The sequence below is a fragment of the Heptranchias perlo genome, chromosome 27, assembly GCF_035084215.1.
Source record: "Heptranchias perlo isolate sHepPer1 chromosome 27, sHepPer1.hap1, whole genome shotgun sequence".
NCBI lineage: Eukaryota > Metazoa > Chordata > Chondrichthyes > Hexanchiformes > Hexanchidae > Heptranchias > Heptranchias perlo.
In genome coordinates this window covers 8760624-8832712 of record NC_090351.1, presented here as the reverse complement: position 1 = coordinate 8832712, position 72089 = coordinate 8760624, and the positions used below count along the sequence as shown (strand labels likewise).

Below are 72089 nucleotides of genomic sequence, written 5' to 3'. Positions count from 1 at the left end.
AGTTGGGTGGTCAGCAATTTGGTGGGAATAGGGTCGAGGGAGCAGGAGGTGGGTCTCATGATCAAGATGAGCTCGGAGAGGGCATGAGGGGAGATTGGGGAGAAAGTAGAGAAAGATGTAAGTTCAGGGCTAGGGCAGGGGGGAACCTTAGGGGAAGTTTGGCTTGGTGGGCTAGGGGAAGGGAGGGAAGCGGCAGAGGCAGCTGAACAGATGGTCTCAATCTTCGTGACAAAGAATTCCATGAGCTCCTCGCACTTGTTGTTGGAGGTGAGGGTGGAAGAGGCAGAGGAGAGGGGTTTAAGAAGACGGTTTGTAGTGGAGAAGAGAAGCCGGGGGTTTATCTTTGCATTCCAGGAATAGTGAACAGTTTTGGCAGAGGAGAGCGGGGTCCGGTAGTGCGTCATGCGGTCCAGACAGATCTGGCAGTGAATGGCTAAAACAGTTGTCCGCCATAAACATACTCCCTTAAATAACATCACTAAAAACAGATTATCTGGTCATTATCTCATTGCTGTTTGTGGGAGCTTGCAGTGTACAAATTGGATGCTGCGTTTCCTACATTATAACAGTGACTACACTTCAAATGTCCTCCATCGGTTGTAAAGCGCTTTGGGGCGTCCTGAGGTCATGAAAGACGCTGTATAAATGCAAGTTCCTCTTTTCTTTAAATGGGGTCAGGCTGCAGATGGGGAGATGATGCAGACGCTGTCTAGTCGCCCTGTCCCCATGTAGAACAACACACTTCTGACAGGTTAGCAGGAGTGCTACTCCACCTCTAATGAAATTAAATTAAATTCAATTCAATTAATTGTATTTAATTGCGTATTAGTATTTGATGGATTGCTAACAGTAGAATTAAATTAGTAATGTGATGATGACAAATTCAGGTACAATGCCCGAGTTTATCTCTCCTCCATAAATCTGTACACTCAAACATCGACACTTGTGAGTGATCACCTTAAAAAGGCACATAGATCAAGTAATTAGTGTGAGTGGTTTGGAAAAACAGCAATATCTCATCTAGTTACACTCAAACTATATCCGTCTGCTGAGTCTTTAAAGGCCCATCAACCAGCTCCTCCGATGGCCGCCCAGTCTGATCGTGAGCCAGGCCGACCCAGAAGGTTGAGCATTCAATTCTTGGGCCTTGCCCAGAAGGTTAGATAGGAACAGGAGTAGGCCATTCAGCCCCTTGAGATTGTTCTGCCATTCAGTTAGACCATGGCTGATCTGTACCTGAACTGCATTCACCCACCTCTGCTCCATATCTCTTGATACCCTTAACTGACATCTCAGTCTTGAAAATTTCAATTGACCCCCAGCATCCACCGCTTTTTGAGGGGGGAGCGTTCCAGATTTCCACTACCCTTTGTGTGAAAAAGAGTTTCCTGATTTCGCTCCTGAAAGGTCTAGCTCTAATTTTAAGATCATGCCCTCTTATTCTTGATTCCCCCACCAGAGCAAATAGTTTCTCTGTATCTACCCTATCATACGAACATACGATCAATGACGGACAGGAAAAGACCCTCTGGTCCATCCAGCCTGTCCCACACAATCGTGATAGCTTGTGTATCACAATAAATACACTCCCCACCCCACCCGAAACCATGTGATCTCCTGGGAGAGGTGGAAAACCAGATAAAAACCCCGGCCAATTTGGTGGAAAAAAATCTGGGAACTTTCTCTTCGACCCCTTTGGCGATCGAAACTAGTCCAGGAGATCACTCTAGCCCTGAATTCTATGCATTACATTAGTGACCTTTTGTAAGAGGTGATCTCCACCCCAGCCTGAAAGAGGTCCAGCTTTTGCTTAAAGGAATTCAGTGAATCAGCGTCCACCGCATGAGCCGACAGCCTGTTCCAGAGGTCCACTATTCTCTGGGAAAAGAACCACCCTCTGATATCTAATCTAGATCTGGCCCTATACAACTTATAATTGTGACCTCTGGTCCTCTCTAATCTATTTAATTGGAACAAATTGTCGGCTTGAACACAATCTATTCCTTTCATTATCTTATAAACCTCAATCAATTAATTTTTAAAAAATAACTAAAAATAAACCAAGTGAATTAATTACATAAAAACTCTAATGAAGTAAATAAATAAAACAAGGTCAGATAGAGATGGCGGGGCAGGTGGTGTGTCGTAACTGCAGCATGTGGGAGTTGGTGGAGAGCAGCCTGATCCCGAGCAACCACATCTGCAGGAAGTGTCTGCAACTCGAGGAACTTCGGCTCAGAGTTGTTGAGCTGGAATCCGAGCTGCAGACATTGCGATGCACCTGGGAGGGGGAGAGATATCTGGATACTTTGATCCAGGAGGCAGTCACACCCCTTAGGTTAGGTAGTGGTTTAGATTTGGTCTGTGGTCAGGGACAGGGGGATGTGACTGCGAGTCAGGCAGGTATGGGGACGCAGGATGCAGTGATGGAGGAGCCTCAGCCTTTGACCTTGTCCAACAGGTACGAGGTACTTGCTACCTGTGTGGATGAGAACAAAGACTGCAGGGAGGATGGGCAAACTGACCATGGCACCGTGGTACAGGAGGCCATTCAAGTGGGGGGAGTAAAAAGGAATGTGGTAGTGGTAGGGGATAGTATAATCAGAGGGATAGATACTGTTCTCTGCAGCCGCAACTGGGAGTCCCGAATGCTGTGTTGCCTGACCGGTGCCAGGGTTAAGGATGTCTCCTCCCAGCTGGAGAAGAACTTGAAGCATGAGGGGGGGGGGGTGGATAATCCAGTTGTCGTGGTCCACGTAGGAATCAACAACACAGGTAGAACTAGGAATGAGGTTCTGTAGAGGGAGTTTGAGGAGCTAGGGCCCAAATTAAAAAGCAGAACCTCAAAGGTAATAACCTCTGAATTACTACCTTAACCACGCGTCAATTGGCATAGAGATAAACAATTAGATGGTTAAATGCATGGCTGAAAGAGTGGTGTGGGAAACAAGGGTTTCAATTCATGGGACACTGGCACCAGTACTGGGGAAAGAGAGAGCTGTTCCATTGGGATGGGCTCCATTTAAAGCCGACTGGGTCCAGTGTCCTAATAAGAGGGGGGGAGGGTTCAGGTAAGAGTAAATTTATGAATCCAAAGAGAAAAGTCAAGGCTGTAGACCAGAGTAGTGACTTGGGTAAAAACAAACAGAATGTGTTAGGAAGGGACAGAGAGTTTAACAAAGGTAATAGGGCATTAGTAACTCAGGTCACATCAGGAAAAAATTAGTAAAAGGTTAAAATTAAAGGCACTATATCTCATAGAGTCATAGAGTTATACAGCACGGATAGAGGCCCTTTGGCCCATCGTGTCCGCGCCGGCCATCAGCCCTGTCTACTCTAATCCCATATTCCAGCATTTGGTCCGTAGCCTTGTATGCTATGGCATTTCAAGTGCTCATCCAAATGCTTCTTGAATGTTGTGAGGGTTCCTGCCTCCACAACCCTTTCAGGCAGTGAGTTCCAGACTCCAACCACCCTCTGGGTGAAAAAGTTCTTTCTCAAATCCCCTCTAAACCTCCCGCCTTTTACCTTGAATCTATGTCCCCTTGTTATAGAACCCTCAACGAAGGGAAAAAGCTCCTTAGTATCCATCCTATCTGTGCCCCTCATAATTTTGTACACCTCAATCATGTCCCCCCTCAGCCTCCTCTGCTCCAAGGAAAACAAACCCAATCTTCCCAGTCTCTCTTCATAGCTGAAGCGCTCCAGCCCTGGTAACATCCTGGTGAATCTCCTCTGCACCCTCTCCAAAGCGATCACATCCTTCCTGTAGTGTGGCGACCAGAACTGCACACAGTACTCCAGCTGTGGCCTAACCAGTGTTTTATACAGCTCCATCATAACCTCCTTGCTCTTATATTCTATGCCTCGGCTAATAAAGGTAAGTATCCCATATGCCTTCTTTACCACCTTATCTACCTGTTCCGCCGCCTTCAGGGATCTGTGAACTTGCACACCAAGATCCCTCTGACCCTCTGTCTTGCCTAGGGTCCTCCCATTCATTGTGTATTCCCTTGCCTTGTTAGTCCCTCCAAAGTGCATCACCTCGCACTTTTCCGGGTTAAATTCCATTTGCCACTGTTCCGCCCATCTGACCAACCCATCTATATCGTCCTGCAGACTGAGGCTATCCTCCTCGCTATTTACCACCCTACCAATTTTTGTATCATCAGCGAACTTACTGATCATACCTTTTACATTCATATCCAAGTCATTAATGTAGACCACAAACAGCAAGGGACCCAGCACCGATCCCTGTGGTACCCCACTGGCCACAGGCTTCCAGTCACTAAAACAACCTTCGACCATCACCCTCTGCCTTCTGCCACTAAGCCAGTTTTGTATCCAAAGTGCCAAGGCACCCTGGATTCCATGGGCTCGTACCTTCTTGACCAGTCTCCTGTGCGGGACTTTATCGAAGGCCTTACTGAAATCCATGTATACCACATCCACTGCGTTACCCTCATCCACACGCCTAGTCACCCCCTCAAAAAATTCAATCAAATTAGTCAGACATGATCTTCCCTTGACAAAGCCATGTTGACTATCCCTGATTAATCCTTGCTTCTCCAAGTGGAGACTAATTTTGTCCTTCAGAATTTTTTCCAATAATTTTCCTACCACTGATGTTAGGCTCACTGGCCTGTAGTTCCCCGGTTTTTCCCTACTCCCCTTCTTGAATAATGGTATTACATTAGCGGTTCTCCAGTCCTCTGGCACATCCCCTGTGGCCAGAGAGGTTCTGAATATATGTGTCAGAGCCCCCGCAATCTCCTCCTTTGCCTCACACAGTAGCCTGGGATACATTTTGTCCGGGCCTGGGGATTTATCCATTTTTAGGCCTGCTAAAACCGCCAATACTTCCTCCCGCTCGATGTTAATATGTTCGAGTATATCACAGTCCCCCTGCCGTATTTCTATGTCTACATCGTCCTTCTCCACAGTGAAAACAGATGCAAAAAATTCATTTAGAACCCCTCCTACATCTGCCGGCTCCACACACAGATTGCCATTTTTGTCCCTAATGGGCCCTATTTTTTCCCTAGTCATCCTCTTACCCTTAATATACTTATAAAACATCTTAGGATTTTCCTTTATTTTGCTCGCCAGTGTTATTTCATGGCCCCTCCTTGATCTCCTAATTTCTTTTTTAAGTATCCCCCTGCACTTTTTGTACTCCTCTAGGGCTTCGTCCGTCTTTAGCCTTTTGTATCTGCCAAAAGCCCTCCTTTTTTTCCTAATCCATTCTCGTATATCCCCTGACATCCAAGGTTCCCTGGAGTTCTTGGAACCACCCTTGACCTTTACGGAAACATGTTGCCATTGTATGGTCTCAATCTCCCTTCTGAAAGACTCCCATTGCTCCGATGCGGATTTTCCTACAAGCAGCTGATCCCAGTCCATTTTGGCCAGATCCTGCCTTATGCTATTAAAATCGGCCTTCCCCCAATTTAGAACCTTTATTTCCGGCCCCTCCCTGTGCTTTTCCATGACCACCTTAAATCTCACCAAATTATGGTCACTGTCACCAAAGTGCTCACCTACTAGCACTTCTTCCACTTGGCCGGCCACATTCCCTAGAATTAGGTCCAGTACCGCCCCCTCTCTTGTAGGACTTTCTACATGCTGGCTCAAAAAGCTCTCCTGGATGCACGTTAAGAATTTTGTACCCTCTAAGCCTTTTACACTCTGAGTATCCCAGTTAATATTGGGGAAGTTGAAATCCCCCACTATTATTACCCTATTATTTGCACAATTTTCTGAGATTTGCCTACATATCTGTTCCTCTATCTCCCCCTGACTGTTTGGGGGTCTATAGTACACTCCCATCAAAGTGCTTGCCCCCTTTTTGTTTTTAAGCTCCACCCATATGGCCTCATTAGAGGAACCTGCTAATATATCATCCCTCCTTATGGCAGTAATTGATTCTTTAATTAATATTGTGACCCCCCCCTCCTCTTATACCTCCCCCTCTGTCTCGCCTGAAGATTCTGTACCCCGGAATATTGAGCTGCCAGTCTTGCCCCTCCCTCAACCATGTCTCTGTGACAGCAACAATATCATACTCCCATGTGTTTATCAACACCTTCAGTTCATCCACCTTATTCGCAAGACTGCTTGCATTAAAATAGATGCCATCCAGCCTTGCCCTCACATATTTGCCCTGTCTTCCAAGCTGACTTGTTTTTTCTTCTATATTTGGCTGCACATCACCCCCTATTGTAGCTCCACTCTCAATGCACGAAACATTCGTAACAGAATAGATGAATTAATGGCACAAATCAAGAGAAATGGGTTTGATCTAGTAGCCATTACTGAGACGCGATTGCAGGGTGACCAAGGTTGGGAACTAAATATCCCAGGGTATTTGACTTTTTGAAAAGATAAGTAAAATGGAAAAGGAGGGGGGAAATGTAAGATGAGATCAAGACAGTAATGAGAAAGGATCTTAGCTCAGAAAATCAGGATGTAGAATCAGTATAGGTGGAGCTAAAAAATAACAAGGGGCAGAAAACACTGGTGGGAGTAGTTTACAGACCCCCAAATAGTAGTTATAGTGTTGGACAGAGTATAAATCAGGAAATTAGAGGAGCATATAACAAGGGTAATGCAATAATTGTGGGGGATGTTAATCTTCATAAAGACTGGGCAAACCAAATTGGCAAAAGTAGTTTGGAGGACGAGTTCATGGAATGCATTTGAGACAGTTTTCTAGAATAATATTTTGAGGAACCAATTAGGGAAAAGGCTATTTTAGATCTAGTATTGTGTAATGAGACAGGGTTAATCAGTGATCTTATAGTTAAGGATCATAATATGATAGAATTTCATATTGAATTTAAGAGAGATGTAGTTAAATCTGAAACTCAGGTCTTAAATTTAAACAAAACCAATTACGTAGGTATGAGGGGGAGTTGGCGAAGGTAGATTGGGAAATTATATTAAAAGGTACAACGGTAGATTAGCAATGGTGAACATTTAAAGAAATAATTCATAATTCTCAACAAATATATATTCTCTTGAGGAATAAAAACACCACGGGAAAAATAATCTAACCATAGCTAACTAGAGAAGTTAAGGATAGTATTAGATTAAAAGAAGAGGCTTACAATGTTGCCAAAAAGAATAGTAAGCCTGAGGATTGGGAGGGTTTTAGAAATCAGCAAAGGATGACCAAGAAATTGATAAAGAGGGAGAAAATAGAATATGAGAGTAAACTAGCAAGCAATATAAAAACAGATTGTAAGAACTTCTACAAGTATGTAAAAAGGAAGAGATTAGGGATGAGGGACTTCAGTTACGTGGATAGACTGGAGAAGCTGGGGTTGTTCTCCTTAGAGCATGGAAGGTTGAGAGGAGATTTGATAGAAGTGTTCAAAATCATGAAGGGTTTTTATAAAGTAAATAAAGAGAAGCTGTTCCAATTGGCAGAAGGGTCGAGAACCAGAGGCCACAGATTTAAAGTGATTGGCAAAAGAACCAAAGGTGACATGAATAGTTATAATCTAGAATGTGCTGCCTGAAAGGGTGGTGGAAGCAGATTCAATCATGGTTTTCAAAGGAATTGGATTAAATACTTGAAAGGAAAAAATTTGCAGGACTACGGGGAAAGAGCGGGGGAGTGAGACGAACTGGATTACTCTTATAAGGAGCTGGCACAGGCTTGATGGGCTGAATGGCCTCCTTCTGAGCTGTAACCATTCTATGATTCTATGAGTCTAGTGAAAGCAAATGTGGGTCCCTTAGAGACAGAGACAGGAGAAATTATAATGGGGAATAAGGAAATGGCAGAGACATTAAACAAATATTTTGTATCTGTCTTCACAGTAGAAGACACAAAAAATATACTGGAAATAGTGGGGAACCAAGTGTCTAATGAGAGTGAGGAGCTTAAAGTAATTAAGATTAGTGAAGAAAAAGTACTGGAGAAATTTATGGGACTAAAAGCCAACAAATCCCCTGCACCTGATGACCTACATCCTAGGGTTCTATCAGAGGTGGCTGCAGAGATAGTGGATACATTGGTTTAGATCTTCCAGAATTCCCTAGAATCTAGAATGGTCCCCATGGATTGGAAGGTAGCAAATGTAACCCTGCTATTTAAGAAAGGAGGGAAAGAGAAAACATGGAACTACAGGACAGTTAGCCTGACATCAGTAGAATCATAGAATCATAGAAAGGTTACACCACAGAAGGAGGCCATTCGGCCCATTGAGTCCATGCCAACTCTATGCAAGAGCAATCCAGCTAGTCCTACTCCCCCCACCCCTCCCTGCAAATTTTTTCCTTCAAGTATTTATCCAGTTTCCTTTCGAAAGCCAAGATTGAATCTGCCTCACCACCCCGTCGGGCAGTGCATTCCAGATCATTTTGGGGGAAATATATTAGCATGGATTGAGGATTGGTAAATGGACAGAAAGCAGAGAGTAGGAATAAACAGGTCATTTTTGGGTTGGCAGGTTGTAACTAGTGGGGTGCCGCAAGGATCAGTGCTTGGGCCTCAGCTGTTTACAATATATATCAATGACTTAGATGAGGGGATTGAGTGTAATGTATCCAAATTTGCCGACGATACAAAGCTAGGTGGGAAAGTGAGCTGTGAGGAGGATGCAAAGAGTCTGCAAAGGGATATAGACAGGTTAAGTGAGTGGGCGAGAAGGTGGCAGATTGAGTATAATGTGGAGAAATGAGAAATTATCCACTTTGTTAGGAAGAATAGAAAAGCAGAATGGTTTTTAAAAGGTGAGAGACTAAGAAATGTTGCTAGTCAGAGAGATTTGGGTGTCCTTGTACACGAATCACAGAAGGTTAACATGTTGGTACAGCATTTAGGAAGGCAAATGATATGTTAGCCTTTATTGCAACGGGGTTGGAGTATAAGAGTAAGGAGATTTTGCTCCAATTATATATAGAACCAGGGGTCTTAGTCTCAAGATAAGGGCTGGGCGATTTAGGACTGAGATGAGGAAAAGTTTCTTCACTCAAAGGGTTGTGAATCTTTGCAACTCTCTACCCCAGAGGGCTGTGGATGCTCAGTTGTTGAGACTGAGATCAATAGATTTTTGGACACTAAGGGAATCAAGGGTTATGGGGATAGGGTGGGAAAGTGGCATTGAGGAAGAAGATCAGCCATGGTCTTACAACACCAGGTTATAGTCCAACAGTTTTATTTGAAATCACAAGCTTTTGGATGCTTCCTCCTTATTGAATGGGGGAGCAGGCTCGATGGGCATTCTGCTCCTACTTCTTCTGTTCTTATGATCAGATCACCCCAAGTCTACGCTTCTCTAAATTCTAGAATCCCAGCTCTTTTAGTCTTTTTTTTATTCGTTCATGGGATGTGGGCATCACTGGCAAGGCCAGCATTTATTGCCCATCCCTAATTGCTCTTGAGAAGGTGGTGGTGAGCCGCCTTCTTGAACTGCTGCAGTCCATGTGGTGAAGGTTCTCCCACAGTGCTGTTAGGAAGGGAGTTCCAGGATTTGGACCCAGCGACGATGAAGGAACGGTGATATATTTCCAAGTCGGGATGGTGTGTGACTGGAGGGGAACGAGCAGGTGGTGTTGTTCCCATGTGCCCGCTACCCTTGTCCTTCTAGGTGATGGATGTCGCGGGTATGGGAGGCGCTGCCGAAGAAGCCTTAGTGGGTTGCTGCAGTGCATCCTGTAGATGAATCATAGAATCATAGAAGTTACAACATGGAAACAGGCCCTTCGGCCCAACATGTCCATGTCGCCCAGTTTATACCACTAAGCTAGTCCCAATTGCCTGCACTTGGCCCATATCCCTCGATACCCATCTTCCCCATGTAACTGTCCAAATGCTTTTTAAAAGACAAAATTGTACCCGCCTCTACTACTGCCTCTGGCAGCTCGTTCCAGACACTCACCACCCTTTGAGTGAAAAAATTGCCCCTCTGGATCCTTTTGTATCTCTCCCCTCTCACCTTAAATCTGTGCCCCCTCGTTATAGACTCCCCTACCTTTGGGAAAAGATTTTGACTATCGACCTTATCTATGCCCCTCATTATTTTATAGACTTCTATAAGATCACCCCTTAACCTCCTACTCTCCAGGGAATAAAGTCCCAGTCTGTCTAACCTCTCCCTGTAAGTCAAACCATCAAGTCCCGGTAGCATCCTAGTAAATCTTTTCTGCACTCTTTCTAGTTTAATAATATCCTTTCTATAATAGGGTGACCAGAACTGTACACAGTACTCCAAGTGTGGCCTCACCAATGCCCTGTACAACTTCAACAAGACATCCCAACTCCTGCATTCAATGTTCTGACCAATGAAACCAAGCATGCTGAATGCCTTCTTCACCACCCTATCCACCTGTGACTCCACTTTCAAGGAGCTATGAATCTGTACTCCTAGATCTCTTTGTTCTATAACTCTCCCCAACGCCCTACCATTAACGGAGTAGGTCCTGGCCCGATTCGATCTACCAAAATGCATCACCTCACATTTATCTAAATTAAACTCCATCTGCCATTTATCGGCCCACTGGCCCAATTTATCAAGATCCCGTTGCAATCCTAGATAACCTTCTTCACTGTCCACAATGCCACCAATCTTGGTGTCGTCTGCAAACTTACTAACCATGCCTCCTAAATTCTCATCCAAATCATTAATATAAATAACAAATAACAGCGGACCCAGCACCGATCCCTGAGGCACACCGCTGGACACAGGCATCCAGTTGGTACACACTGGAGTCACGGTGCGCCGGTGGTGAAGGGAATGAATGTTTAGAGTGGTGGATGGGGTACCAATCAAGCAGGCTGCCTTGTCCAGGATGGTGTCGAGCTTCTTGAATGTTGTTGGAGTTGCACTCATCCAGGCAAGTGGAGAGTATTCCATCACACTCCTGACTTGTGCCTTGTAGATGGTGGAAAGGCTTTAGGGAGTCAGGAGGTGAGTCACTCGCTGCAGAATACCCAGCCTCTGACCTGCTGTTGGAGCCACAGTATTTATGTGGCTGGTCCAGTTAAGTTTCTGGTCAATGGTGATCCCCAGGATGTTGATGGTGGGGGATTCGGCGATGGTAATGCCGTTGAATGTCAAGGGGAGGTGGTTAGACCCTCTCTTGTTGGAGATAGTCATTTCCTGGCACTTATCTGGCGCGAATGTTACTTGCCACTTATCAGCCCAAGCCTGGATGTTGTCCAGGTCTTGCTGCATGCGGGCACGGACTACTTCATTATCTGAGGGGTTGTGAATGGAACTGAACACTGTGTAATCATCAGCGAATATCCTCATTTCTGACCTTATGATGGAGGGAAGGTCATTGATGAAGCAGATGTAAATGATTGTGCCAAGGACACTGCCCTGAGGAACTTCTGCAGCAATATCCTGGGCTGAGATGATTGGCCTCCAACAACCACTACCATCTTCCTTTGTGCAAGGTATGACTCCAGCCACTGGAGAGTTTTCCCCGATTCCCATTGACTTCAATTTTACTAGGGCTCCTTGGTGCCACACTCGGTCAAATGCTGCCTTGATGTCAAGGGCAATGACTCTCACCTCACCTCTGGAATTCAGCTCTTTTGTCCATGCTTGGATCAAGGCTGTAATGAGGTCTGGAGCCAAGTGGTCCTGACAGAACCCAAACGAGCATCGGTAAGTAGGTTATTGGTGAGTAAGTGCCACTTGATAGCACTGTTGACGACACCTTCCATCACTTTGCTGATGATTGAGAGTAGACTAATGGGGCGGTAATTGGCCGGATTAGATTTGTCCTGCTTCTTATGGACAGGACACACCTGGGCAATTTTCCACATTGTCGGTTAGATGCCAGTGTTGTAGCTGTACTGGAACAGTTTGGCTAGAGGTGTGGCTAGTTCTGGAGCACAAGTCTTCAGCACTACAGCCGGGATGTTGTCGGGGCCCTTAGCCTTTGCTGTATCCAGTGCACTCAGCCATTTCTTGATATCATGTGGAGTGAATCGAATTGACTGAAGACTGACTTCTGTGATGGTGGGGATATCAGGAGGAGGCCAAGATGGATCATCCACTGAGCACTTCTGGCTGAAGATGGTTGCAAACGCTTCAGCCTTGTCTTTTGCACTCACAGGCTGGGCTCTGCCATCATTGAGGATGGGGATGTTCACAGAGTCTCCTCCTCCCGTTAATTGTTTAATTGTCCTCCCCATTCACGACTGGATGTGGCAGGACTGCAGAGCTTTGATCTGATCCGTTGGTTGTGGATTCGCTTAGCTCTGTCTATAGATGTTGCTTCTGCTGTTTAGCATGCATGTAGTCCTGAGTTGTAGCTTCACCAGGTTGGCACCTCATTTTTCGGTACGCCTGGTGCTGCTCCTGGCATGCTCTTCTACACTCCTCATTGAACCAGGGTTGATCCCCTGGCTTGTTGGTAATGGTAGAGTGAGGAATATGCCGGGCCATGAGGTTACAGATTGTGCTGGAATACAATTCTGCTGCTGCTGATGGCTCACAGCGCCTCATGGATGCCCAGTTTTGAGCTGCTAGATCTGTTCTGAATCTATCCCATTTAGCACGTGTGGTAGTGCCACACAACTTAATAACTAAGATGCTTTAAGCTGGGAGTTGATCTGGTGGCCCTCCTCTGCACCCTTTACAAAGCCTCAATATCACCCACCATGCGAGGAGACCAAAACTGGACACAATATTCCAAATGAGGCCTGAACAAGGTCTTGTACAAGGACAAAATAATATGCTTTGTCTTTTCGTCAATTATCCTATAAATGCCCCCCAACACCCTATTAGCTCTCGCTATTGCTTCACGGCATTGCTCATGAACCTTTAGAGATCTGTGCACTAGAACGCCCAGATCTCTTTCTTCCTCCACTTGCTTTAATGCTTTTCCCTGAAGGGTGTATGTATGTTGAGCATTCGTCCTGCCAACATGCATAACACTGCACTTCTCCAAATTAAACATCATTTGCCAGTCATAAGCCGAATCCCCCAACACATAGGATTAAAGAACAATAGAGGAGCTATTACACCACTGGATATATACTGTAGGCTACCAAATAGTGGATAGGAGATAGAGGAGCAAATTTGCAGGCAAATTATGGACAGATGCAAGAGCAATAGATTAGTAATAATGGGGGTCTTCAATTATCCCAATATCGTAATAGTACAGTAACAGTGTAAAGGGCAAAGAGGGGGAGGCATTCCTGAAATGTGTACAGAGATCTTTCTAGAACAGTGTATTTCCAGCCCAACAAGGAGGGAAACAGTGCTGGATCTAGTTCCTTGGAATAAAGTAGGGTAGGTGAGGTGGAGCATGTTTCAGTGGGGGAGCGTTTGGGGAACAGTGATCATAATGTGATTAGGTTTAGAATAGTTTGGAAAAGGACAAGGAATAATCAAATGTGAAAATACTTAATTGCAAAAGGACTAATTTCAGTGCGTTAAAAAGGGATCTTGCCCAGATGGATTGGAATCAAAAATTGGCACAGATCTTGGTATCATCTGCAAATTGTACCCCAGCACCTACATCTAGATTATTTAATAAAAATAGTAAAGAGCAACGGTCCCAACACCGATCCCTACGGCTCACCACTGGTGACCAGTCTCCAAACAGCTCTAAATCCATCTATAGCTACTTTCTGCCTACAGCTTTCCAGCCAGTTCATAATCCAGCTCAATATATTATCACTTATACCAGAGGCTTTGATCTTGTAGAAAAGCATCTTGTGCGGTAACGTTCGAAAGCTTTTTGGAAGTCTAAGTAGGCAATGTCTACTGAGGTTCCCTCATCTTGGTGACTTCTTCAAAAAATATCAGATTTGTTGGACATGACCTATTTTTGAAGCCAGGTTTGGTGTCCCCAGTATGTCCTTCTCTATCCAACCAATCATATATTACATCCCTAATGATACCCTCAAGCATCTTTTCTATTACTGATGTCAAACTAATGGGCCTATAGTAACCTGGATCTATCTTGTCTCCTTTTATCAAATCCTTTTAACATTTTAAACATATCAATTAGATCACCCCTCAGCCACCTAAACTCAAAGGAATACAAGTCAAGTTTATGCATGGTTGTGGGCTTAAGCCCCACAGCATGACTGGTCAGTGGTGGCCTGTGACCTTTTTGACAGGTGAGGCGCAGCTATACATGTCTAACCAAGCCAGGGTGCTACCGTGGCAACGGGCCCTTCCTGTGGAATCCCTACCACCAACCTTACAAGCTGTACGACACTCGGGGTTGTCTGAAGTACAGCGGCCAATAGATCCATCCTGGAAACATTCCCACAGGATTGTCCTTTTTTAAAATGTCAAAATATACTTTATTTCATAAAATTTAAAGATACATACAATGTTCAATGTAAAAAGACACAATTTCAAGCAATCTAGTTCAAACCATTACAACGCAGATCGTACACACTATGATCTCATTATTACAATTCAAAGCACAGTACATACCTTCTAATACATTCTGTACAATACAAAGTGGGATGGCCTTATACGGTGGCCTTTCCCCATAGAGCCATTGTGTAAGCCACACCTCGCTTCAGTGCGTCCCACAGCACGTACTCCTCGACCTTGGAGTGTGCCAGTCGGCAACACTTGGTCAGGGACAGTTTCTTCAGCTGGAAGACCAGCAGGTTTCGGGTGGACCAAAGGGCCTCCTTCACTGAGTTGATGGTCTTCCAGCCGCAGGTGATATCTGTCTCGGTGTGCGTCCCGGTGAACAATCTGTAGAGCACAGCGTCCTGTGTTACCGAACTGTTGGGGATGAACCGGGACAGATACCAACGCATCTCTCTCCACACCCTCTGTGCGAAGGGGCAGCCCATCATGAGGTGAACGATGGTCTCGTCCCCGTCGTAGCCTCGAGGGCAGCTCAGGGAGGTGCTGAGGTTCTGTGCGTGTTGGAAGGACCGCACTGGGAGGACCTTTCTCACCACCATCCAGGCTACATCCTGGTGCCTGTTGGTCAGTTCTGACAACGAGACGTTCTGCCAAATGGCATCAACCGTCTGGTCAGGGAACTGCCTGATCGGATCCACCCTCTCCTTTCCCTGCAGGACTCCCAGAATGTTCCATGCCGACCACTGTCTGATGGCCTTGTGGTCGAAGGAACTTCTCCACCTGGGACAGGTGGTGGGGGACGGTCTAGCTGGACGGGACGTCCTGCGTCTGCTCAGTCAGTGTGGCCAGACCCGGCCTTCTCAGTGTGGTGGACAGGTAGAAACCCAGCATGTAATGACACTTGGTGTTTGCGTACTGGGGCTCTACACACATCCTGAGGCAGCCACACACAAAGGTGGCCATCAGGATCAGAGTGGTGTTGGGGACGCTCTTTCCCCCTTTGTCTGGGGGCTTGTACATGGTGGCACTGTGGACGCGTTCTACCTTGGACCTCCAGACAAAGTGGAAAATAGCTCAGGTGACTGTGACGGTGGAGTTGTGGGGAATGGGCCAGACCCTGGCCATGTAGAGCAACACCGCGAGTACCTCACACCTTATCACCAGGTTCCTGCCGGTTATGGAGAGGGATCGTCCCAGCCACATACCAAGCTTCTGTTTGGCCTTGGCAATCCGCTCCTCCCAGTTCTTGGTGCAGACCAGGGGCCCCCCGAACCAGATCCCCAGCACCTTCAGGTAGTCGGATCTGACGGTGAAGAGGACAAGGGACCGGGTCTCCCACCTGCCAAAGAAAATGGCCTCACTCTTATTTCGGGTTCACTCTGGCTCCCGGGGCCAACTTGAAATGGTCCCAGATGCCCATCAGTGTGTGGACCGAGTGCTGATCAGAGCAAAAGATGGTGACGTCATCCATGTACAGGGGGGCCTTAACCTGAGAGCCTCTGTTGCCTGGGATCGTCACCCCTCTGGTACCTGCGTCCTTCCTGATGGACGCGGCAAATGGCTCGATACAACATACGAACAAGACTGCGGAGAGAGGACAGCCCTGCCTGACTCCAGATCTGATTGGAAAGCTCTCTGACTCCCACCCATTGATTAGGACTGCGCTATGGATGTCCATGTAGAGCAGTCGGATCCAATCGCGGATTCCCTTCCCAAAACCCGTTTTAGAGAGCACCTTCATGTACGTGTGGGATATTCTGTCAAAGGCCTTTTCCTGGTCCAGGCTGATGAGGGAGGTATTCACCCCCCCTGTTCTGCACGTAGGTGATCGTATCCCTGAACAGCGCAAGTCTATCAGAGATCTTCCTGTCGGGTACAGTACAGGTCTGATCCGGGTGGATCACCCGCTCCAGTGCAGACTTGAGCCTGTTGGCGATGGCCTTAGACAGAATCTTGTAGTCGACATTTAACAAGGAAATGGGTCACCAATTTTTGATTTCTTCCCTCTCCCCCTTCCGTTTGTAGATGAGGGTGATGATGCCTTTCCTCATGGACTCTGACATACTGCCTGCCAGAAACATACCACCATACATTTCCAGCAGGTCTGGGCCTATCCAGTCCCACAGAGCCGAGTAGAACTCAATCGGTAAGCCGTCGCTTCCTGGAGTTCTACTCTTCTCGAAGGACCAGACGGCCTTTGTCAACTCATCCAAAGTCAGCGGCCAATCCATGCTCTCCTGCTCGCTGTCCTCTAAGACTTCCATGATAGATGACAGGAAGGACTGGGAGGCCGTGCTGTCTGTAGGCTTTGCGTCGTACAGCCCGGCATAAAAGGACTAGCTGATTGGCCTACGTCAGCGAGCCGTCTTCCTCCTTCAGACTGCTGATCACAGAGGTCTCTCTGTGCAGCTTCTGGAAGAAGAAGTGCAACCACGTCTCGCCCTGCTCCACGGAGCACTCTAGACCGGAAGATGATCTTTGAGGCCTCGGAGGTGAAGAGTGAGGCTTGCTGGCCCTTCACCTCTTGGAGTTCTTCCCCGACATTGACCCCCATTGACTGCAGTTGGAGCATATCCTGCATGCTTTTCTGGAGCTGAGACACTTCCCTCTATCTCTCTCTCACCTTCTGAACACCTTTGAGGATGAAGAACCTCTTGATGTTGGCCTTGATCGCTTCCCATCAGTGAACCGTGGAGTCGAGGAGGGGTTTCACAATTCACCAACCTGTGTAATTCCCTCTTTAGTTCCTCAGTGTTCTCCGGGGTCAACAATCTCATGTTCAGCTTCCATATCCCCCTGCCCGCCCTCTGGTCCTCCTGCGGATGACGGTTGGCCAGTAGGAGGCAGTGGCTGGACGTCGGTGGATAAGACCTTGATCATTGGGGACATAAAAAGGAAGTCTATCCTGGAATGGATGGACCCGTCTGGCCTGGACCAGGTGTATCTCTGTGGCGCTCCGTCTGCAGGGTTGCTGAAGACGTCGCAAAGCTTTGCGTCTTTCACCGCCTCTATCAGGAGTTTGGACATGATGTCCAGTACTCTGCCACCCCTGCTGGATCGTCCAGCCGCATCGATGATGCAGTTGAAATCTCCGGCGAGAACGATCGGTCTGAAGGTCACCAGCAACATTGGGAGATGCTGGAAGACCTCCGTCCACTCGCTCCTGAGGGTCGGGGCGTACACATTGATCAGTAGGAGCTGGGCGTTCTTGTACAGAACGTCTGCTATGAGCAGACAGCCCCCCACCACTTTCTTAACCTCGTTGATGGTGAATTGGCCTCCTTGCTGCAGAATCCCCAGGCCTGAGGAATGACTATCGCTGCCTCCCGACCAGATCGACTGCCCCTGGGCCCACATGCGTGACCACTGCCATTAGTTGCTGAGATACAGGATCCCGCACTCCTGTAAGAACAGCAGGTCCTTCTTGACCCTGGACAGGTAGTTCAGGGTACCATGCACGTTTATGGATGCAATTTTTAAAGCCATTTTAAAAATACAAAAGGACAACCATTAAGATCTTACTATTGCATCAGTCTGGGTTCTAAGTTACCGTCCATTTCCAACCCTTGGTTCAGATTCTGCATTTGTATGGTGTGCAGGAACTTCTGGACAGTCCTTGGGCTGAGGAAGGGGGTCTGTTCCCTGTCGGGGGACGGTCCACGTTCGGGGGTCAATGACAGGGTCTCAAGGGGTGGTGAGTCTGTGAGATCCACGATCAGGTCCGGCTTCTCGGCCTTCGCTGGTGGTTCACTCTCCGCGACCGTCGTGCTGCCCCAGGTTTCCTGGAGTTGGGGGACCGCACTCTCCACGTTGCTTCTCCTTGTTTCCTGGAGTTAAGGTACCCCGCTCTGTGCATCGCTACTCCAGGTGTCCAGGAGCTGGGTGTGGCTGCTCCCAAATCCCCGGAGCTGGAGCGCGTTGTCGGTGTTACTGTTCACTGTTTTGCCGCTTCCTTTGATGAAGGTTTCCCTCCTTTTCCTTGTTCATCAGCCGAGGAGCGGTCACTGTTGTCCACTGGGGACTCTAAGCTCCTCTTGCTGCTGGTCACACCTTTGGTGTTCGTACCTCTGGTCCTGCGGGACTTCCTCTTTCTCTTTCCCTGTTTCATCCATCCTTCTTCCATCCCTGGGTCACTTTTCATCTACTCTGCGTTCTCAGGGGATGTCTTGGGGCTGTGCGTTGGAGTTTGGCTGCTTTCCTCGACTCTCCCTTCCTCCTCTTTTTCCTCCTCCTGGTCTTTGACTCTTTCACGGAGGTCCACGGCGGAGGGGTTGGGGGGGGTTGTGTGGAGGGGTCTGGCCTCCTATGGGGCAGCTAAGACTGCTGCTCTCTTCTCCTGTGTCACCTCGCCTCTCGCTGCCCGTGCATAGCTGTGTTTGCAATTTGGGCAGGTCTTGTACAGGTGACCAGCCTCTCCACACAGGTTGCAGCATTCGGCCTCCTGGCAGTCCAGTGTCTGGTGGCCCTCCTTCATGCAGTTCCTGCAGATCAGCGCCTTGCAGGAGGCCGCCTTGGGCTCGGGTTTGCCGGAGGATCGACCACACTCTGGGCTGCCCCTGGTACGCTACATAGCCACGACTCGTCCCAATCGCGAAACTTGTCGGGAGGTGGACGATGTTTCCCTCAGCATTCACCCTCAGCATCGCCTTGATGCTCCTCTTGCTCATCCAGATCCCATACATGTCTTTGATGTCTATGCTCCAATCCGTTCCGTCCACGTACCCTTTGAGGTACACCAGCACATCCACGACGGGCATATGCGGGTTGAACATTTGGACCGTTAGCGTCCGTTCCTTCTCCTGCAGGAGAGCGAAGAGCTGCTCCGCCGTGAGGAGTGACAATGACGCTTCCTTCCCCTTCTCCTTGAAGGCCTGGAGCACCTTCAGGCATCCTGCAACATCCCTCAAGGTCCCATCGAGGTATCCACTCCTCGAGAAGTCCTGCAGGCAGAAGATGTCCGCAGCCTGGAATCCACAGGCTTCAAGCAGCTCCTTCCTCACGAAGACATTCAGCTGCCAAGGCGAGGGTCCTTCACCCGTCCTTGTGGTCAGCCTGACTGCGTTGCGCACCCCGTGCCCAGGTGCTTGGGAAACTCTGGTCACCGTGTCCTGTGCAAAAAATCGTTTTCACCCTACTGGAAAAGAGAGTTGGACCGGTCTCCGGCCAGCATTAGGATCCACCTCTATGTCAGCAAAACTCCAATTGGTTATAGCTGCTTCTACTCGTCCTGGAAAATCCGCCATCTGGATCACAGACTCGCTCCCGCCAGGTAAGTATTGTCCTCCCTCACATTGCCTTTTAGTCAGGTGGGCATGCAGGGTTTAATTTAATAGAGGGGCCGGAGCTTTCCAGCGAGGCGTCCTCCTTCACGATGCCGTGCCAAGTCAGGAAAAGAAAATCAGGCGGCCGATAAATTTAAATACCTGCACCTTTCCAGCGGGAAGTCTGTGCAGGATTGCAGGTGATGCAGTGGATCACCTAACGAACTGCCCCTATGACTGGTCCATAATCTAAGCTGACACTGCGGTGCAGTACTGAGGGAGTATTCCGGGATGGGACAGATGTGAGCTTTTTTTAGCTTCTAATAGTAACACCATCACCTCCAAGTTCCCCTACAAGTCACACACTATCCTGACTTGGAAATATATCTCCGTTCCTTCATCGTCGCTGGGTCAAAATCCTGGAACTCCCTTCCTAACAGCACTGTAGGAGAACCTTCACCACACGGACTGCAGCGGTTCAAGAAGACGGCTCACCACCACCTTCTCAAGGGTAATTAGGGTTGGGCAATAAACGCCAGCCTTGCCAGCGATGCCCACATCCCATGAATGAATTTTTTAAAATTTGGAAGTTGCTGAAGTGTCCCAGGGATTGTTCCTTTTTCACATTCTTTTTACAGCAGATATTGTGGAATTCCTATCCTGAGCTGTGTGGAGATTTCATTACCTTTTTGATTACTGTTCAATCTCAGTTTGCTTTTCAACTTCCCGGGGTTAGCAGATTGGAAGAGATTGCTCCCTGATTGGTCTAAATTCACCAATCAGGAATCGGCCTTCTGAAATTGGCCAGTTTCCAAGTGAAGCAGAGGCAGGAGCTTTGTATTTTTGTGTATGAGAGACGTGAAATTCTGTGTACAAGGCCTTGGATTTCTGTGTAATCGTACTTGATCCACTCGCTGTCTGTGCCTGGTATATCTAGTCACTGCTCTAAGAGGTTGGACATCCCTTGTCTTAAGGCAGTGAGCTTCCTGGTTCCATTTAACAAGAAGATATTGCAATCAGCATCCAGCTGGTGCAGTTTGAGTCATTCCATGGAAACTGGACTAAGCTGGTAGGACACCAGGGAATCAATTAGAATCAGGCCTCTGCAGTTCATTGAGGTGCAGAGATGGGCCAGTGAATGAGCACTGATTAGAACTGAGCCCCTGTATCTCATCTAGTTTAAACTGGATAAGTCAAGGCCTGTAAACTGAGAGCAGAGTGCCTGCATCTAATCCAGTTTCTGTCAGATGGAGGTAAAGTGCTCCTGATCAGCGTCATGCTGCTTGATATCTAACAGTGGTCTGAACATTGGAACCAATTTATGCATCGAATTTCTTGATGACCTGACGAAGGCTTTGTTCACTTGCACAATTGCATTGCTTATTTTTCCCTTCCTATCCTGAAGGCTCTGACTTATATTGTTGGGCAGTTCAACAGGAACAGCAGTTAAGCCCTTAAAGGCAGTGAGTGACCAGGGCAGGTCAGATAACTGAACGGGAAACAGTGAGTGACCAGGGCAGGTCAGATAACTGAACGGGAAACAGTGAGTGACCAGGGCAGGTCAGATAACTGAACGGGAAACAGTGAGTGACCAGGGCAGGTCAGATAACTGAACGGGAGACAGTGAGTGACCAGGGCAGGTCAGATAACTGAACGGGAAACAGTGAGTGACCAGGGCAGGTCAGATAACTGAACGGGAGACAGTGAGTGACCAGGGCAGGTCAGATAACTGAACGGGAAACAGTGAGTGACCAGGGCAGGTCAGATAACTGAACGGGAGACAGTGAGTGACCAGGGCAGGTCAGATAACTGAACGGGAAACAGTGAGTGACCAGGGCAGGTCAGATAACTGAACGGGAGACAGTGAGTGACCAGGGCAGGTCAGATAACTGAACGGGAAACAGTGAGTGACCAGGGAAGGTCAGATAACTGAACGGGAAACAGTGAGTGACCAGGGCAGGTCAGATAACTGAACGGGAGACAGTGAGTGACCAGGGCAGGTCAGATAACTGAACGGGAGACAGTGAGTGACCAGGGCAGGTCAGATAACTGAACGGGAAACAGTGAGTGACCAGGGCAGGTCAGATAACTGAACGGGAGACAGTGAGTGACCAGGGCAGGTCAGATAACTCAGCGGGAGACAGTGAGTGACCAGGGCAGGTCAGATAACTGAACGGGAGACAGTGAGTGACCAGGGCAGGTCAGATAACTGAACGGGAGACAGTGAGTGACCAGGGCAGGTCAGATAACTCAGCGGGAGACAGTGAGTGACCAGGGCAGGTCAGATAACTGAACGGGAGACAGTGAGTGACCAGGGCAGGTCAGATAACTGAACGGGAGACAGTGAGTGACCAGGGCAGGTCAGATAACTGAACGGGAGACAGTGAGTGACCAGGGCAGGTCAGATAACTGAACGGGAGACAGTGAGTGACCAGGGCAGGTCAGATAACTGAACGGGAGACAGTGAGTGACCAGGGCAGGTCAGATAACTGAACGGGAGACAGTGAGTGACCAGGGCAGGTCAGATAACTGAACGGGAGACAGTGAGTGACCAGGGCAGGCCAGATAACTGAACGGGAGACAGTGAGTGACCAGGGCAGGTCAGATAACTGAACGGGAGACAGTGAGTGACCATATAGCTAGGTGCGAGACATTCACACATGCACTTTCCATCAATGGATAATAAATAAGGAGCAGGAACCCTGACCAAGCTCTGCTAACTCAGCACAGACCAGCGACTGAAGCCCAGACATTTGCTCCATCTGACACTGGGCGGTGCATGCATCCATTCAACCTTTGTGCAGCTAAGAGCACTGATCCTAAAAATAGATTTAATATCCAATTGAAAGAAAAGCATGACAAGTGTTGACAGTTTCCATGGCAACACATGTGTATATTATTTCTAACTTTATTTATCTTAATTGTGTTCACCGTTGTCTCTAATCCAGTTTCCTGACCTTCAGCAATGTATGGGTTGCAATAATGAATCCAATCCAATCTCTGCTTTGCCATAATATTGTTGTCAGTCACTTCATCTCCCACTTTCATTAACTGACATCTTTTGGCACTTTATTGTTTTAATATCTTTTATTAGGCAATGTAAAAGAACATGATCTGTGAGTTATTAGAGAACATTGGATTATTGAGCTGTGTCTCTCAAAACTAATTAGAAAGATGCAATATTCTTGCTACGAGTTTCCACTGTTCAGCTTTCCCCTGATACAGAGGTGATACAAGAGCTTTAGTACCAGATCCACTTTATATAGTTCAGGGATGTCAGTCCGTGCAGAGATAATGAAAGCAATGTTACAGATAGATTGACTATTGGTTGGCACTTCAGACATGAGCTTTAATGCGCATATATAGAGATTATTCTTTACCTGAATATTATCAAAGAATCATAGTAGGTACAGCACAGGGGGAGGCCATTCGGCCCATCGTGCCTGTACCTGCTCTTTGAAAGAGTTATCCAATTAGTCCCATTTCCCTGCTCCTTCCCATTGCCCTGTAATATTTTTACCCTTCAAGTATTTATCCAATTCCCTTTTGAAAGTTACTATTGAATGTGCTTCCACCGCCCTTTCAGGCAGTGCATTCCAGATCATTACAACTTGTTGCGTTAAAAAAATGTTTCCTCATGATGACCTGACTCTTTTGCCGATCACCTTAAATCTCTGTCCTCTGTCCCATCTGCCACTGGAAACAGTTTCTCCTTATTTACTCTATCAAAACCATTCATGATTTTGAACACCTCTATCAAATCTCCCCTTAACCTTCTCTGTTCTAAGGAGAACAACCCCAGCTTCTCCAATCTCTCCACATAACTGAAGTCCCTCATCCCTGGTACCATTCTAGTAAATCTCTTTTGCACCCTTAGGCCTTGACATCCTTCTTAAAGTGCGGTGCCCAGAATTGAACACAATACTCCAGCTGAGGCTTAACTAATGTTTTATAAAGATTTAGCATAACTTCCTTGCTTTTGTACTTTATGCTTCTATTAATAAATTCCAGGATCCCATATGCTTTTTTAACAGCCTTGTCAACTGTTCCTGCACCCCCTTTAAAATTGTACCATTTAGTTTATATTGCTTCTCCTCATTCTTCCTACCAAAATGTATCACTTCATACTTCTCTGCGTTAAATTTCATCTGCCATGTGTCTGCCCATTTCACCAGTCTGTCTAGGTCCTCCTGATGTCTGTTACTATCCTCCACATTGTGTGTTATATCTCCAAGTTTCATGTCATCTGCAAACTTTGAAATTATACCTTCTGTACTCAAGTCTAGGTCATTAATATATAACATAAAGAGCAGTGGTCCTAATACCGACCCCTGGGGAACACCACTCACTTACACTTCCCTCCAGTCTGAAAAATAACCGTTCACCTCTACTCTCTGCCCCTGAGCCAATTTTGTATCCATGCTGCCACTGTCCCTTTAATCCCATGGGCTTTAATTTTGCTAACAAGTCTATTATGTGGTACTTTATCAAATGCCTTTTGAAAATCCATATACTCAACATCAACCGCACTACCCTCATCAACCCTCTCCGTTACTTCATCAAAGAACTCAATCAAGTTAATCAAACATGATTTTCCTTTAACAAATCCGTGCTGACTTTTATTTATTAGCCCACACTTTTCCAAGCACCAATTAATTTTGTCCCGGATTATAATCTCTAAAAGTTTCCCCACCACCGACATTAGGCTGACTGGCCTGTAATTGTCAGGTTATTCCTCTCGCCTTTTTTGAACAGGGGTGGAACATTTGCAATCCTCCAGTTCTCTGGTACCGTCCCCATATCTAAGGAGGATTGGAAGATTGTGGCCAGAGCCTCTGCAATTTCTACCCTTACTTCCCTCAGTAACCTAGGCTGCATCCCATCCGGATCGGGTGACTTTTCTACTTTGAGTACCGCCAATCTTTTAAGTACCTCCTCTTTATTTTTATCCTATCCAATATTGCTACTACCTCCTCCTTTACTGCTTATGTCCCGGGGTGAGTACTATATCAGGCCACTGACATTTGCAGTGTTCAATATAAACAGTGCTCAGAACTTCCACTTTAAAGGGAAATCCTGATACATGACAGTAGATCGTGGGGAGAATAGAAACCTGCAGCACCTCATTTATTTTAAAGCAGAGTCTTATTTTACGAACTGGGTCAAAGAGATTCGGTTCTGAGAAAGATTCCCCCTGAAACATAAACAAGCCTTTTCTCTTTCCACATGTGCACAGTTCTGGTCTCCATATTATAGGAATGATATAAAGTCATTGGAGAAGGTGCAAAAAAGATTCACAAGGATGATACTAGAACTGAGAGGATAATCTTATTAGGAAAGGCTGAACAGGCTGGGGCTCTTTTCTCTAGAAAAGAGAAGGCTGAGGGGTGGCCTGAGAGAGGTCTTTAAGATAATGAAAGGGTTTGATAGGGTAGACGTAGAGAAGATGTTTCCACTTGTGGGGGAGACCAAAACTAGAGGTCATAAATAAAAGATAGTCACTAGTAAATCCAATAGGGAATTCAGGAGAAACATCTTTACCCAAAGAGTGGTAAGAATGTGGAACTCGCTACCACAAGGAGTAGTTGAGGCAAATAGGATAGACGCATTTAAGGGGGAAGCACATGAGGAAGAAAGGAATAAGATATGCTGATAGGGTTAGATGAAGTAGGGAGGGAGGAGGCTTGTGTGGAGCATAAACGCCGGCATAGACCAGTTGGGCCGAATGGCCTGTTTCTGTGCTGTAGTTTCGATGTAACTCGATGTAACATACAGCTGTGGATTTCTGGCACTTCCTGATGTAAATTTCAGATTTGCAGCTTTCCCGTTATTTTAATTAAAATCCTTGGCCCTACTCCAAACTTCTAAATGTATTGTCTCCTTTATTAAATTTATAATGTGAAATTTTGCTCACGAATGCAAAATAAAAAGAAACAGAAAGACAGTGGTTTTATTCTGGGTTCTTCTACCCTGGAGCCAGAAGTTTACAAACAGCTGCAATTACCAGGACTGCCCCACAGGGAGTATTGGAGCAGGCCAGGTTAAACATAGCTCCATCTTAATGCCTAACATCACAATATATTGCTGCCTAAATACAGTGAGTTATACAGGTCAGCCTCATAAATAGAATTTAAAACATCTGAAAAGGAACAATTCAACCAATTGATCAGAATTGGGGTTATGATTAAACGCAACATTGTAGACATGTAACAAAGAATGAAGTTTAGAAATGTGGAATGTGATGGACACAGACTAGACGCAGGACTTCTTTATATATAACTAGATTGCTCCAGGTATTGCTAACGGCGAGTTGAAGGTTTTATACTAAGTGTTATGCCAAGTAGTAATATCAGAGACTCTCATTTATCAGATCCTGGGATCTGGGAGCACTGGGAACTGGGCCTGAGATCTAGTAGTACTGGATGGGATCAGGCTGAAATTTGAGGGCAGTTCCAGGGTTCTGGGAACAGTGACGAGGGATGTTGTTAGAACATTGGGGCAGATTGTGAAATCTGGAATCTGTGGGAAGGATCCTGAGAGCCGGGGGTATATTAGTGATTTTCTCCATAAAAGACAATATAGTGCCACCTAGTGGAGTGACAGTTAAGTGTTGACTTTTTAACATTGGATTTCCCATTGGAAATTTTACACAGCAGGTTTCAATGGACTATGTGCGCTACTCGTATTTTTAAATAAAATATGGTTATATATTATTTTTAAAAATGCACAATAGTGTACACTTTGTGTTTGTCATGTCACACTTTCTGCATCTCACTTTGGCATCGCACTTTTTGATTCACTCATTTAATTTTCAACTGAGTATTTACAAAATAGAGCAGAACCTGAGCCAAATCATTCCAAAAATAAAATTCAAACTCGTTCCAATGCAACTGATCTTTCCAAAGTCCAAAATAAGATTGGTAAAATAATTAATTAAAAAAATCACACATGGCATGATTAAACTGGACTGTAAAATTGTCTCTTCAGTCTTTGAGTGTCTTCATTAACATTTTTGTTTGACCTCTCTCCAAAGCCTGAGGTTGGAGTTGATATTCTTCCCACAAGGATCACTCTTTGAGCTGAACGGAATTAGCAATTAACTTGTGCCTGTAATTCCTAGAATCCCACAGTCTGAGAATGTGAAGCGTAGAGTACGCCAGCATTCATCAGCAAGATTGACACTGTCCAACTGCAAGCATTTCTTTCTCAGGCCATCGTCATATTTACCGGTTTGTTTGTCTCCCAAGTTATTTGAAAACCATCTAGACAAAGAATTTTAAAAGGCTATTTCAAGTACAAATTTAATATCAAAGCTAATACATTGTTCATTTTTTACTTCAGAAAGAGGCAGAGAGCGAGAGAAACACAGACAAAGGACACAATTAACAAACCTAACCTTTACTCATAGTTTTAATTGGAACACAACAGGCCATAGAAAAATACTTAGAATTCAAAAACAATGATTGTGTTTACAAAAATGCATTCATTCTTCTCAGTGCAAAAGTCTTTCCTCACGGTGTAACAGGATTTCTCAGTTTCTTTGTGTTTCCAAGTGATTTGAAATTGAGATACCAGGTGAATCTGAAACGTTTTACTAGTAAAGTTTCAGAGAAAGGGTTTGCCTCAGAAAGAAATGCAGACAGACAAAGGGAGTGATTAACACCAGAGCTTTGTTTATGGTTATCATTCTAAAACAATCAAGCACAGAAATGTTTCATCTTGCAGCTGTGTGAATCTATGACATTTTCCCAGCATTTTCTATTTTTTTTTCGTTCATGGGATGTGGGCATCACTGGTAAGGCCAGCATTTATTGCCCATCCCTAATTGCCCTTGTGAAGGTGGTGGTGAGCCGCCTTCTTGAACCGCTGCAGTCTGTGTGGTGAAGATTCTCCCACAGTGCTGTTAGGTAGGGAGTTCCAGGATTTTGACCCAGCGACGATGAAGGAACGGCGATATATTTCCAAGTCGGGATGGTGTGTGACATGGAAGTGGTGTTGTTCCCATGTGCCTACTGCCCTTGTCCTTCTTGATGTCCGTCTTGGTGATAGAGGTTGCGTGTTTGGGAGGTGCTGTCGAAGAAGCCTTGGCAAGTTGCTGCAATGCATCTTGTAGATGGTACACACTGCAGCCACAGTGCGCCAGTGGTGGAGGGAATGAATGTTTAAGGTGGTAGATGGGGTGCCAATCAAGTGGGCTGCTTTGTCCTGGATGGTGTTGAGCTTCTTGAATGTTGTTGGAGCTGCACTCATCCAGGCAAGTGGAGAGTATTCCATCACACTCCTGACTTGTGCCTTGTAGATGGTGGAAAGGCTTTGGGGAGTCAGGAGGTGAGTCACTCGCTGCAGAATACCCAGCCTCTAACCTGCTCTTGCAGCCACGGTATTTATGTGGCTGGTCCAGTTAAGTTTCCGGTCAATGGTGACCCCCAGGATGTTGATGGTGGGGGATTCGGCGATGGTAATGCCGTTGAATGTCAAGGGGAGGTGGTTAAACACTCTCTTTTTGGAGATGGTCATTGTCTGGCACTTGTCTGGCACGAATGTTACTTGCCACTTATCAGCCCAAGCCTGGATGTTGTCCAGGTTTTGCTGCATGCGGGCATGGACTGCTTCATTATCTGAGGGGTTGCGAATGGAACTGTACATTGTGCAATCATCAGTGAACATCCCCACTTCTGACCTTATGATGGAGGGAAGGTCATTGATGAAGCAGCTGAAGATGGTTGGGCCGAGGACACTGCCCTGAGGAACTCCTGCAGCAATGTCCTGGGGCTGAGGTGATTGGCCTCCAACAACGATTACCATCTTCCTTTGTGTTAGGTACAACTCCAGCCACTGGAGAGTTTTCCCCCTGATTCCCATTGACTTCAATTTTACTAGGGCTCCTTGATGCCACACTCGGTCAAATGCTGCCTTGATGTCAAGGGCAGTCACTCTCACCTCACCTCTGGAATTCAGCTCTTTTGTCCATGTTTGGACCAATGCTGTAATGAGGTCTGGAGCCGAGTGGTTCTGGCGGAACCCAAACTAAGCATAGGTGAGTAAGTGCCGCTTGATAGCACTGTCAACAACACCTTCCATCACTTTGATGATGATTGAGAGTAGACTGATGGGGCGTTAATTGGCTGGATTGGATTTGTCCTGCTTTTTATGGACAGGACATACCTGGGCAATTTTCCACATGCCAGTGTTGTAGCTGTACTGGAACAGCTTGGCTAGAGGCACAGCTAATTCTGGAGCACAGGTCTTCAGCACTACAGCTGGGATGTTGTCGGGGCCCATCGTCTTTGCTGTATCCAGTGCAGTCAACCATTTCTTGATATCACGTGGAGTGAATCAAATTGGCTGAAGACTGGCTTCTGCAATGGTGGGGTTATCAGGAGGAGGCCGAGATGGATCATCCACTCTGCACTTCTGGCTGAAGATGGTTGTAAACATCCTTGAGTTTTAATTTCTTGCCATCATTCCAAAAAAAACTGTTTGGGCATTCAACGCAGTCTCTCTCTTCTCCCTCCCTCAGTGCTTTGTTTCATTCCATTAAAGGGCTGATTTACCTTACAGTTTCCAGTTCTAATGAAGGGTCCACACAAGAACCATTAACCAGTCTTTTCTGTTTGCAGATGCTGCTGGACCCGCAGAGTGCAATTCCAGCATTTTCTGATTTTATTTCAGATTTCCAGCATTTGCATTGTAGTTTTGACTCGAGCCGTTTATTTATCCAACTGCAGTCAGTAAAGGACCTTCATTTATACAGCACCTTTCACGATTTCAGGACGTCCCAAAGCGCTGTACAGTCAATGAAATACTTTTTGAATTATAATCACTTTAGAAGTATTGTAATGTAGGAAATGCACAGCAAGGTCCCAGAAACAGCAATGTGATAATGACCAGCTAATCAGTTTTAGTGATGTTGGTTGAGGGATAAATGTTTGGCCAGGACACCGGGGAGAACTCTCCTACTCTTCTTTGAAATAGTGCAGGGGGATCTTTTACGTAAACCTGAGAGGGCAGATGGGGCCTCGGTTTAACGTTTCATCCAAAAGATGACACTGCAGCACTGGAATGTCAGCCTGGATATTTTGCTCAAGACTCTGGAGTGGGACTGGAACCCACAGCCTTCTGACTCAGAGGCATCTTGGGGTTTAGCAGCATGGTAGGGGTTCCCGGGTTTTGGAGCACGGAAGGAGCGGTCCTAGGTTTATCTTGATAAAGGAAAGCAAGCTACAGTATATTTGAGCAAAAATGTTGCACAAAACTATCAACTGCATCCCAGGCCCTACCCAGTCGAGTGTTGCAGGCCATGTGATCTCCTTCCCCCAGTGCCAACAGGGCTCAGGGATTCCCCAGTGAAGAAAACCACGTCAACTCTACTGCTGCCAAACTCAGGACTAATCCCTCAGCGCTAGAAAACTACAGGAACATCCCCCTTCCCAATTCTGCCAAACTAGGGCCTCCCCCTCGGTGTTGCGGAAGCCCAGGGCCCCCTCCCATGCTGCTGAATCCCAAGATGCACATACCCCACTCCCCTCAATGCTAGTGAAAATCCATCTGTATTCCCAATCCCGATTGCCATCTAATGACATCTGCTAGAACTGTGTGAGTGTATGGTCATTGGGTGGGATCGGATCGGGGTGGGGATTGGGACCGGGCTCAGCTATGATGCCTCCTGCTGTCAAATAGTCTTTGGCCACTCACCGTTGAGGTTCTTGCATGAAGAATGATCAATTGAGTGAGGTTCTGGAGGGAGAGTGTTAGCTGTGGAACTTACCTGAGCATGGAGTCACCATCGCCAGGAGCCGGGATGGGGAGAAAATTTGCAGTAAATGTACAATTAGTCTTAGTGCCCGAGAGGGGAGAGAAAAAAAACGGACAGTAAATATAATCAGAATATTCAACCATGAGGAACATTACAACAACAACAACTTGCTTTTATATGGGGTCTTTAATGTAGTAAAACATCCCAAAGCGCTTCACAGGAGCGATTATCAAACTTTGACATCGAGCCACGTAAGGAGATATTGGGATAGGTAACCAAAAGCTTGGTCAAGAGATAGGTTTTAAGGAGTGTCTTAAAGGAGAGAGAGGTGGAGAGGGAACTCCAGAGCTTAGGGCCTATACTGCTGCAGGCACGGCGCCAATGGTGGGGCGAAGGAAATCGGGGATGCGCAAGAGACCAGAGTTGGAGAAGCGCAGAGATCTATTGTAGGGCTGGAGGGACAGGAAGGGGCGAGGCCATGGATGGTTTTGAACACAAGGATGGGAATTTTAAATTTGAAGCATTGCTGGACTGAGAGCCAATGTAGGTAATCACCACCATGTGTCTGATGCTGTCCTCACTGATGTTCACACACAAGCATTTTTCTGGCACTGGATAGGGATCAGGAGCAGTAACCTGGCTCCTATATCCTCTCCTTAGCCTAGCAGCACAGAGGTGAACTGTAGTAGTTCTGGTTAAGAACAACTAATTTAGCAGACTGGATTGAACCTGGTTCTGCAGGCTTAGGTCCACAGTGGGTACTGCCATTACCATTAGAGACACTGGGGACCTCAATTGGCTGGTTTCTAATGAGTAACAGAGGACCTGCAGCTCATTAATCTGCAGACAATTTGAGGGGGAGAGAGTTTCAGACAGTTTGTGCGATAAGTTTTTCAGCTTTATTTTATGTGGAAAGGGTATTTCTCTGGAGCTCCGCATCGAGATAAAAAAACAGCTGTAAGAGCAAACAACAACTTGCATTTATATAGCGCCTTTAATGTAGTAAAATGTTCCAAGGTGCTGCACAGGAGTGATTATCAAACAAAACTTGACACCGAACCACGTAAGGAGATATTGGGACAGGTGAACAAAAGCTTGGTCAAAGAGGTAGGTTTTAAGGAGTGTCTTAAAGGAGGAAAGGGAGGTAGAGAGGCAGATAGGTTTAGGGAGGGAATTCCAGAGCTTAGGGTCTAGGCAGCTGAAGGCGTGATTAAAATTGGGGACGCATAAGAGGCAAGAATTGGAGGAGCACAGAGATCTCGGAGGGTTGTAGTGCAGGAGGAAGTTACAGAGATAGTGAGGGGCGAGGCCAGGGAGGGATTTGAAAACAAGGTTGAGATGTTCCCGGACCGGGAGCCAATGTAGGTCTGCGAGCACAGGGGTGATGGATGAACAGGACTTGGTACAAGTTAGAATACGGGCAGCAGAGTTTTGGATGAGCTCAGGTTTATGGAGGGTGGAAGATAGGAGGTCAGCCAGGAGAGCATTGGAATAGTCAAGTCTAGAGGTAACAAAGGCATGGATGCGGGTTTCAGCAGCAGATGAGCTGAGGTAGGGGTGGAGACAGGTGATGTTACGGAGGTGGAAGTGATCTTGGTGATGGAGCGGATCTGTGGTCGGAAGCTCATCTCAGGGTCAAATACGACGCCAAGGTTGCGAATGGTCTGGTTCAGCCTCAGACAGTGGCCAGGGAGAGGGATGGATTCAGTGACTAGGGAACGGAGTTTGTGGCGGGGACCGAAGACAATCCCTTCGGTTTTCCCACCGTTTAGTTGGAGGAAATTTTTGCTCATCCAATGCTGGATGTGAGACAAGCAGTGTGACAAATCAGAGACAGTGGGGGTGGTAGTAGAGGTAGAGCTGGGTGTCAGTAGTGAGGTAGAGCTGGGTGTCGTCAGCATATATGTGGAACCTGACGTTTTTTCGAATGATGTCGCTGAGGGACAGCACGTAGATGAGAAATAGGAAGGGGGCCAAGGATAGATCCTTGGGGGAATCCAGAGGTAACAGTGTGGGAGCGGGAAGAGAAACCACTGCAGGTGATTCTCTGGCTATGACTGGATAGATAAGAACGGAACCAGGCGAGCGCAGTCCTACCCAGCTGGTCGATGGAGAAGACACGTTGGAGGAGGATGGTGTGGTCAACCATGTCAAAGGCCGCAGACAGGTTGAGAAGGATGAGGAGGGATAATTTACCACGGTCGCAGTCACATAGGATGTCATTTGTGACTTTGATAAGGGCCGTTTCAGTGCCGTGACAGGGGCGGAAACCTGATGATTGGAGGGATACAAACATGGAGTTGCGGGAAAGACGGGCTCGGATTTGGGCGGCGACAACATGTTCAAGGACTTTGGAGAGGAAAGGGAAGTTGGAGATGGGGCGTTAGTTTGCAAGGACAGAGAGGTCAAGGGTGGGTTTTTTTTGAGGAGGTGGGTGATGACAGCAGATTTGAAGGGGAGGGGGACAGTACCCGATGAGAGGGAACAGTTAACAATACGCAGACTGTGAGAGTATAGGACATAACGCAGACTTGTATGTCCAAACAAATTAAACAATGAATAATTTATTTAAAACATATATAATCCCTGGCCAAAACCAATAATCTTTAAAAATTCTGAAAATAATAGACCCTTTGTTGAATCCTGCAATGTCATAACATTAAATCGATTCCTGCAATTCTGTTGTGAAATTTATTTCATGACTCATCTCATCATTAGGATGAATATTAGGTCATTCTCCTCAAACCACGTGTACAACTTACAACATAGTGGAATTTGAAATGAGGGAATGCCAACTATCATTTTAAGAACACTTAAGGTGTAGGTTTGGCATTCTGAACTTTTTGAGCACTGGGTTTTCAATGAGGGGCCGTTTTCATATTGTATGCAAACTGAGGCTCACTGTAATATTTCCTGCTGTTTCTTCACTGGGGGCATGCTGAGTATCTAGGACATTCTTCAGGAAGCCTTGGCATTAATGGTGCTACTTTCCTAATGAGCTCTTGATCACTGAAGGGGGTCGATTCAGGCAATTTAATGGTATGCTGCTATTAACAGCAGGACAGTCCAGTCCAGTCATACTCGATAAGGTTGCTATGGGGACTCTGCGGGCTCCATATTCAGTTAGGCGCAGGCTGCAAGGAGAAACTGAATCAAGAGACTGCAGCCACCCTCCGACTCACCCGATCCAAGGTTTCTTTCCTGTGCCAGTTGTTCTTCCCTTCACTCCTAAATCACTGAACTTCCTGGGGTACAGTTCCAGACAGGTACTAGCCACTCTGTTACTTCACGCAAGTGGCCACGGGGGAAGCCTGGACGGATTGTTTACAGGCAATTCAACCACAAAGGCATCACAACTGAGCCCAACGATCTCATCCTCACCTAGTGTTCGCACTTTCCAGCAGGGGGGCAATGGGTGGTGACCAGGAGTGGGGAACCTTGTGAGCAATTTTTTTTCCCCTTTCCTGGGCCAGAGACACTGTGGCCAACTCTAGCATCCTAAATGCTACCCTGACTGAGATCAGGTAACAACAGGCAGAGAATTAAAGCTGGGACCATCTACTCTATCTGGCCAGCAAGGGGGGGAAAACGTTAAAAAAAAATCATAGGAACAGGAGTAGGCCATTCAGTCCCTCGAACTTGTTCAGCCATTCAATTAGATCATGGCTGATCTGTATCTTAATTCCATATCCCATAATAACCTTTCCTAACAAAAATCTATCAAGCTCAGTTTTTAAATTTTCAATTGACCCCCCCCCCCAGCCTCAACAGCTTTTTTGGGGGGGGGGGGATTTCCACTACCTTCTGTGTGAAGAAGTGCTTGCTGACATCACCCCTGAACAGGCTATATGAAAATGAAAGTCTCCCATTATAACCTTTGTGTTTTTGCAACAAGCTTCTCTGACCTCTTATTTATGCCTACCGCTACTTCATCACTGCTATCAGGAGGTCTGTAGACAACACCCACCAAAGTCTTGCATCTTTTTCTAATCCTCAATTCTACCCAGAGTTTCTATTGCCTGCTGACCTTTAAAAAAAGTTCATGTCAATATCGAATAAACTCACTGATTGGCAGTGTGCAGCAACCAATTTCACATGTGGCCCACATGTGGCCATCTGCATGTATTGAAAGCGCTAATTAAACATATTTATCCTGCTGCTAGTGTGTTAGCACTGTGGTCAGCTTCCACAGCATTGCCGTTTGTTACGGGCACAATATACTGTACTCAATGTAATGTACTACTGATTTTTTTTTAAATGTGAAATGTCAGTGCAGGCAAAGCTGCCAAGGAGCTGATCTGTGAATCTGGGCTAAGAAAGTCATAAATTAAAAGTGACCTTACACTGAACCTCCCCAATCAGTGTTTTACTTAAACACACCCATTTGCAAATACCATACAGTCAGCTATCTGAATAGTACCACATGGAGGGTTTCATTATCCAAATTCATCGATTCTCCCACTCTTGAGTTTCAAGGGCATCGAGTGGTGCACGTCTGTTTTCTCACTGGGTTGTGATGTGTTGCCACAAGTAACCATGATTTTATTACATTGGAGCGTGGCTCTGCTGCTAAACCCCTGGTTTCACGCACTGCCGGCTGCGCTTGGAAACAAACAGGCCGACTAACCTTATTACTGTGTCAGGGATCTTGTGAATCTCTGCTGGAGTTTGTAGCCTGGCTTCTAACTGGGGAATGGCACCTGATTTGAGCTGATATTGACCTCCGTGCCCTTACACCAGGCATACTATTCAGTGACCTTTTTGCTGGAAAGCGTAGATATCAAGGTGAGGGCAATATCAGGCTCTTCCGCAGTGCCCTACCTAGTTGAATAGCATGCCAGCGTTAATTGTTTAGGCTGACGCATTAAGACTAGTCGCTTGAGTGAGGTAACGATGGACCACTGGCCGCCTCGAAAACTGTCCTCCAGCAAGAAGGGACGGCTTTCTGGTACTCCAGTGCTACGAGGTCAAATACAAATCATTTGACAATTGTTTAAGTAAACAAGCAAGTGTAATATTTGCAGTAAGTCTCACTGTACTTTGAGTTTTCTGACCAAATCTCTTTCTGGGCCTGGGCCTCTCTATTTTAAGACGAGATTCCTTTTTGCTCGCTAGGTCTGGTGCCTTTCCCAGATCTCAAATTGACCTGCATCATGTGTTGCCCTGTTTTTCTGTTCCCTATTTGCACAGGAAGCCAGCAGTTAAACCTCTGACCCCATCCTTGTCCACAGGTTGGCCAGTAGGGCAGCTAATTAAACTAGCTACTACCTCCCACCCCCAGGTGGCACCCTAGAGACAGTTTCCTACTGTTCACAAATGGAGAACAGTCCAATCCCTAATGTGCTGTTAACAAACCTCCATCGCCTCAAGCAATCTGGATAGCTATCTGATCTGCATTCCGAGCGACATTCCCAGCACATGGCTGTCCTGTGAATTTAACCTTGAGCGCAAACCTGAACTTAAAAGTAACATTTTAATATGGGCCATGCCAAGAACGTACCAAAAATTCTAAAACATGATACCCGTTGAGAAGTCCTTTTGAGGTAAAAGTTTCTAGTTCCTATAGGGAGCATGCCAATAGTTTGACTTTTCAAGCCAAATCAAAATTAGACTTGTGGGTTGCCAAGTCATAATAGGCTTCTTCCACTTTACTACAGATTCTTGTGATTAAAAGGCAAATCTGACAGAGGTTGAGATCTCCATAGGCAGTCTTACAGAGTGCAGATTCCCACATTATCGGTATTGTTAACTGCTGTCATTTTAGCCATACTACAATTGCTCACATACCAATGAAATGTGATTGCTCCACCAACTGCAGAAAATTCACCTGGTAGGTGGCCACATACGCTTGCACATACTTTCAGGTTAGACCTTAATCCCCACGGAGATTAAGAACATTCTTCAGTGGCGACGGGTTAGAAAAGCCCTAGTCAGGTAAATCCCCAATGTGGGATCACAGAATTGGACAAGTTGGGAATGAGCCATTTGGACCAGCTCCCAAAGACTCAATACAGAATGAGAGTATCCTTCAAGCTACTCTCTGCCTTCAACACATGCACCGAGGAAGGCTTGAAAGATTAAATCAAACTTTAGATTGGTTGAGGGAGCAGAGATGTGCTTTGATTCTATCTATTAATAGAAGATACAGCACCAAACTATGGTCAAGCCAATTTGCCAAGATGAAGTTCCATACAGGTTCTATTCAACAGAAATTAGCAAGTGTGAGGAGATTGTTCCCATACTCATCACCAAACATTGCATGGAAATAAGTTACTGGTGTAACCTTCTCCTGAAGGCATTCAGGTGTCAGCCGCCCTCCTAACCAAGTGGCCACTCTTCGTGTATGGACTGAGACAGCATTTGTTGGCAGGCTACTCAGGCAGAGAGGGGAAAAATACGGCAGAGCCCCATCTCACCCTAAATCACGTGCGCTTTCCAGCGGGACCAGATAGTGAACTAGAATAGAAAGTAGGACTGCTTTTTACTCTTCGTATCCCAGTGACACTGAGGTCAATTATGGACCTATTACCACTGTCCAAAGGTTACTGCAGTAATTCTACAGTGACAAAACCAACCTCCCCCAGCATTCCCTTCCTCCTATAAAATCGACAGGCTTTAAAAACACAAGCTTCATGGTCACCTAAGCACTACTTCCTCATTTTATCTTATCCTTTTTCAACCAGGAAGATACTAGGTGTACATAAAAGATTCAACAGCACTATTTGAAGGAGAGTTGGGGAGCTCTCCCGGTGTCCTGGCCAACACTTATCCCTCAACACCTAAAACAGATGATCTAGTAATTTATTTCATTGCTGTATGTGGGATCTTGCTGTGTGCAAATTGGCTGCCACATTTCCTACATTACAACAGTGACTACTCTTCAAAAGTACTTAATTAGCTGTAGAGCATTTTGGGACATCCAGAGGTCATGAAAGGCACTATATAAACCTCTGGTGCTACCTTGCCCTGCCTGTTCATCTTGGTTTTTCAATTAAAAGTATTTAGCAGAATGCTGCTTTTACGCAGTTTAGGTAATGAACTGCAACGTTCTCCAACTTTGCCATCACAGTAAAAGTGCCGGTAAGGAGAAATGGGAGACATTCTACAGGGAATACCAGACAGCTTCAAGCACTTACAACTGGTGACCACTTTACTTGAATGCAAACAATTTGCTTAGACACAATCTAAAATCTATTAGCGACTGCTAGAATTATTTTAAAAAGAATCAAACAGGGTTTCCAAAGATGCGGCCTTGACTGTATGACCGAGCGTGCAATAGGGCTAGCAAAAAACATCTGCCTTAGCTTAAGCAATAAACAACTTACTCCATGGGAGAGAAACTGTTCCACACAAATACTTTGGTGAAAAGCCTCCTACGCAGAGTGGTGGCAGATCACCCTGATCCAGTGCTTCTACTTCAAGGTCCCATGAGATCCGTCCCGTCAGTCTGTATTTGCTGCAGAAGGCTCATCTCAGCTCTCTCATCACAGGGACAGGATGTTACAGAACAGTCAGTGTTCCAACTTGGTCAGAGACATTGATAAGGCACTAACTAGAAGCTCATTGAGCTGACCCAGCTGTTTTGGTTGTGGGCTCTATATCAATATGGAACAGGACCTCACAAACGCAAGGAGGGTTCTTTTTGGTCTGTCCAAATGATCGGCTAACTGGATCTTATATAGTTCTAGATGCACTGGGATCCTTGGAGATCAAGTTCAAGATTCCAGTAAGCTTTCAGTGTCTCAGTAAGTGGTGGGTGCTTGATGTACTTGTGGGAAAAAGACAATCCATAGTCCTGCTGAGACTACTGATGATGTCTGCCTAAAGGCATCTGTATGGTGCAGGCGAGGATCATGCAGACCTGCCTGAAAAACACTGATCAAAAAGGACACGCACCCATGACTTTTCCCAGCTGGATAGGTAACCTACCTAGAACAAAGAATGTTAATCAATAACCAGTCACTTAACTAACACACTTAACACTAACATTTTATTTGTAAATATTCAACTATAAAAATGTAATATAAACCCTATTAAGACTTTGCTACAGATAATTAATTAGTCCTGAGAAATAGATAGGTATGAAAACTTCAATTGGTATGTTGGCCAAAAAGGAAGAGTTAACGACCCTAGTTGCCAAATGTACATAATATTAGGCAGTTAACTAATATGTGGGGGAGAGGCGGCAGTCTGAATAAAATGGGTCTGGGCCACTTAAAATTTGGGATTATAGAATACTGTTCTACTCAATAAAAAGCATACATGAAAAACAGACACCGACATTTTCTTGAACAAAAAAACCCGCCTGCATCGTTACTGCAACTAGTGTACAAACAGGAATGGAAGTCCACTTAGAAGACTGCTCGCTCCAAACCAAAGGGGGTGGGTAGTTTCTTTCCTGCCCTCAGAAGTCCTGCCGAATGTTTTCTTTGTTCTCATCCCCTTGCTGTTGTTTCATCTTGTTTATTTCACTCTCGAGCTGGACAATTGCTCTCTCGATCTCATAGTTCTTGCTAACTAATGCAACCCAGCTGAAATAGAACAGAGTGAAGAGAGCCGTTAATTGCTCATCAAGTACTGAAATGAGGACATTTATTGTTACCGTTGGGTTTAAGACTGTCTGCCCATTTGATTATAGAAAGCTCAAACTCTACAACACTGCTCAGAAAAGTTACCATCAGTAACCTAATCAGCACGAAGCACTACCCTGGCACACTTATCTCCTGATAATGCCCATTGTCTGAATCCAGCCTTTGCAGAGAGGGTTCTCTTGACATATTCAAAATTAAATTACCAATTTCAAGTACTTTTTAAAAAAATATATACTCGAGGGTTGCTGGCATTTGCTGGGCTGTAGCTGCCTCACCCTTCCAAAGTGTGGTAAGACAGTGAGTGTCAGTAGGCTAGCATTTCACTGTTTTCCAATCAGCATCATTGTCCTATGCATTTGTGTGCATCATTATGAAGGGTGACAAACATGTAATAAATGCTACTTATTTGAGGGACTTAGAGAAAACTTTGAATTGCAACAACAAAGCTGAAGCTGGTTACAGACATCTGGACGCAGTATGAAATCATAACCTTGGAGTCACTTTGCAGTGCCTTGAAATTAGATTTTATATATACTCCTAGAATTAAAACATTGCTGATGACAGTTAGGGCTTGTTGAAGTCTATAAAACTACTGATATTCAGCACACAGTTCAGGAGACGGTTATAATAAAGAATTATTTTTCACATGGGTAGTAAACCCAGAAGCATCTGGGGAGCACTTATATTCCATGAAACCTGCACCACTGGCACCAGCTTCTGATGTTCGGTTCTCACACATCCCACTGCAACCTGAAGGTAATCTTGTCGGGATTGGCTAATGTAGATGGCCAGGAAGATCCAGTGCCAAGTTGCAGCCAGACACAATGTCCACACGTCAGGAACCACCTCACTAACATGCTCTTCTCGCAATATAAAAGCAACCGTAGACATGTCACTTTTCCTGTAGTTTTTAGCATAACTATCCTCTCCCCTCCCCCAGTTCCTTTTGATCTAACTATCCTCTCCCCTTCCCCTGGTTCCTTTGATCTAACCATCCTCTCCCCTCCCCTCCCCCTGTTCCTTTTGATCTAACCATCCTCTCCCCCCGCCCCCCCCTCCCCCAAGTTCCTTTTGATCTAGCCATCCTCTTTTCCCCCCCCTCCCCCAGTTCCTTTTGATCTAACCATCCGCTCCCCCCTCCCCCTGTTCCTTTTGATCTAGCCATCCTCTTCCTTCCCCCCCCCCACCCAGTTCCTTTTGATCTAACCATCCTCTCTCCCCTCCCCCTGTTCCTTTTGATCAAACTATCCTCTCTCCAGCTCCTTTTAATTTTATTTTCTTCCTTTCAGGTGTCAAGGACCGCAAGCTTCAACAACTCTTAGATACCAACGCTCCTTCCCCATCACTTTCCTCTGACCCCCATCCCTCCTTCCAATCTCACCCTTGTCGTCATGTTTTCACTATCCCCCCTGACCTTCCCCCTCTAACCCCGAATGATCAGTTCTCACCAAAGGCCTCAGCTACATCCAGTTATGCCCCCATCTCAATGAGTTTTGAGCACGACACGATGCTGAGCTCTTCTTCCATCGCCTTTGCCTCCATGCCCACTCCTTTAGCCAGGAGTCTCTTCCCCCCCCCCCCCCCCCCCACCGCCCGCACAGCGGATCCTTTCTCCCGTCTTCACAATTCTCATTCCACCTGGACCCCTTGCCCTCTTCATTGAGAGCTGCCGGCAGTTCTAATCAGCTGTCTCAATTTCTCTACTCCCCTCACTCCCTCAACTTTCAGCACTCCGTTCTCTTAGGTCCAACCTGACATTGTCATTAAACCTGGGCGGCACTGCTGTTTGGCGAACAGATCTCTACGTTGAGGAGGCTGAATGCCAGTTCACCAACACCTCCTCCTAGACCACGATCCCATCGCCAAACATCAAGCCATCATTTCCCAGACCATCACTGACTTCATCTCCTCTGGCGATCTTACCCCCATGACTTCCAACCTCAGTCCCTCAACCTCGCTTCTATCTCCGTCCCAAGATCCACAAGCAGGACTGCCCTTGTAGACCCATCGTTTCAGCCTGTTCTTGCTCCACGGAACTTACTTCTTCCTATCTCAACTCTATTTTATCACCCCGTGTCCAGTCTCTTCTGACCTGCATCGCGACCCTTCCAATGCCCTCCACCACTAACAATTTCTAGGCCCTAACTGTCTCCTTTTCACCATTGACGTCCAGTCCCTCTACACCTCCATCCCCTACTAGAATGGCCTGCAGGCCCTCCGCTTCTTCCTTGAACGGAGGCCTAATCAGTCCCCACCCTCCTCCACCTGGCTGAACTGGTTCTTATATTGAAGAACTTCTCCTTTGACTCCTCACTTCTTATGGGAACTGGTAAGGGACCTATGTTTGTGGGATACGTGGAACAGTTTTTGTTCCATTCCTACTCAGATCCCTTCCCTAACCTCTTTTACCGGTACACTGATGACTGTTTTGGTGCCACTTCCTGCTCTCACCCCAAACTGGAAAATTTTAATCAACTTTGCTTTCAATTTCCACCCTTTTCTCACCTTCACATGGTTCAACTCAGACTTCTCTATCGCCACTTCTGGGGATCAGCTGTCAACCAATATCTACTATAAGCCCACTGACTTCCACAGCTACATTGATTACACGTCCTCTCATCCCACTTCCTTATAAAGGACTCTATTCCATTCCCCCAGTTTCTCAGCCTCCTTCACATCTGTTCTGACAATGCCACCTTCCACTTCAGTACTTCCAATATGTCTCCCTTTTTCCTCAACTGAGGATTCCCCTCCACCGTGGTTGACAGGATCCTCGATCATGTCCATTCCATTTCCGGCACTTCTGCCCTCACTCCTTCCCCTCCCTCCCAGAACCTTGAAAAGGGCCCCCTTGTCCTCACCTTCCACATTCCACATTCCACAGATCATCCTCTGCCATCTCCAGTGCGATGCCACCACCAAACACATCTTCCCCTCCCCATTCAGCATTCGGAAGGGACCATTCCCTCTGCGACACCCTGGTCCACTCTTCCATCACCCTTAACACCCGCTTTCCTTCCCACGGCATCTTCCTACGCAAGCGCAGGATATGCAACACCTGCCCTTCCATCTCCTCCCTTCCTACTGTCCAGGGCCCCAAACACTCCTTCCAGGTGAAACAGCGATTTACTTGTACTTCTTTCAATTTAGTATACCATGCATTATGAGCAGCGAATAATCTCCTCTACATTGGAGAGACCAAACGCAGATTGAGTAATCGCTTTGCTGAACATCTCTGCTCTGTCCGCAGGCGTGAGCTTCCGGTCGCTTGCCATTTTAATTCTCTGTCCCACTCCGATCTCTCTGCCCTCGGCCTCCTACACTGTTCCAACGAAGCGCAACAAAAGCTTGAGCTACCGTACCTCATTTTTCGACTAGGTACTTTACAAATTACTGGCCTCAACACTGAGATCAACAACTTCAGATCATAACCATTGCTCCCATTTTTTCAGACAACAGATGCTGGTAATGGTTCTGCTGTTGCCATTTACAGCTCCTCTTGGCCCATCTTTTGTTTCTTTGCTGTCCTATTACCACCCTCCTTGCCTTGCACCATCACCCCTTTTGTCATTTAATCATTCCTGCCCTCCAACCTATCAAAGGCCTTCCGTTTTGTTCTTTCCTTCCCCCCCACCCCCCAAAAAAAAAAATTTCTCTGGCTCTGTACTTGCTTTAAAAACCGTTAATTCTTTACTTCTTCCAGTTCTGATGAAAGGTCATCGACCTGAAACGTTAACACTGTTTCTCTCTTCACAGATGCTGCCTGACCTGCTGAGTATTTCCAGTGATTTCTGTATTTCTAGCGATTTGTTTTTATTTCAGATTTACAGCATCCGCAGTATTTTGCTTTTATGCTTTTAATCTAACAGTTCTCACCCCTCCTCCCAGTTCCTTTTGATCTAACTATTCCCTCCCCCATCCTCCCAGTTCCTTTTAATCTAACTATCCTCTCCCCCAGTTCCTTTTAGTCTCACTGTCCTCTTCCCCCTCCCCCAGTTCCTTTTGAACCAACTGTTCTCTCCCCTCCTCTCACTTCCTTTTAATCTAAGGAGAAATGCAAGCGCAAATAGGCCTGAGGAGCCTGGGCATTGTGAGGCAGATTACCAGGGCTCAGGAACACATGGCATTAGAGGTTGGACAACCTGGTCTGACTCCTGAATGGATGTAAAGTTTTTGCTTCCAATATACGCAGAAGACTGCTCCAAATGTTAACCATTGAAGAAGTTCTTCTTAACCAATACTTCCTAGATCTAGTACCCTGGCACTATGTGTGTCATTTAATATTTTACATACATCTAAAAAGGTCCATGCTTAGTTTATTTGACTCTAAATAAAATTACGCCCTGATGTGAAACTAAGCCTATTTGGGTAAGATTATTGGAACATGTTCCATTTTTACAGGCAAAGAATACTCCAGGAAAATTCTCCACATTAAACACAAACTTCCAAAATGTTCTTTTTTCTAAAACCAAAAAGAGACTGCTCATCAGGTAGCCAGTCCCCCAATCTGGTCTACTGTCTTCTCAGTGGTTTCTGTTCTATGGCACAGAAACCAAGAACATGGCCGCCCCAGAATAGGAGACCAAAAACCTTGGTGAATTTCAAAAAAAAAAAATTGCCTTCTCTGCCATGTGTGATTCATGTAGGTTTGGTTCCATAGGCAATGGTTAGCCCCCATTACAAAGGAAGAAAATGATGTGTCTGTACAGATCCATTTTCAGATTTAAAAGACCAGACTATATAGGAATCTATTCTTCACCTCCGTCAATGCCACAATATCTGTTTGCTATTTGAAAGGGGAATGTACACCCACAGTTCTGTGACTATTTTGTTATTAATCAAAGTGCACAAAGGAACTGGATAAGTACTTGAAAGGAAAAATTTTGCAGGGCTACAGGGATAGGGTGGGGGAGTGGGACTAGCTGGATTGCTCTTGCATAGAGCCGGTGCGGACTTGATGGGCTGAATGCCTCCTTCCGTGCTATAACCTTTCTATGATTCTATGGTAGTAATCTCTGGATTACTTCCAGTACCAAATGCTAGTGACTACAGAAATAGGAAGATAAGGCAGGTTAATGCGTGGCTAGAGACATGGTGCAAGAGAGAAGGCTTCAGATTCTTGGGGCATTGGGATCAGTTCTGGGGCAGGAGGGACCTGTTCAAGATGGACAGGTTGCACCTCAACAGAGCTGGGACCAATGTATCGCGGGGAGATTCACTAGTGCTGAGGGGGAGGGTTTAAATTAATTTGGCAGGAGGATGGGCGCCATGATGTTGCATTAGAAAGGAGAAATAAGGTGCATAAAGGATCGGGAGACACAGATAGCACTAGAGTAAGAAATAGTACAGTATTAGGTGGAATCAGACTAAGAATACGAGAAGGTCCACGATAGGTTTAAAGCGCATGTGTGTAAACACACAAAGCGTGGCAAATAGGGTTGGTGAGCTGCTGGTGCAAATAGCCACATGGGAATATGACGTAGTGTCGATAACGGAGACCTGGTTCAAAAAATGGCAGGGTTGGGTACTAAATATTCCTGGATACAAGGTGTTCAGGAAAGATAGGAAGGGAAAAAAAGGAAGCGGGGTGGCGGTATTGATTCAGGAGAATATTGCAGTGCTGAAAGAGAGAGAGAGAGAGAGAGAGAGGATGTCCTTGAGGGGGTCAAAGACAGAATTTATTTGGTTAGAGTTAAGAAACAATAGAGGCACCATTACACTACTGAGTGTATTCTATAGGCCACCAACTAGTGGGAAGAACATAGAGGAGCAAATTTGCAGGGAAATTACAGAGGTAGAAGAACTATAGAGTACTGATAATGGGGGACTTCAACTATCCTAATATAGACTGGGATAGTAACAGTGCAAATGGCAAAGAGGGGGAGGAATTTCTGAAGTGCGTTCAGGAGAACTTTCTTGATCAGTATGTTTCTGGCCCAATGAGGAAGGAGGCATTGCTAGATACAATTCTGGAGAATAAAGTGGGTCAAGTGGAGTACGTGTCAGTGGGGGAACATTTAGGGAACAGAGATCATAGCATCATAAGGTTTAGATTAGTTATGGAAAAGGACAAGGAGCAATCTAGAGTAAAAATACTTAATTGGAGGGGGGCCAATTTCAGTGGGTTGAGAACGGATCTGGCCCGGGAAAATTGGAATCAAAAATTGGCAGGCAAAACATTCCCACGAAGAAGGTAGGGCAACCAAAGCTAGAGCTCCCTGGATGACGAGAGAGAGAGTAAGATGAAGCAGAAAAAGGGGGCAGGTGGCAGATGTCAGGTTGATAATACAAGTAAGAACCAGGCTGTATATAGAAAGTACAGAAGAGAAGTTAAAAAGGAAATAAAAGGGGCAAAGAGAGAGTATGAGAATAAACTGGCGGCTAACATACAAGGGAATCCAATAGTCTTCTATAGGCATATAAATAGTAAATGGGTAGTAAAAGGAGGTGGGGCCAATTATGGACCAAAAAGGAGATATACGCATGGAAGCAGAGGTACTAAATGAGAACTTTGCAACTGTCTTTACCAAGACTATGCTGCCAAAGTCAAAGTAAAAGGAGGTAGTTGAGATACTGGATGGGCTAAAAATTAATAGATACTAGAAAGGCTAGCTGTACTTAAAGTAGATAAGTCACCCGGTCCAGATGGGATGCATCCTAGGTTGCTGAGGGAAGGAAGGGTAGAAATTGCAGAGGTACTGGCCATAATCTTCCAAACATCCTTAGATACAGGGGTGGTGCCGCCAGAGGACTGGAGAATTGCAAATGTTACAAGCTTGTTCAAAAAAGGGTGTAAGGATAAACCCAGCAACTACAAGCCAGTCAGTTTAACCTCGGTGGTGGTAAAGTTTTTAAAAATGATAATCCGGGACAAAATTAAGAGTCACTTGGACAAGTGCGGGTTAATAAAGGAAAGGCAGCACGGGTTTGTTAAAGGCAAATTGCGTTTAACTAACTTGATTGAGTTTTTTGTTGAGGCAACAGAGAAGGTTGATGAGAGCAATACACTTGATGTGGTGTCTATGGACTTTCAAAAGACGTTTGATAAAGTGCCACATAATAGGCTCGTCAGCAAAATTGAAGCCCATGGAATAAAAGGGGCAATAGCAGCATGGATACAAAAGTGGCCAAGTGACAGGAAAAAGTAGTGGTTAAACTGACTGGCTTGTAGTTGCTGGAGGGAGGTATACAGTGGTGTTCTCCATGGGTCGGTACTAGGACCACTGCTTTTTTTGATATATATTAATGCCTTGGACTTGAGTGTACAGGGCACAATTTCAAAAGTTGCAGATGTCACAAAACTTGGAAGTGTAGTGAACAGTGAGGAGGACTTCAAGAGGATATAGACAGGCTGGTGGAACAAGTAGACACATAGCAGATTAAATTTAACGCAGAGAAGTGCGAAGTGATACATTTTGGCAGGAAGAACGAGGAGAGGCAATATAGACTAAATAGTACAATTCTAAAGGGGGTGCCAGAACAGAGAGGTCTGGGGGTGTATATGCACAAATCTTTGAAGGTGGCAGGACAGGTTGAGAAAGCAGTTAAAAAAGCATACAGGATCCTGGGCTTTATAAATAGAGGCATAGAGTACAAAAGCAAGGAAGTTATGTTGAACCTTCATAAAACACTGGTTCGGCCACAACTGGAGTATTGTGTCCAATTCTGGGCACTGCACTTTAGGAAGGACGCGAAGGCCTTAGGGAGGGTGCAGAAAATATTTACTAGAATGGTTCCAGGGATGAGGAACTTCAGTTATGTAGATAGACTGGAGAAGCTGAGGTTGTTCTCCTTACAGCAGAGAAGGTTAAGAGGAGATTTGATAGAAGTGTTCAAAATCATGAAGGGTTTAGATAAAGTAAATAAAAGAGAAACCGTTCCCATTGGCAGAAGGGTCAAGAACCAGAGGACACAGATTTAAAGTGATTGGCAAAAGAACCAAAGGCTACATGAGGAAAAGCTTTTTTATGCAGCAAATAGTTATGATCTGGAATGCACTGCCTGAAAGGGTGGTGGCAGCAGGTTCAATCGTGACTTTCGAAAAGGAACTGGATAAATACTTGAAAGGAAAAAAATTGCTGGGCTACAGAGAAAGAATGGGACGTGGGACTAACTGGATTGCTCTTTCAAGAAGGTGGCATTGGCTTGATGGGCCGAACGGCCTCCATTTATGCTGTAACCATTCTATGATTCTACGTCAGTCATCTACAAATCTGAAGATGGGGGAAATCAGATTTATGCTGTTACTGGCTGATCTGGCACTTTGTGAACTGAAAAACAAACAAACTTGGGTTTATATATTAAGGTGCAATTAGCTGGCATGTCCACTACTCATTACCCTTTCAACAAGTACAGCAAATTTTGCAATCCAATGTTACTTCACTCACTTGGATTCCATTTCTCGTAGTTTACTGCCAGCAGCGAGCTGATCATTTTTCCTCAGCCAGTTCAGGTCTTGAATCTGTTTTCTGAATCAAACATAACGACACATTAGATGTACACACAATTAGGGAGTTTGTAATATAAATTAAAAAATCATGTTGCTCATGGAAGGAGGGGAGAATCGAAGAGGGTTTTCATTCCTGACCACTATTCAGTGACTCCTACTAGAAAGTGCACTTGTGGACATAGGGCGAGGACAAGATGGGGCTGGCCTGTAACGCCTTCTAATAGTGAAGGGCCTGCTGACACTCAGCATCGGGGGCCGGGGTAAATCGTACTAAGAGCAAGGCCATGTTCTTTGAGAACTGGACCGACCGATCCTTTGTCCCCTTCACAGTCAGTTCGGATTACCTGAAGGTGCTGGGGATCTGGTTCGTGGGGGGGGGGGGGGGGCGTGCACCAAAAACTGGGAGGAGCGTATTGCCAAGGTCAAGCAGAAACTGGGACTGTGGGATCAACGATCTCTCTCGATCGTGGGCAAGAACCTGGTCATCAGGTGCTCTCGGTGTTGCTGTACGTCGCTCCTGCGCCTCAACAGTCACCCGAGCCATCTTCCACTTTATCTGGAGATCAAAAATGGACTGCATCAAGCTGTGCGTAGACCTCTGCACGCAAACACAGTGTCTCTACGTGCTGAGGTTCTACCTGTCCCCGGTGTTGAGAAGGATGGGCCTGGCCATGCTGCCACGGAACGCTCCATCCAGTTGGACCGTTCCGCCTCACCTGTCCTTCGTGGAAAAGTTTGTGCAGAAAAACACCTTTGACCACAAGGCGATCAGCAAGTGGTCTGCACGCAACGTCCTCGAGACCCTGCGGGAGAAGGAGATGGTGGATCCTGTCGGTTGGTTCCCCGAGCAAATGGTCAATGTCATTTAGCAGAACACCTCATCGCCAGAGCTGTCAAACAAGCACCAAGACCTAGCTTGGCTGGTGGTGAGAAGGGCCCTTCCAGTCAGATCCTTCATGCACTCCTGGAGTCTCAGCGCCACTACGCGCTATCCCCGACGAGGCTGCGGTGGAGACGAGACCGTCACCCATCGCCTTCTGGAATGTGCATTTGCAAAGAAGGTCTGGAGAGAGATGCAGTGGTATCTGTCCAGGTTCGTCCCGAGCAGTTCCGTAACAGAATTCTGTGCTCTACGGGCGGTTCCCGGGAACACACACTGAGACAGACATCAACTGTAGCTGGAAGACCATCAACTCTGTGAAAGACGCCCTTTGGTCTGCCTGAAACTTGCTGGTCTTCCAGTGCAAGGAGCTGTCCTCGATCGAGTGTTGCAGACTGGCACATTCCAAGGTCCAGGACTACGTGCTCAGGGACGCACTGAGAATGGGTGCGTCCGCCGCAAAGGCTCTGTGGGGAAAGGCAACCATTTAGAGCCTTCCCGCCACTGTATACCGAGGAGCTGAAATCAGGGAAAAACCCCCTTGGGCAGAATGTAAAATTCAAATTGATGTAATGTACCTGTAATGAATCTGTAATTAATAATCTGTATTGAGTGTAATGCAATGAGGCACCTTTGAGTGTCATGAACTGTAATTATGTACAATGTGTTCATTGAACTGTACTTGATGTAACCTGCAAATTGTATAATCTGTATTGTGTACGTTTGGAATGTGATGACAACTGTATTTATGTATTGCTGCAAATTTTATGAATAAAGTATATTTTTTGGAAAAAAAGTGGTCAAATGAAGGAGAACATCAAGAGGTTCTTCATCCTCAAAGGTATTCAGGTGGAAGATGGCTCGGGTGACTGTCGCGGCGCAGGAACGACGTATGGTGAGAGAGGGGCAGAGGGAAACGTCCCGACTCCAGAAAAGCACGCAGAATCTTCTTCCACTGCAGTCGATGGGGATCGATATCGGGGCGTAACTCAGAGAGGTAAAGGACCAGCAAGCCTCGCTCTTTGCCTCAGAGGCCTCCAAGATCATCTTCCGGTCCAGAGTCCACTCCGTGGAGCAGGACGGGACTTGCTCGCGTTTCTTCTTCCAAAAGGTGCACAGAGAGCGCACTGTGATCAGCAGCCTGAAGGAAGAGGACGGTTCGATCATGTCCTCGCAGCCAGACATACTGAGGATCTGCAAATCCTTTCATGCCGGACTGTACGACGTGAAGTGCACAGACAGCGCGGCCTCCCAGTCCTTCTTGTCGTCTATCAAAGAAGTTCTAGACAACAGCAAGCGGGAGAGTCTGGATCACCCGCTAACTCTAGACGAACGGACAAAGGCCATCCGTTCCTTCGAGAAGAGCAAGACTCCCGGAAGAGACGGCTTACCGGTGGAGTTGTACTCGGCTCTGTGGGACTGGATAGGCCCAGACCTGCTGAAGATGTACGGGGATATGCTTCCGGCAGGCAGCATGTCAGGCTCCACGAGGAAAGGCATCATCACCCTCATCTACAAGCAGAAGGGGGAACAGAGGGAAGAAATCAAAAATTGGTGACCCATCTCACTAGTTAATGTGGACTACAAAATTCTGTCCAAGGTCATCGCCAATCAGGTCAAGTCAGCCCTGGAGGTGGTGATCCACCCCGATCAGACTTGCGCTGTACCAGACAGGAAGATCTCTGATAGCCTGCTGCTACTCAGGGATACGACTGCCTACGTGCAAGACAAGGTGGGGAGGGGTGGTGAACACCTGCCTCATCAGCTTGGACCAAGAAAAGGCCTTTGACAGAATATCCCACATATACATAATCTTGCTCTCCAAAATGGGGTTTGGGGATGGAACCCGCAATTGGATCCAACTGCTCTTCACAGACATCAGTAACGCAGTTTCAATCAACGGGTGGGAATCAAAGCTTCCCAATCAAATCTGGAGTCAGGCAGGGCTGTCATCTCTCCTCCATCTTGTTCGTATATTACATCGAACCCTTTGCTGAGTCCATCAGGAGGGATGCGGGCATAAGAGGGGTGACGATTCCAGGCAGCGGAGGCATTCAAGTCAAGGCTTCCCTGTACATGGACGACATCGCCATCTTTTGTTCGGCTCAGCTGTCGATCTGCAGATTGATGAGCATCTGCTACCAGTTCGAACTGGCCTCGGGGGCCAGGGTAAATCGTACCAAGAGCGAGGCCATGTTCTTTGGGAACTGGACCGACTGACCGACTCTTTGCCCCCTTCAGCGTCAGGTCGGATTACGTGAAGGTGCTGGGGATCCGGTTCGGGGGGGGGCCAGGGCATGCACCAAAAACTGGGAGGAGCGTATTGCCACGGTCAAGCAGAAAATGGGACTGTGGGATCGACGATCCCTCTCGATCGTGGGCAAGAGCCTGGTCACCAGGTGCGAGGTGCTCTCGGTGTTGCTGTGCATGGCGCAGGTCTGGCCCATACGTTGCTCCTGCGCTGCGACAGTCACCTGATCCATCTTCCACTTTATCTGGAAATCAAAAATGGACCGTGTCCGCAGGGACACGATGTACAAATCTCCAGAGAAAGTGGGGAAAGGCGTGCCCAACGTGACCCTCATCCTGATGGCCACCTTTGTACGTGGCTGCATCAAGCTGTGCGTAGACCCTCGGTAGGCAAACACAAAGTGTCTCTACGTGCTGAAGTTCTACCTGTCCCCGGTGTTGAGAAGGATGGGCCTGGTCACGCTGCCACGGAACGCTCCATCTAGTTGGACCGTTCCACCCCACCTGTCCTTCGTGGAAAAGTTTGAGCAGAAAAACACATTTGACCACAAGGCGATCAGCAAGTGGTCCGCACGCAACGTCCTCAAGACCCTGAGGGAAAAGGAGATGGTGGATCCTGTCGGTTGGTTCCCCGAGCAGACTGTCAATGTCATTTGGCAGAACACCTCATCGCCAGAGCTGTCAAACAAGCACCAAGACCTAGCTTGGCTGGTGGTGAGAAGGGCCCTTCCCGTCAGATCCTTCATGCACTCCCGGAGGCTCAGTGTCACTGCGCGCTGTCCCCGAGGAGGCTCTGGTGCGGATGAGACCATCACCCATCTCCTTCTGGAATGTGCCTTTTCAAAGAAGGTCTGGAGAGCGACGCAGTGGTAGCTGTCCAGGATCATCCCGAGCAGTTCCGTAACACAGGACTGTGCTCTAAGGGCTATTCCCGGGGACGCACACCGAGACAGACATCATCTGCTACTGGAAGACCATCAACTCGGTGAAAGACGCCCTTTGGTCTGCCCGAAACTTGCTGGTCTTCCAGTGCAAGGAGCTGTCCTTGACCGAGTATTGCAGACTGGCACATTCCAAGGTCCAGGACTACAGGCTCAGGGTCGCACTGAAGCTGGGTACGGCCGCCGCAAAGGCTCTGTGGGGAAAGACAACCGTTTAGAGCCTTCCCACCATTGTATGCCGAGGGGCTGCAATCAGGGAAAACCCCCCTCGGGCAGAATATAAAATTCAAATTGATATAATGAGATGTAATGTACCTGCAACAAATCTGTATTGACTGTAATGCAATGAGGCACCCGAGAATGTCATGAACGGTAATTTTGTACGATGTGTAACTGTATTGTTGGAATCATATTTGAATTGTACTTGATGTAACCTGCAAATTGTATAGCATATGTTTGAGATGTGATATGACAACTGTATTGTGTGTATTGTTGCAAATTTTATGAATAAAGTATATTTTTTGAAAAAAAAATCTATGGTCAAATGTGAGGAATGGCCAGGTGGGCAAGATACTGGAGACCACCAGGGACATTGTACCCCAGTTTAAGTCAGCACCTTCAGGACAAGAGGGGAGGAGAAAAATCATGTACAAGGGGAAGGAATGAAAGTTTAAACATTTTTTTGGCATTAATCTCTAAAATAATGGCTATAGATATTCAATTCATATTTAATTACAAAAGTTTTTTTTTCATTTCCTGCCAGCTTTCTTGATGGCCACAGAGGCTTCTTCAGGAAAACTGTCGACACAGCTGCGTGGTTTGCAGACCAGGCGGTGTACCGACATGGAGGGGAGGAAACAATCAGCCTTTCAGAGACAGCGCTTCCCACTGTGATGTGATACAACTCAGAATTCAATCAATCATATCTCGAAGCAGCCAAAGGGGAGCACCCGGCTGTGCTTGGAATTCAGACTTTAACTGGTGATCATCGGGTTTGTGAGGGAGGTTTCAAATATTTTAACTTGGTCCACATCAGCAACACCAGGTGATGGTTTATTTACAGGTTAACTCCATGGTGAATTCAAGGACATACTTTACATATGTGCAAAAGAAACCCAATGGAAAAGCACAACTATTGCAAGTATTGCCATACATTTGAGTGTAAATTCAAAACTAAATGCAGCTTAGGAACACGATGCAACACAGGTGGGTTTGCAAAGATGCTTAAAATGCTTTGCTGTCATGTTTGGTGCTATCCTCCACAGCTTATCTCTTATTTGTGACCTCTGTACAACTCTCCTTCAGGTTATTCTACCAGTACTGAACAATGAACACAATTCTGTGCTGGCCTGTAAAATTATTGGCATATATTATGAAGCAACTCTAGCAACAAATCATAGATTAAGGCTTAAAAATACAGATTGAATACAGCAGTATGCTGAACACCCTTAAAGTTAAGCATTATCACAATAATTTATCAGGGAACAAGTGGTGAATTTTCATGCAATGCACGCAAGTTGAGAATCAGACACCATTCCGGATGAAGACCTCACCCACCACAATGTGATAGAGCCTTAGCATTTCACAACAGCTTTATTACAAATACTACGGTTAAAACACAAAATGGGGTCAAAAGTTGTGCAGAGTCCATACCTAGGGTAAGCAACTTAATGTAGTATGATATTCTATGACCAATCCTGCAAATGTCTACATGCTTGGTGCCAGAGGATCATAAATTTGCATAGACAGTCCCAGAGACAGTGAGTGTGTTTGTTCCTGAGATACAGCAGATCACATCCTATCCATAACAACTCCACACACCAGCCATCCCTTTCAATGCATACGTGAAGGGACCAGCAGCTTGGCGGGGGAGGAGGAAAGAGAGCATGAGAGGCAACCAAACACACACATACAAAAATAAACCACAACTCAAAATTCTCACCTCAGTCTCTGCAGTTCCTTCTGAGCATGCTCAATCATCTGTACCAGATTGCTAATAGTGAGGGAGGAAGGGAAAAAAACATAAATCCTTGGGGAATTGTGAACATAATTGTTTGGTTATGAATCAACTAATTTATACTGTACATGTCAGTGTTACATTTTGCTAGTTTCATATCCTTTTTCAGCAATGCCTTACAAGGATGCTGAATTCAATTTCATGTATATGCCTGGGTTAACAGCGACCAAGAAAAAGGCAAATTTAAATTTTACAGAACTTTTGGAATGTCAAGATTCTACACTTAAAATATCTGGTTGATCTGGAAACCATCAGAAAGAAAAAAAAGCAAACTCCTGGAGGGTGCTACTGAGTTACAAAACTATCCCAGACCAGTCCACACTAAACAGTGTATCAGAGGACAATGACCGCAGGGTTCACAAACTCCCCTGCTAGCTAACTGGGTAAATGCACCGCCCATTTGGTGCTGGGTTATGCAGAACAGAAGATTCCAGATTGGAACCCCAGTGTGGTAAATTAGTTGATCTCAGCCAGGGAGCAGGTGGGCTACTAGAATCATCCAGGATTCCTGCTTTAGTTGCTATCCAACAACTCCTGTTGCATTGCATGTGTGTGTACATAGACAGAGACTGGATCAAGTTCAGCTGCAATGCACGCCATGGTAGAACAGCCTAGCATTCTTGTCTAGGATCATACAATGAATGGTCATTTGTAGCCAAGGGCCGCCTAACCCTAGCAAATGTCGATACCTTACGAAACAGAGTGGGATAATTGGATAAATTTATATTAAATAAAAGTCCATTGTTGGGTTCAATGACAAAGGAAGTCCTATTTCTTGGGTCTGATTCATCTACTAGCTGAAGAAAATGCTTAGGTAATAATTATTTTAAATAACTTACATTAAGGGATGATTCTTAAAAGGCACAAAGATTACTAACCGCAAGTAAAAAAAGACTAATGTGCTTCAAAAAGTTCACAGAACACATTATAACCTCTTCAATTCAAACAGAATCCTTCAGTTTGTTACTTTTCAAATGCATCCTGAAAATTAATGGGTTGCTCAAAATTCAAAACCCTGAATCTAAATTTAACAAATTATGGCTCTTTTCAAATTACTGTACTGTATGAGGTCATAAATTGAACAGATAATTCAAGGAGTTGGACAGATTCAATATAGAGGAACCGTCCCATTCGATGTTTAGTGCCAAGAAACTCAATACTGCATCACTATATTTCTGCAGACATTTTGCATTTATTTTGCACTGAGTCAACATCAATATAGCACTAGCTAGACACAGTAAAGCTCCTAGTATTCTGCCCCAAAACATGCCCTAACCTCAATCTAGAACCGCACTGTTACTGCAGCAGGGAGACTTTCCCGTTTCCTATATCGTCAATCTTTATGGCTTCAGTCTGAATATTTATAAACTACTGCCCAAAGTGTATTTTGCTCTCTCTCTAATTTCCCCCTTGCTCATGTGAAAGCATTAGCTGTTGGTCAATATAGTTTCATGAGTATCAGGCACTCTCCAGTAACCTGTCTAACAAGCTATTCTTCCATATGTGAGCTGAGACAGTAAACGTTAGCATATTCTTCGACCATGAGGAACATCATTGCAAAGTTTGGTCTTGTCCTCACGTGTACAATTTCGAGTTTGAAACCCTGACTGACTATTCATTTCCCTAGCTCAGAGGTACTGATGCCACCAGCTGTTACAACACTGCTGCTATACCAGGTAAGATCAGCAAACTTAGTATGCACAGGGAATAAAATCGAAGTCCTTCCTGGTCAATATGGCTTAACTTTGCACATGGCAGCAATTTTACCAAGTGAGCTATCAGGGAAGAGACAAAAATCTTGCATTCAAATCAGGATTTTGTTCAGAATTAGTGGAATTCTACGCTTGATGAGGTTAATGTAGTGCCACCCATTCTAACATGAGCTTTTATTCGTTTCTCGGATAGTAAGTGAGGTAACCTTTTGGGTAGACACACCACCCTGCATAGCACCAAGCTATAAGGACCAGAAGATGCCAAGTTGGAATTCTGATCTGTGCTGATTTAGCTGATGCCAGTCAGTTTTCAGGACTGCAACAGTATCATCCCTGGGCTGCAGTGGGAGTGGGAGGGGGAAGGGGGGGAATGATGTGGAAATCAGTTAGGGTTCCTGCTTCTGATCACAATATGACTCCTACTGAAAGAACACATGTATGGATATTGGGTAAGGAGAGGGCTAGGCATGGCTAGTGTCCTCCACTAACAAATAGCCTACAGACACTCAATGTGCAGGCTCAAATACAGAATGGTCACTTCAAAGAGACACTGGAGGGAACTAATGGAACTGGACATCAGCAAATTAGTGCCCTTAGAACAGGGGTGGGAAGGAAGAAACACTTATCATATCACGTATTAATTTAACTTCTAGCAAAAGCTTTTTATAACCAACAAACCAAGGACGATACCAGAACTGAGAGGTTATACCTATCAGGAAAGACTATACATGCTCTTTTCTCCAGAAAGGAGGCTGAGGGGTGACCTGACAGAGGTCTTTAAGATTATAAAAGGGTTTGATAGGGTAGACGTAGAGAAGCTGTTTCCATTTGTGAGGGAGACCAAAACTAGCAGCCATAAATATAAGATAGTCACTAATAAATCCAATAGGAATTCAGGAGAAACTATTTTATTCAGAGAGTGGAACTCGCCACAAGTAGTTGAGGTGAATAGCATAGATGCATTTAAGAGGAAGCTGGATAAACACATGGGGGAGAATGAAATAGAAGGTTATGCTGATGGGATTAGATGAAGAGTGGTGGGAGGAGGCTCGTGTAGAGCACAAACTAAGGGCATAGATCTGTTGGGCCCAATGGTTTGTTTCTGTGCTATACATTCTGTATAATTCTATGTAATGTAAAACTCTCATACTCATTATAGACTTTCCATGCATTTGACCCATGCTGTGACATCAGCTCCAGGTTCTCGATTCTCACTGCCTGGTGTTCTAGCTGTGCCATGGAGTTGTTCACAGATTCTTGCCATGCAGTGATGTCATTCTTCTGGCCTGAGGATGGGGCAGGCAACTCGTATCTGTACAAAGAAAAACACAGGGATGAATTTAACAGTTTTCTCTCCCTTCCTCCATTTTGTCCCTTGTCTCCTGAAAATGCAGGAATTTTCTGTGATACTGTTCTGTGTGTTGCTGCTAGCAATCAGCTATCTTGTCCAAGTGGCTCTTCTTCCTAGGGTGCATTGACACAAGTTCCACATCAGTGTGAAACAATTTTGGCTAGACGTGGATACTAATTTGTGGAACGTAAATTGGGCGTTAAGGCCCAAACTGGAGTGAGAGACCCTCCTTCAGCTTCATTCCACTGTCGAGCAGGGCTTTGAACCCAGGTTCAAGCTGCATTTATACTACAACGACAGTGTTCGTGCAAGCTGGGCCTTATGGTATTCTCACTAAATAACACACACAATAATTAGAAAATGGAACCATGGCTGATTCTTGGATTTTCATCACAATGCAATATGTAGAACTGGGTCCAGCACAAGCAGACTGCATTGGAAGATACAGCTTCCAACAGGATCTGCAAGTATCGCTGCACCCACAATTTCATATTACCCAATTCTTTACAGTGAAGTGAAAACTGTAGATCAAATACGTGTCACTTTTCTGATTTAGGTGAGAGATTAACTGCAGCAAACTTCTATTAATAAGTATTTAGCATCGGTCTACAACTCAGCCTGTTCATAGGGCCAACTGCTAAGCCTTTATAAATCACTGGTTAGGGCTGGGGTATTGCGTCCAATTCTGGGCACCACACTTTAGGAAGGATATCCAGGCCTTGGAGTGGGTGCAGAGGAGATTTACTAGAATGGTAGCAGGGATGAGGAACTTCAGTTACATAGAGAGGATAGAGAAGCTAGGATTGTTCTCTTTAGAGCAGAGAAGGTTAAGGGGAGATTTAATAGAGGCATACAAAATCTTGAAAGGTTTTGATGGAGAAAATAAGGAGAAATTGTTTCCACTGGTAGAATGGTCAGTAACCAGAGGCCACAGATTTAAGGTAATTGGCAAAAGAGCCAGAGGTGAGATGAGGAGAATTTTTTTCAAGCAGCAAGTTATGATGATCTGGAACACACTGCCTGAAAGGGTGGTGGAAGCAGATTCAATAGTAACTTTCAAAAGTAAATTGGATAAATTCTTGAAGGGGAGAAAATTGCAGGGCTTAGGGGAAAGAGCAGGGGAGTGGGACTAATTGGATAGCTCTTTCAAAGAGCCGGCACAGACACGACGGGCAGAAATGCCTCTTTCTGTGCTGTTAAGATTCTGTGATTCTATCTGCCAATCCATCCAACCAGTCACATCAGTGTGATCAGTTAGGACAAAGTGGCAGAATCTGTGGAACCTGTAATCAGCATCTAATCCCAAGGGAATGAATTTCTGCAAACCTTTCTCGAATGTTAAGCTACTGATGTTACACATCATGCATTAAAAACCGACTGCTTGTTTTTAACGTCTGTTGCTCACCCACCCGTTTACATTTCCGTACCAAACCTGAGGACTCACCTTTTCATACTGAGCAGTTCCATTGGCTGCCTAGCTGCCAGACGCTCAAACTCATTCCTCATGATCTCAGTCTATGAAAAAAGTTAAATAAAAAACCATTAGCCTCTAAATCATACATAATCATTCCATTTAAAGGACGGCATTAATGAATCACACGATGATTAAAAAGGTAGAACGAACCCGTTTCACACTGCTAGTACAGCAGTCATTGTGCCGCACTGTGCAGCCACATCACATCCTTTGTAAAGGCTGGACTCAGTAAAATATCAACACAGCTGATAAATCTAACAGGGCTCTGGTTAGTTTGATTGCTGTAAACACTCTTATTGCACAGATTTAAGATAATTGGCAAAGGAGAGGAGAATTTTTTTTTCACGCAGCGAGTTATGATCTGGAACGCACTGCCTGATGAATCTTACTGCACCCTAATAGTAACTTTCAAAAGAGAATTGGCTATATACATGAAAAGAAAACATTTGCAGGGTTATGGGGAAAGAGCAGGGGAGAGGGACTAATTGGATAGCTCTTTCAAAGGCCCAGCACAGGCACAATGGCTTTCTTCTGTGCTGCAAGATTCTATAATTTTAGTTTGATTATGGTTACAAAACCCTCTGAATACCGAACAAATCCACAGACACCACCTCCTTCTCGGCAATTAGGGATGGGCAATAAATGCGGCCTTGCCAGCGCCATCCACCCTACCCGAGAATTTAAAAAATTTATTTTGACCCAAGGCCTTTAAATGAAGGGTTTTGCTGCAGTGTTTATCCTGACATTATGCAGCAGTAGGATCCATTGATCCCAGCTTCATAAATCAAAATGCAATAAAAAAAATGGCACAGTATTGTGCTACAAAAATGGAAAAAGGCCTGAGACTTGATTCCAAAATGGGCAGATCTGGCAAGTCAAGGATAAAGAAAGCCAAAAGTGTTCCTTTTAAAAAGTTATTTTTAGAAACTATCTATATAATTACATTTTCCATCAGGCGCATGTCTGCAAAGCATGAGAAAGTGACATCTGTATGTGCCCATAGAATGAAGGGCAAGTGGATTGTTCAAATGTCACACAAAGCATGCTGACTGACTAAAATGCAGCCAAATTACACTTATTTGACTATTGTATGCTGACTGGCTCAAATTTATCAATCACTAAAAAGCAACCAATTAAAAACCAATCACCAGAAACCAAACAGATCCTTAAAAAAAAAATGAACTCCTTTTAGCTGCTGATAGTTCTGCTACCCAACTCGCCATATACTCCTAAAAAACAATCACACAAAAATTGCCATTTACAAAGCAAATTGCAAAATTAGCAGACCTTCCACCCACAGCCCGATGTCACCTTTCACGAGGCCTTATTAACAGCCTCGAACATGGTACATCCTAACCCACTGGCAGACACTTCCAGATCTACACACACTTGCCTACTCCATTATCTGGCCCAATTCAGGTTCCATCATCCCAAGGCCCTACTTTAACATTTGCATATAGCCATGCTTAAGATTTCCACCCCATTCCCTTGCTGACAACCTCCAGTCCAACTTCATACTTTTTTATCCCCGCATGGGGAACCAAACTCACCACCTGTTCAGACACTGCCACAGCTTCTCTACGGTCATCTCCGCTGACTAAGCCCAGCCGCTCCAACTCTTGTCCCTGCTCTTCCATGTTGGCCACTCGGACAACTCACCTGGTCCAAGACTCAGCCCTCGGTGGGGTCTGTGGAGTTGGCCAGTCACTGTAAATTGAGACTCCAAAACAAGAATGGATGGTCTGGCTCTGCTTCCAAAGCTCTGCCACTGCCCTAGGGCCCGTGTGGGAGAGTCAAGAGATAGGTGGAGTGGAATAAAATAGCGGAAATACAGTACAACAGAATGTTGAAAAGAGAGAAACATAATTAAGCAGTCAGAAAATTTGAAAACCAAGCATAAAGACTGCATGAAGCACACAAAGGAGATGAAATGCGAGAGATTGAAAAAAAGGGCATCCCGTTTTGTAAACTCCCAGCAAGGAGTTAATTAAGTTTCAAAACTTAAAAGGCCTAAAGATTTGTATTTATTTTCTTAATAGGAACTTGGAAACTATAAAGGATTTTTGCACAATTAGTAGATAGAGATTTCTGTAGTACAGCTGTGATTAACTTAATTGGAAATATTCAATTTTTGAAAGTGGATGGTAAATAGATAGTAAATCATTATTTTAACTATGAAAAAGAATAATTTATTATCCAAGATTGGACTGTAATTATGGCGCAATCCATTATAAGGGCAAGTGACTGGCCATGATAGAATATCCCACGATAAATAATGCAAATTTCTACACTCACCACAGGTAGCAAGATTTATTGCCTGAATATCGTAGTTTTATACAAACAATTCCAGAGACAATGAAAATGACAGTATCAGAGCAATACATTGCTTGGCTTTTTCTTTATCTAACTGTGTGCGAGAGGGGCAGTGAAACATACAGAAAGAAAAAGAGCAAGAGATGTAGTGTGAGAGGCATGTAGAGAGTGGGAATCACATAGGAGGCAAGAGACATAAAGAAAGAGTAAGCCAGAAGAATGAGAGAATTGTAGACAAAGATAGAGACAATGACAAGAGGAAGTGCACGAGTGTTAGAGAGAGAAAAAATAAGAATTCAATAAATGGGACAAGCAGAGACAGTTCCAAGAGATGATTTTCTCCTTAAGCAATGCTGCAGATCAACTTGACAAAATATTTCAACCTATTAATAAGAGGGTAAGAAGGTGGGGTTGATATTAACCAAGAAGTATCCAAAATATTTTTTTTGTCTGGTTTCCAAAATTTCATATAACCACTCTAAGGAAAAGTAAAGTAATGAGGCAAAACACTGTGAAAGCGCAGTCCAACACACCCCAGCAAAAAACTGCTCTCTGCCACTTTGAATCACAATTTTGCACTAAACCCAGGGGCAAGTGCATCATTGAGGGCACAGCCACGTCACGGACAGCTGTCCAAACTGTGCCAAGAAATAATGGATGGTTTACAGTGCAATACCAGCATCTGCAAACCACCTATCCTCCTTCTGCCCCCACCCCATGAGAACTTAGGCCCTTCGATCTCACTTCCATCTGGAGCAGTGTCAACGCCTGCAAGCAGCAATTGGAACCTTGCTCTCCACCATTGTGGACTCACATTCTCAACAATCGGAGCAAATGCTCAATTAAATGGCAGTCTTCCTCAGCCAGAACTGCATCAATGGAACAGTCTTTACAGTAGAGGACACTAAGAATATCCCAACACTGGACAAACAGGGGACTCTCGGGGGGGAGGAGCTAAATACGATTAAAATCACTCAGGAGATGGTACTCAGTAAAATAATGGGACTCAAGGCGGATAAATCCCCTGGACCTGATGGCTTCCATCCTAGGGTCTTGAGGGAAGTGGCAGTAGGGATTGTGGATGCTTTGGTGATAGTTTTCCAAAATTCCCTGGACTCAGGAGAGGTCCCGGCAGATTGGAAAACTGCTAATGTAACACCGTTATTTAAAAAGGGTAGTAGGCAGAAGGCTGGAAATTATAGGCCAGTTAGCTTAACATCTGTGGTGGGTAAAATTTTGGAGTCTATTATTAAGGAGACAGTAACGGAACATTTAGATAAGCATAATTTAATAGGACAAAGTCAGCATGGCTTTATGAAGGGGAAGTCATGTCTGACAAATTTGCTTGAGTTCTTCGAGGATATAACGTATAGGGTGGATAAAGGGGAACCAGTGGACATAGTGTATTTAGACTTCCAGAAGGCATTCGACAAGGTGCCACATAAAAGATTATTACTTAAGATAAAAAATCACGGGATTGGGGGTAATATTCTGGCATGGGTGGAGGATTGGTTATCGAACAGGAAGCAGAGTTGGGATAAATGGTTCATTTTCGGACTGGCAACCAGTAACCAGTGGTGTTCCACAGGGGTCGGTGCTGGGTCCCCAACTCTTTACAATCTATATTAACGATTTGGAGGAGGGGACCGAGTGCAACATATCAAAATTTGCAGATGATACAAAGATGGGAGGGAAAGTAGAGAGTGAGGAGGACATAAAAAACCTGCAAGGGGATATAGACAGGCTGGGTGAGTGGGCGGAGATTTGGCGGATGCAATATAATATTGGAAAATGTGAGGTTATGCACTTTGGCAGGAAAAATCAGAGAGCAAGTTATTTTCTTAATGGCGAGAGACTGGAAAGTACTGCAGTACAAAGGGATCTGGGGGTCCTAGTGCAAGAAAATCAAAAAGTTGGTATGCAGGTGCAGCAGGTGATCAAGAAAGCCAACGGAATGTTGGCTTTTATTGCTAGGGGGATAGAATATAAAAACAAGGAGGTATTGCTGCAGTTATATAAGGTATTGGTGAGACCGCACCTGGAATACTGCATACAGTTTTGGTCTCCATACTTAAGAAAAGACATACTTGCTCTCGAGGCAGTACAAAGAAGGTTCACTCGGTTAATCCCGGGGATGAGGGGGCGGACATATGAGGAGAGGTTGAGTAGATTGGGACTCTACTCATTGGAGTTCAGAAGAATGAGAGGCGACCTTATTGAAACATATAAGATTGTGAAGGGTCTTGATCGGGTGGATGCAGTAAGGATGTTCCCAAAGATGGGTGAAACTAGAACTAGGGGGCATAATCTTAGAATAAGGGGCTGCTCTTTCAAAACTGAGATGAGGAGAAACTTCTTCACTCAGAGGGTGGTCGGTCTGTGGAATTTGCTGCCCCAGGAAGCTGTGGAAGCTACATCATTAGATAAATTTGAAACAGAAATAGACAGTTTCCTAGAAGTAAAGGGAATTAGGGGTTATGGGGAGCGGGCAGGAAATTGGACATGAAGCTGAGTTCGGATCGGTCAATGCCCTGTGGGTGGCGGAGAGGGCCCAGGGGCTGTGTGGCCGGGTCCTGCTCCGACTTCTTGTGTTCTTTAGATTTGTGGTTGGGATCAGATCAGCCATGATCTTATTGAATGGCGGAGCAGGCTCGAGGGGCCGATTGGCCTACTCCTGCTCCAATTTCTTATGTTCTTATTAGTGCTAGTGGACAGCACCACACTTCAATACAATCCCTCAGCTCAACTGAGGCACACTACACTATGATAACTCACCACCGCATTAGTGCATGATCATCTGCACTAAGCTTGTGGTATGCATATCAGGTTAAATAAATGTACATTATAAAATTAGTCACTGATCAGCATTCCTTGTGAAGGTTTTAACATTAACTGTGCCCACGTCTATGTGAGCTCTTTGCGTCATCACATTTTTGATGGAATTTTCCCATTAACCTGACATCCTGCGAGACTAGAATTGCTCTGCAATTGCAGATGACAAAGATGTGTGTGGTGTCAGAACCCTTGAGGAGAGAAAAAAAATTACAATCTGATCTAGATGGAAGAATGGGCCTGTATCTGACAGATGACATTTAATGTAGATAAATGTGGGGCTAACGCTAAGCAAGTGTATACCATGCTGGGCTCTGAATTAATGTCTATCGAGAGGGAAAGAGACCCAAGTGCTATTGTGCACGAGTTTCTAAAATGGTCCGCAACCAGTGCCGAGAGGCTATAGCGAAAGCAAATAGAGTTTTAGGATGTATAGCCCATATAAAACAAAGAGCACCATAATGTCCCTGTACAAGACCTTGTTTAGGCCCCATCTAGACTACTGTGTCCAGTTATGATCCCATCACATGGTGGGAGATAGAGGCCCTAGATTAATACCTAGTTAAAAAAATCCTTGCTATCACAATAGATTCAGGGAGCTGGGTCGTCTTACTCCAGAAACACAGACTACGGGAGACCTGATTCATGTATTCAAGATGAATAGATTAGACTGTGTCGGTGTGGACAGATTACTTGAATTTTTCTGTCCGCCTTTTTCGTACATTCAGATCATTGAACTCATGCTTAATGAAATTTTAGTGTGATTTTTAAAAAAAATAATGGTACTCTGTGGCACATCTGTCTCACTTTCACCCAAAGATAAATTTAATTTTGCCAGTGGCCCACGCTCAGCCCCTGCTATTTCCCATCACTAGGATTCCCGCTGTGATTCATCACCCGCCCGCCTGCCTCTCTATGACTCTTCATAAAGTCCTGCCTCAAAGAACAATTCTTTTCCCCTCCTGTTGTCGACAGCCATTCTAGGTCAGCCGGCAGCCCTCATTTGCCTCGCCACCTCCCCTTCCTTAAACTTAATGCTTTGAACAGGTGTTACTACTTCATACTTAGGGTGGCTTTCACTTCTACACTCTCCCCTCATCCACCCCGCACCGCAGGCGGGGTGGGGAAGATGTAATGGTGGAGCAATGAAAATCGGGGATACAGAAGAGGTCAGAATTGGGAGAGTATAGAAGTGAAAGCCACCCCAAGATTGAAGTAGTAACACCTGCTCAAAGCATTAAGTTTAAGGAAGGAACTTTAAAATGGGTCAATTGGTAAATGCACTGTCCAGTCCAAAACTGTTCCATACTGATCAAAAAAGACCCCAGGTCAGTGCTGACTTAAGCAGGGCAGCAACTAGCGAGTGTGTTTGGACAACAGGATCGACCCCAGAAATGGTGTCCTTCACGATAAATGTAGCACGTGCTACTTAAGTTCACACAAAGAATAGCCACTTGGATGAAATGCGGCTGGCAGATTTTGGTTTGCATTCCTACACCCTTATTTCTGTGCACTTAACCATCTGTAAACATTCTCTGACTGCATGCTTTCTCGATACTCCAACCACCACCTGAAAGGGCAATTTAGAAACACAGACTGCAAGCACCGAGATAACAGAAGTTATACATACTCACTTCAAATGCTGAATAGTCAGGTGTAGGCAAGTAGCTCAGGTAATTCTTCGTGGGTCGATAACGTCTGGTCTCTTCCTCCACCAGGGCAGCTGCCTGAAAGACAAGGAAAGAATAAAGAGCTGAGAACCTAAACATGAAGAGGTACTCCATTAATCCTTGCAGGAATGCAGTAGCATCTTTAACTACCAGGTCAGAATCGCATTGTAGGCTCTTGGGAGTCATTCTTGGTGTACAGCCCAAAAACTTGAGGGCACCAGCTCCTTTAATGGCTCAGTGTACCGACTGCAGTACGGAGCTGTACGGGTCAGTTAGCTGATCTCAGCACCCTCAGGGTGGCAGGGAAGAAAAAGTTAATTTTTTTTTAAGTCAGGCTTCCACTCCTCATCATTATCTGGAGACTACTGCTATGTCTGAGCAGGATCAGGTTTGACTGTGATGCACCCTCTCTCCATAACAGACTGCCGTTATTCAACATCTACACTCTCAGGGGAAGTCATTTGAGCAAGATCCCAGAGGTTGCTGGCGTCCGTTGAACTTTCATGAAAAAAGGATGGGAAAAATGGGGGCTTAAAAATGGGTGGCAGAAGTGGGGGCCATACCCTAACAAAAATACAAGCAGCACAAATATTTTAAGAGTTGCATTAACACATTGCATTGCTCATGGTAATCAAAATACAGTGGCTACAAAATGCTAGCAACACAGAGTCCAGTATGTGCTTCTTTAAGATTCTATAATTATTACCTTGAGAGCTTTCTTGATGCTTCAGCAAACCTGACAACTACAGGCCAGTCAATTTAACCTCGGTGATGGGGAAGCTTTTAGAAACGATAATCTGGGACAAAATTAATAGTCACTTGAACAAGTTAATAAAGGAAAGCCAGCACGGATTTGTTAAAGGTAAATAGCGTTTAACTTGATAGAGTTTTTTGATGAGGCAACAGAGGTGGTTGATGAGGACAATGCGGTTGATGTGTGTATATGGACTTCCAAAAGATGTTTGATAAAGTGCCACATTATGGGCTTATCAGCAAAGTTGAAGCCCATGGAATAAAAGGGGCAGTGGCAGCATGGATACGAAACTGGTTAAGTGACAGGAAAGAGGGCAGTGGTGAATGGTTGTTTTTTTTAGACTGGAGGAAGGTATACAGTGGTGTTCCCCAGGGGTCCGTATTAGGACCACTGCTCTTTTTGAGATATATTAATGAACTGGACTTGGGTATAGGTGGTATAATTTCGAAATTTGCCGATGACACAAAACTTAGGAAGTAACGAGGATAGTAATAGGCTTCAAAAGGACATAGGCTGGTGGAATGTTCGAACACATGGTAGATGAAATTTAACACAAGTGTGAAGTGATCATTTTGGCAGGATGAATGAGGGGCAATATAAACTAAATGGTACAATTCTAAAGGGGGCGCAGGAACAGAGATCTGGGGGATATATATGCACAAATCTTTGAAGGTGGCGGGACAGGTTGAGAAAGCGGTTAAAAAAGCATATGGAATCCTGGGCTTTATAAACAGAGGCATAGCGTACAAAAGCAAGGAAGTTATGTTGAACCTTTATTTGATAGAAGTGTTCAAAATCATGAACGGTTTAGATAAAGTAAATAAAGAGAAACTGTTCCCATTGGCGGAAGCGTCGAGAACCAATGGACACAGATTTAAGGTGATTGGCAAAAAGAACCAAAAGGTGACATGGAGAAACTTATTTTAAAAACACAGCGAGTAATGATGATCTGGAATGCGCTGTCTGAAAGGGCAGTGGAAGCAGATTCAATCGTGGCTTTCAAAAAGGAATTGAATAAACTCTTGAAGGGAAAAAAATTTGCAGGGCCACGGGGAAAGAGCAGGGGATGGGACTAACTGGATTGCTCTTAAAAAGCCGGCATGGTCTCAATGGCCTCCTTCTGTGCTGTAACCATTCTATAATTCTAAATCCGCTGGATGGTGCAATACTAAGTCACATAAACTGGAAGGTCCCAGGTTCTATCCCTGCTCTGTGCAGACTTAGCTGATCTGGGATCAGGCGCCAGTTAAGAGTGCTACAATTGACCATGGGCTTCTGGGCTAAGAAGGTCGGAGGGAAAAAAAGAACGGCTACTTCTGATGAAAGGTCTACACCCAAAAAGTGAACCCAACTTGTCCCTTTACAGATGTTGATGGAACCGCTGAGCATTTCCAGCAATGTCTGTTTTATATCAGATTCCAGCATTTGTAGTTTTTTTTTCTTTTTATCTCTGTAGAGTAAATAAGAGTTCAAAGATCACAACAGATCAAAACTGGATAAGCTGTAGTCCTCCTGATGGCATTGGGCACCCCTATTGCATCGAGTGTGACATTTTAGTTTCTCAATCCCAGTCAGTTTTATAGCTTCTGAGCAAGACTGATGATTTATGGCTATTTACCAGTAGTTCTATCCTGTAAACTGGGTTGAGAATGTTCCAAATTCATTTCATGAAGCATCCCAACTGTTAGCAAGGGAGCTTTGATTTGCTGGTTTTGGCTAGATTCAAGACAAAAGTCAGGTGCAAAGCCAATGTACTGACTCCCTGCTCTTCTACAAAGCATAAACTTCTGCTGTCAGCTGTCACCCCAAACAAATTCATAGTCTGGAAAGGTGAGAAATGAAAGGAGACATGATTTTATTTGGGTTTAGCTTGTACAGAATATACAGTGCAATTGCATTTAGAGTCAGACGTTATTACATTTATGATTCCAAGCATTATTGTATTTACAGTTTGGATTTATTATGCTTGCAGTTATTCCATTTTATATTGGAAATTAGACTTTATTTTTTTTTTTACAGTTGATGTGCATTCCATTTCTAATTGAATTTTATTCCAGACCTGAATGCACTGAAGTCAGATTGAATTCATCTTAAAAACCTGGACACAATGAAACCAGAAAGTGATCCCTCAAATGTAAAACATTTTAACATGTAACTAATGTAAGAGGTGTCAAGTGAAGATTTATTTGTTTTGAAATGCATATACAAAGTTGTATCTACAACAATATTATCAACTTTGGTTTAGTTAAAACTTTATTGATTTTGCAATAATGGTCTTAATTTTTTCTTTGCTTTTTATCCCTGTGAATTGCATGTATTAATAGTGCAAAAATCAATAAATCATTAACAAAATTGTGAGTGTTGGCAACATTGCTATAGCTGCGATCTTTTTTCTCATTCCTCAGTGTCTAAAATTTCTTATTGGCCTAATCTGAACATAAACTCAATGCTGTCACCAAAACAAGATATCCAAATAGCAATCTATCCCCCATAGCCCTATGACTTAATTGTATTTGCACTTAAATTTCTTTTAGCTGGTTCATCCTATTTCAATTTTGTAGGCTTTGAGGTTTAGACAGAGCTGCTCTTCGCTTTTTCGACTCTTGGTGGATAAATACTCAACTAACCTATCTATCCTCCAGTATTCTCTTAAATGCCTCAGTTTGCCATTCCAACTGATTTAGCATCGATACAAAACTTTGATATCATCTTGTGCTCATGTACAAATCATTTACATAAATGGAAAACAGGCCCCAGCACAAATCTCTGCCGCACACCATGTACATCCCGCTAACCCAAAAAACATCCATTACCCTAGACTCTGTTTTCTGAGAGACAGAGAAAAGACAAAAATCAACAAATTTTGATCAGATGATGCCAAGTCTGGGTTTTAAGAGTCTGAAAAAGGGAAGATTGTGGCATTAAAGGGGTTCTGCAGTTTTTAATCCAGCAAAAGAACAAATTAGAGCTGGAGACAAGGAGATGAATCTCAATTTCTACATAGTAAGACTGCTGAGAGGATGAAGCATGTGCAGGACAGAGCATTTGATGTTTAAGAATGCAGGATAATTCAAAGGGCCGACAATGACCATAGAAGTATAAAAATACAGACAAGAATAGTTGCACTGCAGAGTTTGGAAGATAGAGGTGAAGAGAAGATCACCTCTCTGACAAGCCTTTTCTGGCATGTTCTCAATCAAGAGCCTCCCTCTATATGGGCACAGCATTCAAATCTTAGACAAACATGAGATTTATAGAAAGTTAAAAAAGTTACCAAAGTGAAAAGAAATACTTTGCACTAAAGAAGAAACTAAGCTTTTTGAAGACAGATTTAAAAAGAGGAGCTGATTTTTAATACTCTATTGTAGGAGGCCAAGATTTAGCGATTGAACCAATGCACTGCAAGAGGAATGAAAATTGTGCTCTTAAAGGAAGCTTATAAAGAGTGGGATCATCAGCAAAAGACTGGTGATGAGCAAAAAATGTCACTGATATTAAGAAGGAATAGAACAGGACAGAGAAAAGTCCGAGAGAATCCTAGCATTGCTGGAAAATGACTCAGAGGATAAGCAATCAACTACAGCAGTCAGACTGATTTGAGAGAATAAAGAGCCATGAACTTAGTTTTGGTGGTGAGCCACATGATGGTAGATGGTTTACAAGGCATGATACCTGACCCATGAAAATGCTGATGGTACTGGCAGATGAATTTACCAAAGAGTTAACTTCAACTTGGAGGGCATCATAGTTGAGTTTCTCAATTTAAAAAGAGTTCTTGCACTGGGGGCAACTGATATCACCATAAAGTTCCATTCTGTCCCCATATTCCTCTATTCCTTGCTTCCTTATGCATGAATGTAAGGAATCTTACAACACCAGGTTATAGTCCAACAGTTTTATTTTAAAATCACAAGTTTTCCAACTATAACCTGGTGTTGTAAGATTCCTTACATTTGTCCACCCCAGTCCATCACCGGCATCTCCACATCATGGCTCCTTATGTATGCATCAAGCAGCTCCTCAAATGCATCAATGCTATCTGCTTCAACCACTCCAGGGATATTGGAACAGGAGTAGGCTGTGCAGCCCCTCAAGCCTGTTCTATCATGGATGATTTGTACCTCAACTCCATCTACCCACCTTTGATCCATATCCTTTGATATTCATTCACGAGATTATGCCCTCTCATTCTCAATTCCTCCAACCAGGGCAAATAGATAATCTGTATCAACCCTTTCAAATTCCTTTATCAAACACCTTGGTCAGATCACCCCTCAAATCATCTAAACTTAAGGGAACACAAGCCAAGTTTATGCAACTTGTCCTCGTGATTTAACCCCAGTTATCAACCTGGTGATCCTGTGCTGCACCCCCTCCAGTATATCTTTCCTGAGGTGCAGTGTCCAAAACTGAACGCCATACTCCAGATGGGGTCAGACCAAGACTCTACAACTGAAGCACTGAATACCAACCCCCTTAAAGATAAAGGCCTATATTACCATTTGCCTTTCTGAATGCTTTTTGCACCTGTAAGTGACTATCTTATGCTTATGGCCCCTTGCTCTGGACGCACCCACAAGTTTCTCCGTGCTCTGGCCAGTCCCACCGGTCACACTGACAAGCCACTGGCTCTAGTTTCAGAGGTGACCCAGTTTGGTGAACCTCCCTCCCTCCATTGTATCCCCACTGACCTTTCCCCGACCCTGAAAGCCCTCCCGCGGGTCCGCTCCACCCCACCCGCAGTATAACCCTCTCTCCCTTCAGCGACGGACTCGCTCTAACACTCACCGCCTCTCGGACACCCGGCGCGTCATAGCCCTGATCGAAGTATGGCAGCGCGTCCACCACAACATCGCCGGCAACAGCGAGTGGGCCCGCCATCTTAATCACCACACAACGCCTGCGCACACCTTTCGGACTTTGTAGTACAGCCGACTGGGCCTGCGCGCGCTTCCAACAGTCGCAAACTTCGCGAACATTCAGCGAAGCACAAACCGGACTGCGCCTGCTAACAGGATCGAGTGCGCAGGCGTGAACCAAAGGCACCAACAATGGAATCGTACCACGCCTGCGCACAAGCTTGGTAGTTTTTGAGCATGCGTGAGCAGTGAGCGCCAAACTCCTGATGATGCTAAGTGTCACTATGTAAATGCTGTCTATATATATATAAATGTTCTCTATATATTAGTGCTCTCTATATATATTAATGCTTTCTATATATTAATGCTCTATATAAAAACTAGTATCAGTAATGATGGCCATGCAACTAGCGGATTGTCGTAAAAACCTGTCTGGTTCACTAATGCTCTTTAGGGAAGGAAACCTGCCGTCCTTACCCGGTCTGGCCTATATGTGACTCCACACCCACAGCAATGTGGTTGATTCTTAATTGCCCTCTGAAATGGCCTAGCAAGCCACTCAGTTGTTCAAGGCGGCAGCTAACCCCCACCTTCTCAAGGGCAATTAGGGACAGGCAATAAATGCTGGCCCTGCCAGCGACGCCCACATCCCATGAACGAATAAAAAAAATGTAAATGCTCTATATATATATTAATGCTCTCTATATATTAATGCTCTATATATTAATGCTCTATATTAAAATCACTAAGGAATTGGTACTTAGTAAATTAATGGGACTCAAGGCGGATAAATCCCCTGGACCTGATGGCAGTGGGGATTGTGGATGCTTTTGTAATAATTTTCCAAAATTCTCTGGACTCGGCAAAGGTCCCTGCAGATTGGAAAACTGCTAATGTAACACCCTTATTTAAAAAGGGTAGTAGGCAGAAGGCTGGAAATTATAGACCAGTAAACCTAACATCTGTGGTGGGTAAAATTTTGGAGTCTATTATTAAGGAGACAGTAGCAGAACATTTGGATAAACATAATTTAATAGGACAAAGTCAGCATGGCTTTACGAAGGGGAAGTCATGGTCATGTCTGACAAATTTGCTTGAGTTCTTTGAGGACATAACATACAGGGTGGATAAAGGGGAACCAGTGGACGTAGTGTATTTAGACTTCCAGAAGGCATTCGACAAGATGCCACATAAAAGATTATTGCTCAAGATAAAGAATCACTGGATTGGGGGTAATATTCTGGCATGGGTGGAGGATTGGTTATCTAATAGGAAGCAGAGAGTTGGGATAAATGGTTCATTCTCGGACTGGCAACCAGTAGCCAGTGGTGTTCCGCATGGGTCGGTGCTGGGTCCCCAACTCTTTACAATCTATATTAACGATTTGGAGGAGGGGACCGAGTGTAACATATCAAAGTTTGCAGATGATACAAAGATGGGAGGGAAAGTAGAGAGTGAGGAGGACATAAAAAACCTACAAGGGGATATAGACAGGCTGGGTGAGTGGGCGGAGATTTGGCAGATGCAATACAATATTGGAAAATGTGAGGTTATGCACTTTGGCAGGAAAAATCAGACAGCAAGTTATTATCTTGATGGCAAGAGACTGGAAAGTACTGCAGTACAAAGGGATCTGGGGGTCCTAGTGCAAGAAAATCAAAAAGTTAGTA

The 72089-nt window shown here is 45.1% G+C and overlaps 1 protein-coding gene across 1 annotated transcript; it reads right to left on the bottom strand.

Annotated features, from left to right (window-relative positions):
* Positions 1-38302: 38302 nt before the first annotated feature.
* Positions 38303-70553, bottom strand: bcas2 (BCAS2 pre-mRNA processing factor). The gene is made up of 7 exons (XM_068007291.1): positions 70349-70553; positions 64771-64863; positions 57962-58032; positions 56317-56478; positions 53380-53430; positions 47305-47385; positions 38303-38857 (listed from the first exon to the last, which is right to left on the bottom strand). Exons 1-7 carry the CDS (start codon positions 70439-70441, stop codon positions 38731-38733), a joined length of 678 nt encoding a protein of 225 aa, XP_067863392.1. The 5' UTR covers positions 70442-70553; the 3' UTR covers positions 38303-38730.
* Between the last annotated feature and the right edge of the window lie 1536 nt (positions 70554-72089).

Bases quoted from the DNA above. Each gene is read 5' to 3' on its own strand.
- bcas2 (XM_068007291.1), bottom strand. From the start codon at position 70,441: ATGGCGGGCCCACTCGCTGTTGCCGGCGATGTTGTGGTGGACGCGCTG. The intron at 58,033-64,770 runs GTGAGTATGTAT...CTTTTTTCATAG, and splicing joins CTGACTATTCAGCATTTGAA to ACTGAGATCATGAGGAATGA. The intron at 56,479-57,961 runs GTGAGTCCTCAG...TTCTTTGTACAG, and splicing joins GAACTGCTCAGTATGAAAAG to ATACGAGTTGCCTGCCCCAT.